General features: G+C 39.6%; 5 protein-coding genes across 10 annotated transcripts; 4 read left to right on the top strand and 1 right to left on the bottom strand.

The window, feature by feature from the left end:
* Window positions 1-27,297: 27,297 nt before the first annotated feature.
* On the top strand, window positions 27,298-34,382 carry LOC141656740 (uncharacterized). The gene is given in 11 exon segments (XM_074463767.1): window positions 27,298-28,541; window positions 28,543-29,454; window positions 29,995-30,199; window positions 30,403-30,478; window positions 31,140-31,206; window positions 31,332-31,439; window positions 31,520-31,636; window positions 31,835-31,911; window positions 32,137-33,333; window positions 33,484-33,528; window positions 33,607-34,382. Coding segments are annotated over 2 exon segments (1,893 nt in total). The 5' UTR covers window positions 27,298-27,552; the 3' UTR covers window positions 29,447-29,454; window positions 29,995-30,199; window positions 30,403-30,478; window positions 31,140-31,206; window positions 31,332-31,439; window positions 31,520-31,636; window positions 31,835-31,911; window positions 32,137-33,333; window positions 33,484-33,528; window positions 33,607-34,382.
* Window positions 34,383-38,154: 3,772 nt separating this feature from the next.
* LOC141656739 (RNA-binding KH domain-containing protein RCF3-like) lies at window positions 38,155-45,518 on the top strand. Of its 2 annotated transcripts, none has more exons than XM_074463765.1 (8): window positions 38,155-39,399; window positions 40,329-40,772; window positions 41,252-41,497; window positions 42,079-42,321; window positions 44,349-44,452; window positions 44,557-44,671; window positions 44,893-45,019; window positions 45,203-45,518. In XM_074463765.1, the coding sequence occupies exons 1-8, from the start codon at window positions 38,656-38,658 to the stop codon at window positions 45,220-45,222; spliced, it is 2,043 nt and encodes a 680-aa protein (XP_074319866.1). In that variant the 5' UTR covers window positions 38,155-38,655; the 3' UTR covers window positions 45,223-45,518. The 2 variants fall into 2 exon arrangements, with proteins under 2 accessions (XP_074319866.1, XP_074319867.1); XM_074463766.1 differs by having other exon boundaries at window positions 38,212-39,399; window positions 44,563-44,671.
* A 2,176-nt stretch (window positions 45,519-47,694) lies between these two features.
* On the top strand, window positions 47,695-51,501 carry LOC141656738 (uncharacterized). Of its 2 annotated transcripts, none has more exons than XM_074463763.1 (4): window positions 47,695-47,965; window positions 48,525-49,699; window positions 49,999-50,855; window positions 50,979-51,501. In XM_074463763.1, exons 1-4 carry the CDS (start codon window positions 47,928-47,930, stop codon window positions 51,318-51,320), a joined length of 2,412 nt encoding a protein of 803 aa, XP_074319864.1. In that variant the 5' UTR covers window positions 47,695-47,927; the 3' UTR covers window positions 51,321-51,501. The 2 variants fall into 2 exon arrangements, with proteins under 2 accessions (XP_074319864.1, XP_074319865.1); XM_074463764.1 differs by having other exon boundaries at window positions 47,958-48,275.
* Window positions 51,502-52,818: 1,317 nt separating this feature from the next.
* Window positions 52,819-57,950, top strand: LOC141656737 (protein ABIL2-like). Of its 3 annotated transcripts, XM_074463761.1 has the most exons (11): window positions 52,876-53,207; window positions 54,728-54,866; window positions 54,992-55,074; window positions 55,168-55,318; window positions 55,887-55,986; window positions 56,289-56,378; window positions 56,476-56,557; window positions 56,797-56,876; window positions 56,960-57,081; window positions 57,325-57,515; window positions 57,794-57,950. In XM_074463761.1, the coding sequence occupies exons 2-10, from the start codon at window positions 54,762-54,764 to the stop codon at window positions 57,493-57,495; spliced, it is 984 nt and encodes a 327-aa protein (XP_074319862.1). In that variant the 5' UTR covers window positions 52,876-53,207; window positions 54,728-54,761; the 3' UTR covers window positions 57,496-57,515; window positions 57,794-57,950. The 3 variants fall into 3 exon arrangements, with proteins under 3 accessions (XP_074319861.1, XP_074319862.1, XP_074319863.1); XM_074463760.1 differs by having other exon boundaries at window positions 52,819-53,207; window positions 57,325-57,942; XM_074463762.1 differs by lacking the exon at window positions 52,876-53,207 and adding an exon at window positions 54,337-54,424 and having other exon boundaries at window positions 57,325-57,942.
* A 2,351-nt stretch (window positions 57,951-60,301) lies between these two features.
* LOC141656736 (starch synthase 1, chloroplastic/amyloplastic) lies at window positions 60,302-68,762 on the bottom strand. 2 transcript variants are annotated; one of them, XM_074463758.1, is made up of 15 exons: window positions 68,473-68,762; window positions 66,739-67,175; window positions 66,533-66,610; window positions 66,078-66,202; window positions 65,241-65,322; window positions 64,494-64,667; window positions 64,231-64,312; window positions 63,966-64,057; window positions 62,944-63,006; window positions 62,763-62,852; window positions 61,979-62,103; window positions 61,781-61,889; window positions 61,626-61,687; window positions 61,219-61,258; window positions 60,302-60,831 (listed from the first exon to the last, which is right to left on the bottom strand). In XM_074463758.1, exons 1-15 carry the CDS (start codon window positions 68,645-68,647, stop codon window positions 60,676-60,678), a joined length of 1,890 nt encoding a protein of 629 aa, XP_074319859.1. In that variant the 5' UTR covers window positions 68,648-68,762; the 3' UTR covers window positions 60,302-60,675. The 2 variants fall into 2 exon arrangements, with proteins under 2 accessions (XP_074319859.1, XP_074319860.1); XM_074463759.1 differs by lacking the exon at window positions 61,219-61,258 and having other exon boundaries at window positions 60,716-60,831.
* Window positions 68,763-71,058: the final 2,296 nt, after the last annotated feature.

The following is a 71,058-nucleotide window of genomic DNA, read 5'->3' as shown; positions in this document are numbered from 1 at the left end:
CCGTGCAAAAGGAAGGGGACTAAGTACCTTGCGAGTCTCGGGAAGGTGCATGTATCACCGGAGCATGCATTTGACAGTTGTTGCACTTTTTGGTTTTGGCTCTGGAATCCTCAAGCATGGTGGGCCCGAAGTAGCCGGCTCGGAGAGCTTTGTGGGCTAGTGTTCTTGCCCCCATGTGATGACCACGAGATGCCTTCGTGAATTTACTGTCGATATTAGCTCCGCGTCGGTTGGGCCGACACATTTCAAGAGTGGCCTTATCACGGACCTCCTGTATAATTCTCCTTCAAACACCAAGTACCTTGTTGCGATCCTCTTTATCTTACGCGAGAGATCTGCGGTCCTCCGGTAATTCATTCATCAGTTTGTACTTCATTATCGGAGTCATCCACGTTGTCTCGGCCTCTATGTCGCCCACCATGCCGACGGTCTCGGTTATGCTTTTGGCATTCCCGATGTCCACCAAAGACACGGTTCGACCGACATTCTTGATGGTTGAACTGGCAAGCTTTGAGAGAGCGTCGGCTCGGTTGTTCTCAGACCTGAGAATGCATTGTATTTGGAAAGATTTCAATTTTGAAGTGTCAGCTTTTACCCTTTCCAGGTATCTTACCATTCCGTCGTCTCGAGTCTCGTACTCTCCTCTGATTTGATTAGCCACTAAAAGTGAATCTGTTTTCAAAATGATGTGTTCCGCCCGGCGTGACTCTAGCTAGCTCGACTTCGGTTATCACCGCCTCGTATTCGGATTCGTTGTTTGAGGCCGAGAAGGTAAATTTCAAGGCGTACTCAAACTCGTCCCGTTTGGGCCGATGATAAGTATCTTTGGCTCTGAGTGTTCGCCGTGGAGGACCCGTCGGTGTATACTTCCCATACTCCGGGGTTTTGATCTTCTTAAATGTGCACTCGGCCAGGAAATCTGCAAGTGCCTGTCCCTTTATCGAGGGCCTCGGCTTGTATTGAATGCCGAAGCCGGATAGCTCTACTGCCCATTTGATGAGCCTGCCGGATTGCTCAAATTTTTCCAATGCTTTCTCCAATGGTTGGTCGGTTAAGACCGTCACGGGATGTGCGTCGAAGTAAGGCTTCGATTTTCTTGCGGCAACGACGACAAAGAAAGGCGCTTTTTCAATCGATGGGTAATTTCTTTCGGTAGGCAACAATGTATGGTGACAAAGTAGATTGGGTGTTGCTGTTTGTCCTCTTCTCTGATGATCACGGCACTGACCGTGGCCGAGGTAACTGCTATGTATAGATATAGCGTCTCCCCCAGCATCGGCCTGGACAGGTGTAGACACCTCGTTTCTGCACCTCCCGCAAACCACCCAGTGATGATTGGCCCGCATGTTTGGTACGCGGAACGATTTGTGATAGTTCGTAAGATTATCGTCAAGTGTTTGCTCAAATATTAATGTCAACCTCTTAGTTGTCATCTACGTCCGGATACGGTCGTTTTAGCAGTAATTAGAGTACATTCGAGTCCGGGTCAAAAACCGTCTCCATTTTCGATCGATAACCCAAATTCCGAGTCAGAATGTTCTGGAATGTTCCGGATATTTCTATTCCATATTTCACAAATTTTATCTTTTGGCAAATAATATCCGTAATATTCACAAGATAATCGGATTATTTCCGTCCTACCATAACTCAAACGCGGAAATCTTTCTTCAGTAGGAGGAAACCTCCTGGGAACAGACGCAGCAGGTGCTGCGCCTCTTCCAAGGGACGCAGTGGCTGCTGCGCCTTTTCCCAGACCCTTCTTTGCATGATTTACGTATCTTTTTTATATCTTTCCGAGATTCACTTCCAAAGAGTCTCCGAAACCCTATTCCTCCGTGTGATTAGTATAAATAGGAGCCTTCGTTCCTCATATTTCTCACGCGAGTGTCCGCCCTTCTCTTCTCCCTTTGCATTCTAGACTTCGTTCTTACTAATTGGCGCCTACGTGCTTGGACTTCCGACCACGTAAGCTCGGATCTTTCCGGGTACCAGCCTCTCCGTTGCATGACCGACCAATTTGACCAACTACACTCAATCAATCTTAATTAATCAATCGTTTTCCTCTTACGAGGGCACTCTTTCATTGCATTCGCGTCGAGCATTCACTAGTCGATACTTAGTTCATCTCGTTCCGTCAACATGTAAGTCTGAGGGTGTATAATCCTTATTTATCTATTGTACTTTTATTTATCGTATCACTCATGTAAGATTTATGTCGAAAACACCGTTAAAATCGATTTCTAAAACCCTTTGTTAAAACCTGTTTTCGCGGATTTCCGGTGAGATGGACGTCGAAAAAGACGCAAAGAATCTGCTGCGCCTCTTCGAAGGAGCGCAGTTCCTGCTGCGCCTCTTCGTGAGGCTGCCGCAGTTCCTGCTTCTTTTCTTCTTCTTCGTCCTCTGTAAATTCCGTCTTTCTTATTTGTTTTCATATGTTGTCTTTAATTATTCGTCACAGTAATTTAATATTCACATGTATATTTTGGTCATCACTCATTAATTCACATGTTTTAAATCATCATAAGTCCGACTTAAATCCCAAGTAATCCATATTTACGGGTTTTCGTTATTAATATTCAATCCGGGTTTTAGAGATTCGATTCATTCGTATTGAGTTTCTGGAATTCATCGTTGATATATTTGCATCCATATTCATTGTTAATTCGTTGTATGTCCGTCATATTTAACCTAGGTAATTGATTTCGATAGAGGACTCATTCATTAACATCGTTCATCCATGTAATTAATTCGTTTAATTCCGTTTCATTCATATTTTACTGTTTTTACGACCCATTCATATGTAAATAATCCATTAAATCACTTTCATCTGAGTAAATAATTTAATCGATCCATAAAATTACCGATTAACATTAACGATTTGTAGTTAAACTTCACGACCAGAACTCACCCTTGAAACAGAATCGAAGATCATTGCGCCTCTTCCAGAGGGCGCAGTCCTGCTGCGCCTGTTCCAGGTTGAGCTCTGTCTCTGAATTCCGTTTCTGCTTTGACCTAGTTTGTTTAGTCTACGTAATTAATTAACTAATATTCGTAATATCACCTGATTTCAGTTCGATAATTTATTTATTTGTTTCTTTTATTTCTTTTATTCCTTTTTCTCAAATTATCCGTTTTAAAGGTATTTTCGACATAAATCGCCTATTCCCAATGTAATTATTGTAATTTCTTTTATTGTAATTTATTTATTGTAATTTATCGCGTTTGTATGATTTATTTATGTTCTTTCACATGTAAATCAACATTAAATCCTACTTCGACCCAATTGTTTGCCTAATTACGTGTCTACCGACTTAGTATTAATTCTCACATGCTAGGATTAATCTATGGATGTTGCATTGCATGCATATAGCCGACGATATATCAAGTACGAATAACTTCCCTAATCATTAGTAGAGGCCGCTATCGAGGCGGGCGGGATTAGGTGTTCGATCAAAAGAGCTTCCTAATACGTACCCTCACCCCTTACTCCAGATCTCCGTGAGCACCCGTGTTCATTGGCATCCACGAGAGTCATTCTAGACATAGAATGCTAAGGGTAACGATTGCTTAGTGTTCATGTCACTACTTTATGTCTTGACATGACATGAGGTATTCGAACGGTTCCAATTTCCCATAAAAATTGGTGGCGACTCCATACAAAATGCAAACGCTTGTCCCCGTTTCTCACCAAGCGCCCCGTGGGGCCCCGCTGTCCACGTTTGGCGACTCCGCTGGGGATATACACTTACGTGTAGCTAGGGTGAAACTTGAACAAGGTTAGGGAATAAGTTTGTACAAGACAATTGTCGGTTTTCATAACTCGGTCTTCCTAGACCGTTTTATTCGGCCTTCCTAGGCCCAACCCAACCCATTCGACCAATCGTCCCGTCTAAACGGTCCTAATTCTTATTTGGGTCTAAGGATGGATAGCGATTGACGTCATCCATACCATGATGCTTACTCTTGTTTGTATCAAGGGCCTTCCCTACTTGAGGAAATGGACTAGGAATCGGCCTTACTCTTGTTTGGCACGAGCCTCTCCACAGACTTCGGGTTTGATGGTTCGGTATGGCAACCCACCCTCTTAAACCAAAACCCTTTTACATGCACTCAGCATCCCGTTATAATGCTTGTGTAAATGTGTAAACCTTACGTGATCACCACTTCTAAACAAAACCATGACGAATTTTCAAAAAAATCAAAATCCTCATTTTCAAACAAGATTTTCGAAAAAGTAGGCCTTTAATTAGCGCAAAATCCGGTCAAAACTCTGTCCGTTTGTCAAGTCAAAATTCGGGCCACAAGCCCATTTCAAAACCCCACTTCGAGTCCACTCCTGCAACTACACTACGGTTGACTAGGACACACATTTTCAAAGACCCTGTCTTTCTTCAAAACTCACTCAACACAAGTGGCACACACCCACTTCACGAGTCAAAACTTTTCTTCTTTTAGCAAGTGTGATAGAATGGTCGATCGTGTTTTGATTCGTCGCCAATCTCTTATCCAGGTTTCAAGATGCAGGTCAAGTGATGAAACAAACCTCCAGCAAATTCAAGAGAGTAATGATCGAATCCTAGCCGCGCTAACCCAAATGCAAATCACTCAGGAACAAACCTATGACCGCCTTGAACTTATCGAAGGCCGTATCTTTGATGTAGAGGGAAGGTTGCCTCCCCTTAAAGGTGAAGTACTACAATTTTCTGATGACGAGTCTAAAGATGAGAATCCTGCCCTAGGGACAACCGCAGCTGAGAAAAGACTCCAATACCTAGAGGAGCAATTGATGTACCTTAAGGGGGATGACATCTATAGGGAGAACAATCGCAAATATGAAGCCGTCAATTCCAAATTGCCTACTAACTTTAGCATGACGGATATCCCTAAGTTTAAAGGACATGAGAACCCTTTGAACCACATTCGCGCCTTCAAGGACTACATGTCTATCAAAGGCATCAAACCCGAGATGTTCTTAAGGATCTTTCCTTCATCTCTTGACACCATCCCGAAGCAATGGTTCTACACTTTGGATCACAAAAAGGTCGCTACTTGGGAAGACGCCGCGATCGAATTCTCGAAACAATACGCGGATAATGCCGAAATCCAAGTCAACATGCGTACCCTAGAGGTTCTTACCCAAAATGACAAAGAAGGGTTCACCGACTTCCTAAGTAGGTGGAGGAAGACTAGTACTCAACTAGTTGAACGCCCGGATGAGGCCACTCTTGTGGAAAAGTTCGTGGATAATCTCAAGCCCATATATGCCAGTCACTTGAGATATCAAAACATCAAGACTTTCAAGGACTTAACCGTACTAGGGACACGAATTGAAAATGACATCCGCAAAGGACTCTTGTCCAAAACGGTAGGTCGAGGATATCAAGGGTCCGCAAGTCGTTCCTACGGCTCTACTAGCAAGACCGACGAAGTTAACCTTCTCGAGCCATCCAAGAAAACTAGCCCACCAAGGAAGTTCACAAACCTTGGGGATACATACTCCAACGCTCTAAAAAGGCTAATGAAGCAAGGTAAACTCCAACCCATTGGACCTACTCCCGAACCCGAAAAGAAGTCCAAATGCAGGATGAAAACTCCTCTTGTGAATACCATAGGGGCAAAGGGCACGACACAGAAAAATGCTACAAGTTGAAACACGTGCTTCAAGATATGATTGAAGATGGTCGACTTCCAATTCCACCAGGAGGTAAGCCCAACAACACTCAGAATCCTCTTGGAGTTCTAGTGATTACAAGTGACGAATCTACCTTAGATTGCTCACATCTCATTTCTCCCACCGAAAACGAAGTTCATGCAATTGAGAAAGAAAGGCTCTACTCTACTATCTCCCCTACCATTTCCGACTTCATCGCATGGGCAAGGAGTGTAGATAGACAAGTGTGGGAATTAGAAAACATGGTAACGACCTTACGCAATCCCAATGCAATGCCTAAAGAACGTGTACCATTGATCTTCTCTCAAAATGCCACTATGCAAGAAATAGTCACCATGGTCGATAGACTAGTCGATCAAATCATACGACTAGAAAGTGATATCATGAGAATGAAGGAACTAGCTACAGTCAATGGGGTTTGGGCCGATGACGATGAAGACGAATACCTCATTGAAAACTCCTTAGTCAAGGAAATAGTCCAAAATGGTGAAGACCAAGATGTGGATCACCTAACCCGTTCGGGTCGTCCATATCAAAGCACTACTCAAAACGGTCCAACCAACGTCATCACGCCAAATGACAACGAAGATGATCCCACAGATCATTTGCTCAAGCAATTACAGAAAACCAAGGCCGATCTTTCGGTCGGCGGCAACTAGTGGCAAGCTCATTTCCGCATCGCCAAGCTTTACTGCAAGCTTTGGCCAAATTGAATGTAGCACATAACTCCACTCCTGAAGATGTAGTCAACTTGGTCTTCCAAGAACCACCGAGGCTAAGTAATCCTATTACTTTCTCAGATGAAGACTTGCCACCTTTTGGCGCTAGTCACAACCTTGCTCTATACATCACTGTCATCTGTCTAAAGAAAAATGTGCCAATGACTTTGGTAGATGATGGCTCCGCGGTCAACGTCATACCCCTCAAAACGGCATACAAACTAGGCATGAAGGAGTCGGATTGGACTCCCACCAATCAAGGTGTACGTGCATATGACGGTACACGACGAAAACACTACTACAAATTTAGGCAACTACAACGCCCCTTTAACAACGATTATTCACGAAAATCACAATAGACGTTGTAGAATGTATGGCGCGAATTTTACTAAAATAAATTACAACGGGTATGGTTATAAAAACCGTTGTTATTAGTTTTAACAACGGGTCACCCATGCACAACCGTTGTTAATAATTTGGCGCAAAATTGGCGCAAATTTAGTGAAAAGTAATCACAACGGTTATTTTTGAAACCCGTTGTTAAAACTTATTTAACAACGGGTGTTTTTTATAACCGTTGTCAAAACATATTTCACAACGGTTGTTGTTTAATAACCGTTGTCAATACCTTCCATACTATAAACCACACAAACACAAGTCTGCTGCAACCACAAAACACAAACCTTAATACACAAACACAAACCCAAAGAAAGACAAACACAAACACAAAACACACACTTTCTCATCGTCTCTTTCTCTCTTTCTCATCGTCGCTTTATCTTCTCGCCGTCACTTTGTTGATTTCATCCTCTCTTTACGTACGTTACTGTAATTATCGGGTTTGTTAATTATTTCATTTCCATCTTCATTTCCATGTATGTGTTTCTAATTATTTCATTTCCATCTTATTTGGCGTCCTTGATACGGATCGAGCATGTTTTAGCGATTAGTTGAGATAATGCAATGTATTTATACTAATGTGTGGGTTGAGTTGTTTTTTAATTAATATATATGTTAGGAAGTTGTGCCATATATGTTAGGAAGTTGTGCCATAATCGGATCTTGATGATGAATGATAGATCTATGGAGTTGAAAAAATGGAAGCAAATCAAACAAGCATAACTCAACACTTTCAAAATGATCATTTCATTTAATTTTAAACCAAATACATTACAAATTATCGAAAATCAAAAGATGTATAATAAGCCAGAACAACCCCGGTTAAGCGTAAAAAGCGCTTCTCAACCTGCCACCAATCACGCCACTCTGGTATACCGCTAACTTCCGGGTCATTGGCTTCATATTTTGCAATAACAGATTGAATATATGCAAGGACACGACTTGCATGTGGAGATAAGGTTGGAAGAGTACAACTCAACATATCTCTGGCAGACCAAGTTGCGAAATAACAGTAGACTAGGGTATGAAGATGATGATGATGATGAGGCTTTGTTGACAAGCCGGACCGCTTCACGCCTCTTAATCCAATAATTCCGTTGATGTTCAAGGGATGCTTTGATTAATGGGTGTTGATCGGCGGAAGCCGGCGAGAACCTTACCATCATCTTCAATCGTTTGTGTAAGCCATTCTTCGTTGTTGATAAAATTAGGGTTCATTGCCATGTTGTTTCAATTAATGAATGTTAGTAAAGGATGCTTTAATATATGTTGGTAAAGGATGCTTTAATATATGTTAGGTAAAGGATGCTTTAATATTTATAGCTAGTAATATTTAATTTAATTTTTTTTTTATTTTTTAAGAACAAACAACAACGGTTATTTAAGAACAACCCGTTGTCTTTAGTTATAACAACGGTTTTGTATATTAAAACCCGTTGTTATAACTTTCCCCCCAAAATTGAGTCACACTTTACACAACGGGTTTTTATATTTAAAACCGTTGTTAATAGTTTTAACAACGGTTTTAAAGTAAGAAAACTAACCGTTGTTAAAACCTTCTACAACGGACGCTTTAACAACGACCGCTTTTTTATATAACAACGGTTTTTGACCGTTGTTATAGCCTGTATCTGTAGTAGTGAAAGTGGTTGGACTTGCTAGCCTAACCATAGCCACGGGACCAATCGAGCGAAAAGTTAATTTCCAAATAGTGGACATCGAAGCTTCATTCAACATACTTTTGGGAAGACCTTGGATTCACGCTTCCAAAGCGGTAACATCCACCCTCCATCAAAAGATCAAGATCCCACTAAATGGCAAAGTTGTGACGATCACTTCGTCACCCATCAAGGCGATAATTGAGAAGCAATCAAACAACCAAGTCCTTGCGGATCCCATATACGAACTTGGGGGCTTCCAAAGTGTGAACGTCATAGAAAGTGAGTTGGCACCCTTATACTATAATCCCTACTCCAACTTGGTGGTCAACCACATACTCAAATCCCAGGGATACTTCCCTGGAATGCCTTTGAACCCAATCCGGAAGAACACCTTCGCACCATACAAGAAAGGCAACTCGACAAGGATACCACTTGGATTAGGATACAAACCCACAGCTGAAGAAGTTCTCGAAATGCTCGCTCAAGTCCAAAATCGCAAGCACGTGGGAGTCCAAATGAGACCATATCTCCCCACTCTAAATGGGTACTTCGTTCAAGAAGGAAGTTCAGAACTCTTCCATGGATTTCCCGAGCCTTGGCATTATCTTGAGAGGAAGTTAGCCGGAATCGAGATCTTTCACGATTGCTACTTCATTCCTCCCGAAACGGTTCCTACCGTCAAAACCCGTCAAGCACCTTGCTTGACGAACAAGTCTGTTAGCCTCTTGTTTGGAGAGGACCGATTCATTAGGGCGCGCGAGATGAGATCATTACTATGATACTTCAAGACGATCGCTTCAACCCCACCGCGTTGATCACAGAAATCGACACAAAGCAGCGGAAAGGATGGAGAAAATCTATCAAATGGACCAACAACCAAGGAAGACTCTTCAAGCTCACTCTTTGGAGAATGAGAGATGTTCAAAGGAGAACCAAGACGACGAGTTCGAGTCGAGTCGGAGTCGGAGTCAGAGTCGGAGTCTAGAGAAGTCGTTAGAGAGTCTACTTCTGTTGTCATCCCCACTCCCTTCGTTTCTCCTAGCTTAGCCTCGAGTAGTCACGATGGTTCGGAAATGCCCCAATTCTTCGTTCCTTTACCGCCACCGACCATGGATCGGTTGGCATCTTTGTTTCAAATTTACTCAAATCTTAATATGAATAAATCGGGTTACTCGCTTACTCTCTGTGTTCTTTCGAGTGCAATTCTATTTATGATGATACTGAGGATGACCAAGACCCAGACTTGACCGAAATACCTTCCTACGTAGCCAAAGAAATATTACAAGAAGGGGAAGGGGGACCAGTAATAGAAGATACCGAACCCATCAACGTAGGAACCGAATTAGAACCCAAAGAACTTAGGATAGGGACTACCTTGAGCTCTACCGAAAGGGCCGATTTCATAGACCTCCTAAATGAATTCAAAGACGTTTTCGCTTGGTCCTACAAAGACATGCCGAGGATCGACAGGATATCGCCGAACATAGAATTCCTATTAAGCGGGTTTCAAACACAGTGAAACGAAGCTTGACGAATGAGAACAGAATGGGCTCTAAAGATTAAGGAAGAAGTGGATAAACAATTCAAAGCCGGGTTCATCAAAGTTTCCGAGTACTCTGACTGGGTAGCCAACATAGTACCTGTGCCCAAAAAGGATGGGAGAATCTGTGTTTGTGTTGACTTCAGGGACTTAAACAAAGCAAGTCCAAAAGATGACTTCCCTCTACCTCACATTGACATATTGGTGGACAATACTGCAGACCACGCATTACTATCCTTCATGGATGGATATGCGGGATATAACCAAATCAAGATGGCCATGGAAGATATGCACAAGACCGCTTTCGTCACCCAATGGGGAACATATTGCTATACAGTAATGCCATTCGGATTGATCAACGCCGGAGCCACATACCAACGCACCGCGACTACACTTCTACATGACATGATGCACAAAGAAGTTGAGGTGTATGTAGATGACATGATCGTCAAATCCAAAGAAAGAGAAGGGCATATTGCAAACCTTCGCAAGTTCTTCGCAAGGCTACGAAAGTACAACATGAGACTCAATCCCCAGAAATGCACATTTGGAGTAACATCCGGAAAACTCCTGGGATATGTCGTCAGCCAACGCGGTATAGAAATAGATCCCTCGAAAATCAAAGCTCTGATCGAAATGCCACAACCTCAAACAGAAAAAGAAGTCAGAGGATTCCTGGGAAAGGTACAATATATAAGTCGATTCATATCGAAACTTACCATGATTTGCGAGCCTATCTTCAAGAAACTCAAGAAAATAGACCACACCATGTGGGATGATGATTGTCAAAAGGCGTTTGACCGAATCAAAGAGATATTGGCTAAACCACCAGTGCTCATGCCGCCACAACGAGATCAACCTCTTGGTTTATATCTCACAGTAACTGAAACTGCCATGGGCGCCATGTTAGCTCAAACTGTAGGAAGCGAAGAACGAGCTATTTACTATCTAAGTAAGAAGTTCTTGGAATATGAGTGCAAATACTCGCAACTCGAAAAGACATGCCTCGCTCTTGTGTGGGCGACGAAGAAGCTACGTCACTACATGCTTAGCTATTCCGTCAAGATATATTCCAAAATGGATCCAGTCAAATACCTCTTCGAGAAACCCGTCCTCAACGGACCTCTTGCAAGGTGGACTCTGATGCTCTCAGAATTCGACCTCAAATATGTGCCACTAAAAGTCATAAAAGGTCGCGCTGTCGCCGAATTCTTCGCAGAAAATCCTATCGACGACGCACAAACCATAGACACTTGGTCATTTCCCGACGAGGATATACTACAAACAGACGTGGACTCCTGGGATCTATACTTTGATGGAGCATCAAATTTAAGAGGATTCGGAATAGGAGTGTTGCTCATTTCTCCTGAAGGGGAGCATACACCGATTGCTGTCAAACTCGACTTCGAAGTGACAAACAACGCTGCAGATTATGAAGCTTGTCTCATCGGATTACAAGCGGCAGTAAGCTTAGGCATCAAAAACCTCCGAGTACATGGGGATTCATCACTGATCATCAATCAAGTTACAGGATCTTGGAAAATCCGAAGCGAAAGCCTCGCACCCTATCAGGCTAGAATAGACCAAGTGGCTCAATTCTTTGATCACGTAACCTACTTACACCTACCTCGAGAGGAAAATCAATTTGCAGACGCTCTTGCGAAACTTGCATCTTTGATAAATATGCCAGACCACATGGTAGAAATGCCTTTGTGTATTGAACGACGATCGGAACCGGCTTATGTCCATCAAATCACCGATGAAGAAGAAATCGCACAGGAACCCTGGTTCCAAGCGATCCTGAATTTCAAGCTTAATGGTACCTATCCACCGGATATGGACAAGAGGGGACAACGTGCTATACGCCTATTAGCTTCCCAATACATCCTCATGCAAGGAAAATTATACAAAAGAACACCTCTTGGTGTAGTCCTACGTTGCCTTGATCATTCACAGGCACGAAAGGTGATGGAAGAAGTCCACGACGGAGAATGCGGTCCTCACATGAGCGGGCCCATGATGGCAAAGAAAATCACACGTTTAGGGTATTATTGGACCACCATGGAATCCGATTGCATCAAATACGTGAGACATTGCCACAATTGCCAAATCTTCGGGAATGTACAACACGTCCCTCTTTCGTTGCTATACACGATGACATCTCCTTGGCCATTTTCCGCATGGGGAATCGACATAATCGGGAAGATAACCCCAGCCGGAACAGGAGGTCACTGTTTCATTCTAGTAGCAATTGACTATTTCACCAAGTGGGTAGAAGCGGCTTCCTACACTGCTCTTACAGCTAAAAATGTGGCAAAGTTCATACAGAACAACATCATTTGTCGATATGGTTGCCCACATGAGATCATCAGCGATAATGGGTCACACTTCCAAGCCGAAACCGAGCAATTGCTAGCCAAGTATAAGATTAAGCATCACCACTCTTCGCCCTACAGACCACAGACTAACGGCGCGGTAGAGGCGGCAAACAAGAACGTTGTCACAATTCTCAAGAAAATGACTGACAACTACAGAGATTGGCCAAGCAAGATACCCTTTGCTTTATGGGGATATCGTACATCAGTTAGGACGCCCACTTGGGCTACTCCTTTCTATTTGACCTACGGCATGGAGGCGTACAACCAGTCGAGCTAGAAATACCATCCTTGCGTATTCTACTCGAAAGCCAAATCCCTGAAGCCGATTGGAAGAGGGATAGATATGAAGAACTCATCCTCCTGGATGAACATAGGCTACGCGCCTTACATAATGTCCAAACATATCAAGCACGTATCAAACGAGCTTTCAACAAAAGGGTTAGGCCAAGAAACATCAAAGAAGGAGACTTAGTACTCAAATCGGTTAGAGCTCTTTTACTTGTCGACCCAAGGGGAAAATTCAAACCTAATTGGGCCGGACCATATCTAGTCAAATCCATACTCCCAGGCGGGGCGGTTAGAATCACAGACCTAGACGGGAATGAGTTTTCAAACCCCACAAACCTTGACCAACTGAAACGATACTATGCCTAGAATAGGAACAAACACGCGCCTCGCGTAAATCCATGTGTCGCTCTTGTGGCACTAAATAAACGGCCCTGGCCAAGCTGAAATAAGCTAAGTGTCACTATGCTCTTGCATTTTGACAAGATTGTCATCCTCATATCGTCAAATAAACTAAATTCGCACCTTGAGAACAAGCAAAAGCTCATGCTTATTTTCTATGTTCATTACAAGCTCTTGCTTCGAACAATTATTCTTCTACATTTACTCGAACTACGCGCAAGGGTTAAATTTCGCTTTTTAAGTGAATACGTAGGCAATCCTTCACGGGATTCAACCCATTATACCTAAAATGTAAATAGAAGGACATTTGCATTGCATTTGAAATTCGACAAGAATAATAAAAGAAAATCACAGCGGTTTCTTAACCGTCCAACCTGTTTTTATTTCATTTTCTAATAATAATAATACGATACATAATAAAAATAGAATAGGCTAGGATTCTAAAAATCCCTCCCTTTTATTACAACAATAATAATAATACTCAAATAATAAATAAAGACTCGGGCTATTCTTCTGTCTTCCCTTTGCCCTTGTCATTCTTGACGTACTTCTTGTCACGACCTCGGGGCGGGCGCTCTTGCACCACTTCAGACCTAATCACCAACGGTCTTTCTCGAGGCCTGACTCTCCCATTCTTGCCAACCACCATTTCCGCAACAGGAGTAGTCTTTGATTTCTTCGAAGGATGAATGACACAAATCCGCTTCTTCTTCTCCTTCACGTCGATGCTTCTCCTTCTCTTTCTCTCCCTCGCGCACCTTGTAGTCAACGAGCTCGCGTTTCCTCGATCTCTCGCGTTCTTCCGAAGTTGCGGCCTTTCTCCACCGCAGAGATAGGAATCAGAGCACCCACAAAGCATTGGCGGAGAAGCTCAAGAACCACATATTCCTTTGGGCCCATTTGATAGCCCACTCTCTTCGGCTCTCGGTGGTAAGCGCTACAGCAGTCTGCGGAACGGTATCAAGCCTCGGGATAGTCTGCTTCAGCCCGACTTGCCTCATCAATCTTTCCGGAAAGATGCATACCATGAACTCCAATCCCGGAATACGCACGGACCTAGTGGGATCCAAAGAAGACACCCCGATGAATGGACTTGAGGTGCCACCATGGTACGACCCACCTAATCAACGGGCGTCGTCATTCTTGACTTGTTCTTCCAATAGTCACAAACCCGAGTGAAGTCCACCATGTACAACCGTCGTCTCATCGCAATCATACGGGAATGATAGGAAAGTGCATGGCCGGGGCTCGAGCGATCGGAGCCGTTCCATAAGCCAAACCTACCAAAAGCAGGTATTAGACACCCAAAAAAAAAAAAAAAAAAAAAAAAAAAAAAAAACAAAAAAAAAAAAAAAAAAAAAAAAAAAAAAAAAAAAAAAAAAAAAAAAAAAAAAAAAAAAAAAAAAAAAAAAAAAAGAGAAAGGTGTCTTTTACCTGTAAGATAACGGGACTCCCCAGAAATGGCAGATCGCGGTTGGATTTCCTATTATCCAAACCCAAGATGATCTCCCTAAGCATAAACAAGTGGGCTCTGCACGACTCCATTTGTTCGATAAGACCCAAAAGACGGGGATCACCTCGCAAATCTTCATCAACGTGTCCATGGAAGACATACACGTGCAGCAAACAAAAGCCAAATGCTCTCCTCCTAGCGACATAAGAGACATTGGGGTCAGCCTTGTTGATGAATCGGTCTACAAAGTCCAACATTCTCACACCTTTCGGGGTAACTAAGCGATCCACCTCAAGTCTGGTCAGTCCAAGCAGGTCTCTGAATTTGGTCTTATACCCTTGTGAAGTGGAAGGAATGGCGGGTAAATGCTCAGGGTCCCACCCACCAATAGCGAAGAACTTCTTCCTAAAAGGACAAATATCACCACCGGGAACGAATACATGACAATTTGGGTCCCAGTAGTCAAGGCAAGCATCCAAGAACGGTTTTACCACCTTAATGAGTTTCAAACTCAATAGAGACCCAAGGTTATGAGCACCCATGTCGTGCTTCTCAATATTCGAGAATTCATTAGTCCATTCCTTCAAGCGGATCTCCAAAGTATTCATGATGACAAATTTTCTCTTGAAAATTTATTTTGGGAGTTTTTTATGAGATTAACGGAGAAAAGACGGAAGAATTATATGATTTAAAGCTTCATCGACGATTCTATTTATACTAATTGCTGTTTCCAAAATCCGCCAGGAGAGACAAACTTGGGAACAGGCGCAGCTCTTGCTGCGCCTCTTCAAAGCGACGCAGCTTATGCTGCGCCTCTTCCCCAGGCTCACTCTCTGTGATTTCCGCGTTTAGATCTTTCCTAATTCTATAACGAATAATTTCCTATTCCTACGGGATTTTATTTTGGTAAATACGAGCAGTTTACCATGTTTCAAACTTCCCGAATTCGCGGGCACGCATTTCGAGACGACGTCGACACCTTCGCCATTTTTTATCGCACTTTTTTTATTTTATTACTTTAATTCGTTTATTTATTCTTAGGAAATAAATTTAATTTTAATTTCATTTTTTAGGAAATCATTTTCTTTTGTTTTCATTTTTTTAACAAATTTCAACATTTCACTTCTACACTTACAATTTTTTCTTTTTTCTTTTTTTAGGGGGTAACCCTCCCTACCGTCCGGTCATTTCCGACAATTTTTTTGCATTTTTGTCCTTTTGGGTCAAAATTTTTGCGCTAATTAAGACCATATGTGCATAAAATGTATGTTTTGCGTGATTTCTAGGTGAATTTCGGCAGCATGACGGCGTAAACCGTTGTCTACCAAACCTGTTCAAGAACTAACCTGCAGGTACAAGCAACACAACCCAGCAACAAAGGCACTCAGGCCATCATATATACAAATGTACAAGCAAACTGGGGGCTTGCGCCCCAAACAAAGCCCAAAGTCCAAGCAAACTGGGGGCTTGCGCCCCAAACAAGTCCGAAAATGTTCAAAATCAAAATGTCCAGATGTACAAGTCTACAAAACTACGCGGAACTACTGCTGGGCACCCTCCAACTCAGCAACCCTCGCCATAAGAGCAGCAATCTCGGCATCCCGAAACTCAAGCTCCCTCGACAAGCGAGCCGTCTCCTCCCGAGACTGGGCCAACTCTCGCTCCAACTCGCGGTCACCCTGTAAACAAGAAATTGGCTCATGTCAATCAACTCAAACAAAACTGAAAATCAAAAAATCAAAAGAAAGCAAACGAGGTTCGTACCTGACGACCTCGACCACCGACGAGTGCCTCGATGGCGGTAGCTCGTAGCCGGTTGGCCACCCTCCAAAGTGCCACGAACCGAGACGGCGCGACCTGCATTTCAAGAGAAAGTCTCAGTAAGGTGAACAAGTTTAATCGAATGTGTTCTTACACGAAAGGTATATAAGCTGGAGGCTCACCCTCCGAATCGAGATCTTTGCCCGATCGCCTAAGCCAAAGATCCGTCACGGCTCTACGTCAAAGTCACGCACTCGGAGAGCGTCGTCCTCCCAATCGCGTCGGTGTACTCAAGGGTCTCGGGGTACACCGGGGCTCGATGCCGCCGACTCAACCTCCTGCAAAGACAAATAGCTCTCATTAATCGATGATCTTTCATCATAATTCCCGAAATCAAAATCAAGGAAATAAAGGATCCTCACCACTCTGGCGACGCCACCTCCCGTAAAGGAACGCCGAGTAGTCCTCGCCGAGCGAGAAGAAGGTCGTCGCCATCGGCACCGCCCAAGTCCGCCTCCCTCTCAGTCTCGGAAGGCTCCCTGAACATCGTCCTCGGAGGGTCGATAGGAACCGTCAACGCGCCCGAGAGCACCGACGAGCCAAACGCTCACCCGGATACCACACGGGACCCATCGACGTCCACAACAAAGAAGGACTCGAGCTCCTAGGTCGAAGGACCTCGAACAAAAGGAGGCGCTCCAGGCGTACTCCGCCCAAGTCCGGGCACCCACCGCAATAAGTTAAGGCAAAAATCATTCCTATGATCAGGTGGAAGCAAAGGACAAGAAATATGAATACGAGTGGGATACTCACGCGCTCGGTGAAGGGCGTTCACATCCCGCCGGTGAGACATTGTGAGAAGAGCGCTTGCTCTTAGTCCGACATCACCCAATCCCACTCACCACGGATAGGCCTTCTCCAGGCGCTCTGTCCTCTTGGGCGCGAGACTCGGGAAGTAAGAATACACCCATGCCTATAAAACAAAATAATCAATGACGATCTTTCGTGATTCAACAAAGAAGGGAATTTACTTTGGTCTAGGGGAAGGTTCATACCATCAACAGTAGTCCAGGTCCGACGGCGCCAGGAGAAGTCCCCTTCTCCATCAACTCCGGACGAACCATGGCCCTCATGAGCGGATGAGGACCGCAAAACCAAGATGACCCGTCCCAATGCCCTAGGGAACTCGGTCGAAAAGAAAGGGAAGAAGCTTCATCGATAGCCTCTCGCCCTTGTCTCCGAGGTAAATCGAAGACAAGAACCACCAAAGCCACGGACGGCTCTGCTGCTCACCGGTTGTCAAGGAGAAGGAGCGATCTCCCTCCCATCGATCGTCACCAACGCCGGTCTTCCCACAAAGTAGTCTCGAACGTAGGTGCGGGTACCAAGCCCGATCGCAACAGCCCTTCGGCGCAAGCTCCAACCGATCAACCTCCTCGCCTCGGCCGAATCCACTCTCATAGCGTCTCCGCCACACCATCTCCTCGGTCCCACACGGCACCGAGAAATCATGCCGTAATCCTCCAGAGTAACTCCCACCTCACCGAAAGGCAAGTGAAACGTGGAAGTCGTATCCCAGAATCGATCCAAGAAAGCGCGGACCAGGCTAAGGTTGGCCCGCAACTTCCTCTTCACGATATCCCTCCAGGACACGAACCAGAGGACCAAACGCTCCACGCTCGATCATGGCCCTCTCCTCCGCCGACAGTACCGCTCGTAGTGCTCCATCGCTGTCGTGTAACCCGAGAACGACCTGATGTTCCCGGCCTCCTATTATGATTTGAAACAAAGCTATCTTTAGTTTTGAATGGAAATTTGCAAGAAATTTGGACAAAAAAGAACGAAAAAGAATAGGTAATGAGTAGTGAATTCTTATTTACCAAGCTCTTCAACATCTGTGGGACGGTGGCCCTCTGCACCCACACAAGGTGCCTACTCTCCCGGTCTCGGCCACGTGGGAGCTCCCCTCGGTGACGACCTCCTCGCCTGACGTTGGCCCGTCTCGGGGCCTCCTCCTCCTCCTCCTCGACGGCCTCCTCCTCGTGAGCCTCGTCTCCAGTAGCCATCACCGCAGCAGTGAGGGCCTGCTCTAAAGCCTCCTCAACCGTAACGACGTCTATCTCCATGGGAGTCCTCCCAGAAGTAGAAGCCTCATCACCTGCACATTAAAGTAAATTTAGGCCGCGTCACATGACGACAAGCCTTGTTAAGGAGTTTTCGAGCGTCCAAAGCCCTGAAAACTGCCTTTTCTGGCCATCTTTGGCCATATTCCCGCCAACCCAATCACTCATGTGATAAATTGGGTCAAGTCAAGTCCAAGTCAAGGCCTAGTTCCGGGTTCAAGTCGAAAATTCGGCAGCATTTCGTTATAACGGCGATTATGCCCTAGAAAGGTGCCCTGAAAAAGTTGTCACAAACTAAAATTTCGAGATGGCAGGAAATTTACCCATCATCCAAGGGTCCCAAATATCAAATTTCATCGCCAATGGGTAATCCTAAGGCTATTTTCGAAGCAATTTACGGGTTAGCTGTAAAACCGTTTCAAAATTCGCTCAAGGGCTCAAAACTCGATGAAAATTCAAAGCAAATACATGGTTATGTTCCTAACATTGCCTACTATCCATTTCTATCATCAATTTGGCAAAGCAAATCCATTTGGGGGAAAAGCCCCAAATTTTCGATCAAAAGGGTCGAAAACCCTAAATCTCGCGGCTCAAAATTCGACAAATGTGGATGATTAATGCAAGATTAAGACACATACCTCGATTAGTCATATTTCAAGCAAGCTTTTGGATCAAACCTCGACGGAAATGGTGAAGATTTGAGAGAGAAATTGAAGGAAATGTGTTTCGAAATAATGAATTAAAACCCTTCTGATTTCGCGTTTTTACGCGAAATAGCCAAATTGGGGAAAGGGCGCGCGAGAAAGGCTGCGCCTCTTCCAAGAGACGCAGCTCTTGCTGCGCCTCTTCCTTGCGTTCCCTCCATACGAATTTTCAAAAATTCGTTATGAGTTCGTTATTTGTGGGCCCATCTTTGGTGCGCCTCTTCTTTAACGCTATTATATCCTTTTGGCCCGTTTCGATGATTTTCTTTCGTTCCGGTCCGCATTTTGTCCGCGCAGCAGTATTTTGCAGTATTGCTCGAATCATTTTTTCCGCGCGGCAGTATTTTGCAGTATTGCTCAAATTATTTTATCCGGCGCAGTAGTATTTCGCAGTACTGCTCACTCAGGATTTCTGCCACGACGATCAAGATGTTCCTAGTCGTCAATATATTCCTAACGAGAGTTCGCTTGAGACCGACGCAAGCAGATTCAACCTCAAGTTTTGCCAGAGTTCGCTTGAGACCGACGCAAGCGGATTCCCCAGCAGTTTCTACCGACGTCCTGCTGCTTTCACTATATTTTGTGTTTCCCCGCGGAGTTCGACAGGGTGTCGTTCTCCAGAAGTTCCTATACCCAAATCTTAGCCACCTTAAGTTGATCTTATTATTTGGCCTCCTTCCCGTCAATGCTTTCCTTTAGGGCCCCATACCCTAGCACAATCCTTATATACCCTTTTAGGTCTTACCCTTAGCTCCTACGCTCAGCCTTAGCTCCTATGCGCCTCCGAAAGCATCTCGAGAAAGAAGCCTCAGGTATGGTCTCTTCTTATGGCTGGTGAGCTTCCTTACGTAGTCTAATGGACTTTAAACGACCCTCCCCGATAGTCGACAGACTCTAAAATGTTCCCGACGATAGGTCCTTGGCTCAGACCCCTTGAGCCGCCTCGCGTCGCCATAGTCGTCAAGGTGTAATCTTCGATTGACCTGATGGCTATACTTTGACTTTCGCCTTGTCCAAGCCTCGGTCAAAGTGGGGGCTCTGTAGACACCTCGTTTCGCACCTCCCGCAAACCACCCGGTGATGATTGGGCCGCATGTTTGGTACGCGGGCGATTTGTGACGATTCGTAAGATTATCGTCAAGTGTTTGCTCAAATATTAATGTCAACCTCTTAGTTGTCATCTACGTCCGATACGGTCGTTTTGGCGATAATTAGAGTACATTCGGTCCGGGTCAAAAACCGTCTCCATTTTCTCGATAATCTTTTAAATTCCGAGTCGAATGTTCGGAATGTTCCGGATATTTCTATTCCATATTTCACAAATTTTATCTTTTGGCAAATAATATCCGTAATATTCACAAGATAATCGGATTATTTCCGTCCTACCATAACTCAAACGCGGAAATCTTTCTTCACCAGGAGGAAACCTCCTGGGAACAGACGCAGCAGTCTTTGCGCCTCTTCCAAGGGACGCAGTGATGGGCTAGCTGCTGCGCCTTTTCTCGAGCCCTTCTTTGCATGATTTACGTATCTTTTTTATATCTTTCCGAGATTCACTTCCAAAGAGTCTCCGAAACCCTATTCCTCCGTGTGATTAGTATAAATAGGAGCCTTCGTTCCTCATATTTCTCACGCGAGTGTCCGCCCTTCTCTTCTCCCTTTGCATTCTAGACTTCGTTCTTACTAATTGGCGCCTACGTGCTTGGACTTCCGACCACGTAAGCTCGGATCTTTCCGGGTACCAGCCTCTCCGTTGCATGACCGACCAATTTGACCAACTACACTCAATCAATCTTAATTAATCAATCGTTTTCCTCTTACGAGGGCACTCTTTCATTGCATTCGCGTCGAGCATTCACTAGTCGATACTTAGTTCATCTCGTTAAAATCAACATGTAAGTCTGAGGGTGTATAATCCTTATTTATCTATTGTACTTTTATTTATCGTATCACTCATGTAAGATTTATGTCGAAAACACCGTTAAAATCGATTTCTAAAACCCTTTGTTAAAACCTGTTTTCGCGGATTTCCAGTAGACAGACGTCGAGAAAAGACGCAGCAACTGCTGCGCCTCTTCGAAGGAGCGCAGTTCCTGCTGCGCCTCTTCGTGAGGCTGCCGCAGTTCCTGCTTCTTTTCTTCTTCTTCGTCCTCTGTAAATTCCGTCTTTCTTATTTGTTTTCATATGTTGTCTTTAATTATTCGTCATAGTAGTTTAATATTCACATGTATATTTTGGTCATCACTCATTAATTCACATGTTTTAAATCATCATAAGTCCGACTTAAATCCCAAGTAATCCCTATTTACGGGTTTTCGTTATTAATATTCAATCCGGGTTTTAGAGATTCGATTCATTCGTATTGAGTTTTTGGAATTCATCGTTGATATATTTGCATCCATATTCATTGTTAATTCGTTGTATGTCCGTCATATTTAACCTAGCTAATTGATTTCGATAGAGGACTCATTCATTAACATCGTTCATCCATGTAATTAATTCGTTTAATTCCGTTTCATTCATGTTTTACTGTTTTTACGACCCATTCATATGTAAATAATCCATTAAATCACTTTCATCCGAGTAAATAATTTAATCGATCTATAAAATTACCGATTAACATTAACGATTTGCAGTTCCGGCTTCACAGCCAGAACTCACCCTTGGAACAGACGCAGCATCTGCTGCGCCTCTTCCAGGGGCGCGATCTCTTCGCTGTTCCGGTTGAGCTCTCTCTCGAATTCCGTTTACTGCTTTGACCTAGTTTGTTTAGTCTACGTAATTAATTAACTAATATTCGTAATATCACCTGATTTCTGTTCGATAATTTATTTATTTGTTTCTTTTATTTCTTTTATTCCTTTTTCTCAAATTATCCGTTTTAAAGGTATTTTCGACATAAATTGCCTATTCCCAATGTAATTATTGTAATTTCTTTTATTGTAATTTATCGCGTTTGTATGATTTATTTATGTTCTTTCACATGTAAATCAACATTAAATCCTACTTCGACCCAATTGTTTGCCTAATTACGTGTCTACCGACTTAGTATTAATTCTCACATGCTAGGATTAATCTATGGATGTTGCATTGCATGCATATAGCCGACGATATATCAAGTACGAATAACTTCCCTAATCATTAGTAGAGGCCGCTATCGAGGCGGGCGGGATTAGGTGTTCGATCAAAAGAGCTTCCTAATACGTACCCTCACCCCTTACTCCAGATCTCCGTGAGCACCCGTGTTCATTGGCATCCACGAGAGTCATTCTAGACATAGAATGCTAAGGGTAACGATTGCTTAGTGTTCATGTCACTACTTTATGTCTTGACATTACATGAGGTATTCGAACGGTTCCAATTTCCCATAAAAATTGGTGGCGACTCCATACAAAATGCAAACGCTTGTCCCCGTTTCTCACCAAGCGCCCCCGTGGGCGGCCCGCTGTCCACAACAGGGTTGGGAGAGTTTGAAGATGAGCTTTCAGTTGCCTGAAAGTTGTGCTCTATTCCTCCCCCCAGCTGAAGTCTTTATTTCCCTTCAACACTTTGAAGAATGGGGTGCTCTTGTCGGCTGATCGAGAGATAAAACGGGCTAGAGCCGCCATCCTCCCGGTCAACATCATAACCTCTTTTCTATTCCTCGACTCCGGCAGGTCCAGGATTGCTTGGACTTTCTCTGGATTGGCATCAATTCCCCTGGCGCTGACAAGCACGCCGAGGAACTTACCTGACCGGACACCGAAGTTGCATTTCATTGGGTTAAGTTTCATCTTGTATTTCCTTAGTGAACAAAATGTCTCGTGTAAATCCGCTAAGTGCTCATTTGTCGGACTTGCTTTTTACAATAGCATCGTCGACGTAAGCCTCAATGTTTCGCCCTTTTTTATTTTGGAACACTTTGTCCACCAGTCTTGTGTAAGTTGCGCCGGCGTTCTTCAAACCGAACGGCATCATTTTATACATGTATGTGCCGTTCTACGGTGATGAATGCGCATTTAGGCATGTCTTCTTCGACCATGAATACCGATGATACCCTGAGAAGGCGTCCGGCGAGTCTCGGCATAGTGTAGCCTGCCGTGGCGTCGATTAAACTATCTATTCGAGGCAAGGGATAGCAATCTTTGGGGCACGCTTTATTAAAATTGGTAAAATCTACACACATCCTCCACGCTCCCGATGATTTCTTCACCATTACAACATTAGCTAACCACTCAGGATAAGTACAAGGCATGATAAAGCCCGCCGCTAGTAATTTATCTACCTCGGCTTTGATGGCCTCATCCTTCTCGGTGAGGAGTTCCTCATCTTCTACTTGACGGGCGGCGGTGGAGAGTACGTTCGACTTGTGAACAATTACCTCCCGGCTCACGCCCGACATCTCGGCTGGCTTGAGTAAGTGAAGACGTCTTTGTTCTTCCTCGGCGAGTCTAGGAAGCGGCCCGAATTTTGGCTCCAGGTTGACACCGAGCGATTCACGGTGCGCCCGGGTCAATTTCCACTTCTTCGGTCTCGGCTCCTTCGACCATGCCGACCAAATGCATCCATGAGGTCGCCCTCCTGTTGTAAGGATGGGCTTTTCCCCTTCTCGACTTCTTCGCCACTTTGAGGATTGCATGTTGCACCCTCGGCGCGGTCTCTGGACGTTGACTACTTCGTCTTTTTCGTCCTTTGAGACGAGCTTATGCGCTTCCCCGGTCCGAGACATACATCAATGTCAGGGCCCGGATGGACATTACTGCATCGGCCTCGCTCAGAGTGACTCGGCCTTTGAGAACGTTGTAGGCGGACGAGCCGTCAATGACCACGAACTCAGATAGGACATTCTTGGCCGCATTCCCCTCGCCGAACATCACCGACAGTCTGATTGACCCCAGGGGTACCAGGCGGCCGGAAAAAGCTGTACAATGGATTGGTACGGGGCTCAAGTCCTCAATCTTCGTAGAGATTGAGAAAGCACTCCCTGAACATAATGTTCGTGTAGGCGCCTGTGTCAATCAGGCACCTCTTGACCAGGTGGTTGGCTATGTCCAAGTGGACTACAAGTGGGTCGTTGTGCGGGGCGATGACTCCCTCGTAGTCCTTCTTCCCAATAGTCATATCGGGGATGTTGGAAGCGGGGACCGCTGTTTTGGGCACAAAGTTGATGGCCTGATATAGCTCGTTCAGGTGCCGTTTGTGCCCATGAGCGGACCCACCGTTCTCGTTGCCCCCGATGACAACATGTATTACTCCTATCCGTTCAAAGACGGACTTTTTATTTGAGCCGCCGGTATTAGTCTTTTGGCCTCCGGCAACATATTTGCTGAGGCTCCCCTTCCGGATCGCTCTTCAATGGCATTCTTGAGATGCGACAATTGTCGATTAAGTGGCCGGTGTGGCGTGGTACTCACGATCTTGGCTCGTGTCACCGTCCCCCCTCGCCTTGGGAGGCCTTTCCCACTTCCGACCCTCGTTCTTGCTCGGGAGAAGACCTCGACAGCGGATACGACCGGAGGGTGTGACCATTGTACCGCTTTTGATAGTACGGTCCCGAACTCCCCGGCGCCCGCCGAGGTTCTCATTTCTGGCGGACTTGTCAGGCCGTGACCTATTATTGTCACGGCGTCCTTCATCCGGGTTGTCCTCCGGCGCTCTTACCCTCGAGTGCCGGCCTCGCTGGGCCTACCCGGTTTTGTGATAGTCCTCCACCTTTATGGCTTGGTCGGCCATCTTCTGGCGGAGTCTAGGTTCGAGCCTCCGCACTTGATGAGCTCGTTTTTAAGTCTCCTCTCGGGAGGCCTTTCATCGATCTGCGAAGGCCGCCGATTCGTGTTCAACTCACGAATCTGCTGAACCTTGGCGTCGAACCTCTTCACATAACCCGAAGAGACTCGCCTCCCTCTGTTTGATAGTCGGGAGATCCGATGTCTCGGCGGCCCTTCTCTTATTGCAAGAATCTCGGCCCAAAAATATGTCCCTTAGGTCGCCATAACAAAGATATCGACCCATTGGGTAGCCCCTTGTACCAACTTTGTGTCATCCCATGCGGGGTCGTTGGGAAGACTCGACACCAAACCTCATCAAATGCTCCCATACCGACATGTAAGACTCGAAAGCCTCGGCATGGTCGGTTGGGTCGCTTTCTCCTTTGTACGATATGGGCGGCAACTTTAGCTTAGTCGGCACCGGGACCTCTAGGACATAGGGGTTGAGGGGCTGTCGACCACGTGTCGAATGACACGCGGCGATCGGCTCCTCGCATCCTTAGTCCGCTCCTCTCCCGTGATGGGAAGGGCTTCTTCTCCGACTACGGTGAGTCGGGCTTCTTCTCCGACTCGGTGAGTCGGACTTCTTCACTCCTGCCGGGGCGGGCCTCGTCGGTCTTGCGGCGACATTGTCCTCCGCGAGTGCGGGAAGGACTCGAGTCTACCACCGGCACTCTGGGCTCCCAGGCGTCTTGACATGGTCGACTTCCTCCAATGCTCCGTTCAAGTTTTTCGGAGTCACTTTTTGGGCCCTGGTCTCTGTGGGGTGCCGCCGCTCTTGTCGTCGTGACGATGAGTCGGCGTGCTACCCATTAGGTCCCGGAGCGACTTTAGTTTAGTGCATCAACCACATGTCCCATGACGGTGATTTGGTCGGTGGGCGGCGGTGTATCTTGTTACGTTGGCATCCCGTACGTCGTATCGGTGATACGGCTGGTGGGGGACTGCCCGATTTCAGAGTTGTGGAATGTGTCATCCTGGAAGAATTCAGTTTCCACACGCACCATCTCTGGCTGTCTCGACATCCTCTTAGCTCGGCGAATGGGTTTTGCTTTGTGTTTTTTTTTTGTAAGGGATTTGACTAGCTTCTAGTATCTGCGATCCCCACAGACTGCGCCAATTGTTCCGGGTGTAATTCCAGAGCAGTGTTGTTTACCACGCAAGCTTGGTGAATGGATGTCCTTCCTTGCCTTGACTCTTTCTCTCGGTCTCTCCTGAAACGATGAACAAACTGAGGGCTCGGCTTTGCACCGAGCGTACTCACTCCGACGCTCAAGTCAGCGAACTTAAAGGGATTAAGTTGTATGTTACTTGACAAAGTATATTGTAGAGAGATAAGGGAAATTATACCAGATGAATAGTGAGTTTTAGGTTAGATTGTGGATCATTTTCTCAATGAGGGTTGAGGAGTATTTATAGACTTTCACTTTTTGTCACGTAGTGGCCAAGTGGGCCAAGTGGCGTAGCAGGTGGAAAGTCTGTTCTACCCTCGGCCGAGGGACCCATGGCGGCCGGCGGGCCTGTTGACTCCATCTTGAGGGTCTTGGATATGAGTACGCGGATATGTCTCCCATTTGGCGGTTGCCGCCGAGACCCAAAGTGACCGTGAAATGCGTCGGGTTAGGCGGTCTAACATGTTGACTTGCTGTCTCTTGATCTTTGACCTTGCTCAATATGTTGACTCGGTCAGCGGGTGCAGAATATGCACCATCAGATATGATAATTATTTAATAGTATAGATTTAAAGGGTAAAAACGGAAAATCAAACCAAATCAGGTACCTGAAATCTCAAATGTTACTTTAGGTAGAGTTTCATTTCAGCTAGCTTATTTGGTTAAATAAGCTAATTGCCAAACACTTACAAAAAAATAAGGTACCTAAAATTTTGGTCAAATAAGCTACTTTGACCAAATTAGGTACCTAAAATGCCTTGCCAAACGGAGCCTAAGGCTCTGTTTGGCAAAACTACCTGAAAAGGTAAATTTGAAACTCCGAAAAGGTAATTGAAAACCGAAAAGGTAATCAAACTGAAAAGGTAATCGATAAGGTAATTTGAAAAGTAGGAGCTAATAAGGTAACTGATTATATAAAAATGTGTTAGGCAAACTAGCTGAAAAGGTAGCTGATTTTGGTAAAATGACGTAAAAGGATATAAAAATTATTTAATATTATAGAATAAAGGGGTAGAAAATAGAAAATAAGTCATTTCAGGTCTGATTTCTCAAATCTTTCTACCCGGTAAGCATTTCATTTCAGTCGACCTTATTTGACCAAATAAACTACTTGCCAAACACTTGCAAAAAAATCAGTCACGAAATTTTGGTCAAATAAAATTATTTTGGTCGAATAAGTTCTGATGTGTGTCGCATCAAACAGATGTATAAGTAAACAAAACCAAGCTCGGACTCAGGCTCGAGCCGAGTAGTTAACATTCCTATTTAGTGGCTATTTCACAGGCCACATCTCAGTAGTCACTACCTCTTCAGTCTTCACTCTTTTTTTGTGAAAAATTGGGGGAAAATCGCAGGATGAACACCAACAAAACCCTAGAAAATTGAATTCAGAAATTGAAGAAAGATCAAAGTAGTCATTTGAAGAAGCATTATATCAATAACTGGTATATCCTTGATTCTATTACTTAATCTCTCCCTCTATTTTTTTTCATTTAAGTTGAATTTTTGGGGATGCAGTTCTACTCTTCTACTTATAATGCAAGCCCCCAAGTTCAATAAAGTATCCAAATTTACTGTTAATACCAATGATAATTACATGGGCACTAAAATTAGTGATAAATCTCCGATTATTGATGAATTATTTGATAAATTCCCCACAAAAATGGGATCTTTCAAATTGGGTGATTCAACATTTTATAACCTAATTGAGAAATGTGCCAATTCATGTGATTTTGTGTCACTGGAAAAGGTTTTTGATAGAATGAAAAAGGAACATAGAACTTTTAGGGAAAGGGATTTTATTGTGGTGTTTAGGGCTTATGGAAAAGTGGGATTGTATGGAAATGCCATTGAGTTGTTTGATAGAATGAGGGATGAGTTTGGGTGTCGCCCGACTGTGAAATCGTTTAATTCGGTTTTGAATGTGGTTATCCGAGCGGATAAGTTGGAATTAGGTCTGGAGTTCTATCATGATAATGTTGTTGTTGGGAACAAGGATATAATGCCTAATTTGTTGAGTTTTAATTTGATTATTAAGGTTTTTTGTAGGTTGGGTCAGGTTGATAAGGCGGTCGAGTTGTTTAGGGAAATACCTAGTCAAAATTGTGTTCCTGATGTTTTTACGTATAGCACTTTGATGGACGGGTTGTGTAGGGATGGTAGGATAGATGAGGCGGTGTCGTTGTTAGATGAGATGCAAATGGAGGGCTGTTGTCCTAGTCAAGCGACTTTTAATGCGCTGATTAATGGACTTTGCAAGAAGGGTGATATAAGCCGAGCTGTTAAACTTGTGGAGAATATGGTGTTGAAAGGTTCTGTACCGAATGAGGTAACTTATAACACACTTATTCATGGGTTGTGTAGTGTGGGGAAGTTGGATAAGGCTGTGAGTCTATTGAACCACATGGTGTCAAACAAGTGCTTGCCAAATGAAGTCACTTACGGAACTCTTGTTAATGGGCTTGTTAAGAAAGGGAGATCTTGTGATGGAACCCGTCTCTTGCATTTTATGGAACAGAGGGGTCTTGCGAAATGCATATCTTTACTCCTCTCTTCTTAGTGGATTGTTCAAGGAGGGAAAGACGGATGAGGCAGTAGTACTTTGGACGGACATGATCTCAAAAGGATGTAAGCCTAATACGATCCTTTATAGCGTTCTTATTGATGGTCTATGCAAGGCAGGAAAACCCAATGATGCTAAAGACATTTTGTCAGAAATGATAAAAGAGGGCATCACTCCTAATGCTTTTACTTATAGCTCTTTGATGAAGGGTTACTTTAAAATAGGTAATAGCCATGAGGCCCTTCTTATATGGAAGGAGATGGGAGGCGGTAATTGTATTGATAATGTGGTTTGTTATAGTGTACTTATAAAAGGTTTGTCAGACGAATGTAAACTCAAGGAGGCAATGGCAGTTTGGACGCATATGTTGACCAGAGGAATTAAACTTGACACTATCTCTTATAGCTCACTGATTCATGGCTTCTGTAAGGCTGGCTTGGTCGAGCAGGGGTTGAAATTATATAATGACATGCTGTTCCAAGGACCTGGATGCCGACCTGATGTAGTCACTTACAATATTCTTTTCAATGATTTATGCAATAATAATAACGTAAAACGTGCCATTGATCTTCTCGGTGATATGTTGGATCATGGGTGTGACCCAGATTTGTATACTTGTGACATATTTCTAAGGGTTTTAAGAGAAAAGGTAGACCCGCCTCAAGATGGGAATGAGTTCCTGGATGAACTTGTTGTAAAGTTGTGCAAGCGGGAGAGATGGTTAGCTGCTTCCACGATCTTACATTTCATGTTTCAGAAATCCTTGCCGCCAAGAGTGGCTACGCTGCAAAGCGTTCTTCAACACTGTTTTAAACATAAAAAGATCTTAGGAGTTTTGGACAAGTGTTGGAGTACCATCTTCCGCTAATTTGCTTGGTTAGCATTTGATTACTACATAACTCACACTTTTTTTTATAGTAGATAGCGTCACTCTGCTTAGTATAGCTCGCAAAACTTTGTACGCTTCTTTTATCATGAAATAGCAATTGGTGAATTCAAATATTGACATGGCTTTCATTACATTATGATACAAGTGTCACAATAAGTCTCATCTATCCTAGGATGGAGTCATTGATGAGGCACGTAGGTAACATTGTTGTTATGTCGTTTTATTATAAGTTGAAGCCATGCTAAACTGTAATGTAACATGTTCATATCTTGCCTACTTCGGCCCCATATATCAAATGTAGGATGAACTTATCTGGGGAAATATTTTGTTTTTGTTTTGTTGTTTCATAGGAAAAAGCCATGGTAAACGGTAATGTTAGCCATCTGGAATCTAGCTATGAATTATGTCCTTTTGAATGTGCGGATTTAGCATAATTTGTTGAGGGTACTAGGGCTTAGTGTAAATTATGCCAATTTCCCCGACCTATTGTTTTCCTCCTAGCATTGATATCAGATCTGAAATTTCAGGTTTTGAATGATTTGAGAGATGCTGACTGCTGAACTTGCTGAACTATGTTTTTATGGCTTGCCTACGATTAGCGCCCTTTGATGAAATTTTGAATGTGCGGATTAAACAGATTTGTTGGGAGGTACCAGGTTACTTTCAACGCCTCTGCTATGTATGTTGCCATTCAGATTGTTCTCTCCCTATATGCCAGTGGTCGTACTACTGGTAAGGAAATTTCGAAGGACTTGTTTGGATTTAACTTCCATTTGATGATCTTAAATTATTTCCTAATTTTCAGTTTGCATTTCATAAGTATTGTGTCATGACCAGAAAGGAACTATCACTAATTCACTTTGTTGTTTTCTTAGTATAAGATGTGATTTTGCATATATATGCCTTGTACTGATGCTGCCTGAATTTTATTGCAGACAGGCTAGAAGTCTTCCGACAGATAGGCTGAGCATTTGGCATATTTCAGTTACTTGTGTACTAAACATTACTCAGGTCAGTTTAGTTTTCCTTTTAGTTCATCTTTCTTTTATGTGGGGGGAATTTTTGTCTATGCATAGAGTTGGTATGTGTTATATTTGCATATCTCAATAATACACCAGTTAGAAAAGTTCTTTGCATATGCACAATAAATACACCAGTTAAAAAAGCTGCTGATTGCTCATATCTCATAAGCAACGCTGCTAGCACTCTTGAAGTTGGCAATTGCCAGATATAAACATATCGTAAATAGGTACGAAGGACAGACTCTTATCTACTTCAAAGCAATTAACACTTGCTAAGATGGTATCTAACATTCTAATAGTTTACTAAGACTTATTTCTGGAACTTGCAATGATTACTAGCATAGTCGAGGTAAGATTTGAGATTGAAATGCTCATGCTGACTATATGGCACTTTTCAGCCTTTTGTCTACTATTGTTGGGGTGGGGGAAGGCCCTTGCTATCTCGCTTACTTCTTTCTGCTGCCAGCCAACTGTTATATACTTATATTGTCTCTCTTGAACAAAGTTTGATTTCATATTTCTACCTGAACTATCACTAAGAGATTCGAAAACTGCAACTCATCTGTTTTTTTTTCCTTTCCATCCTCTTTTCATGCTTCTCGTTACATTCTTGATTCAGTGTGTCCTGAGCTACGTTAACCTAAATGCAGGTCATTGAGAAGCTTGTTGATATAGTTGCCTTCATACACCAAGAGATAACAGAAGTGTTTGGTACAGGTATTTTGCCAGTGCTAGCCTACCACTGCAATATTTTTGCATTTGTTTTGCTGAAGATTCGGTGCCTGCGTAACAGAGATGCACACATTTTGGGAACAATACTAATGATGAATATGAAATGTCAGGTCAAGTAAGACATGATGATAAGTTTAGCACAAGTAGTCCAAGGCTAGGTCCTGCTGGTCTTGCTTTACACTACGCAAACATTATTAATCAGATGGACAGCATTGCAAGTTTGTCATCTTTTACTTTCGTCATTATGGATTGGTAATAATCAGCTAGATATCTGAATGGGATACATGTGACCTTTCAGGCATCCAGGCCAACTTCCCTACCTCCTAATGTTAGGGACACATTGTAGCGTGGATTACCAGCAAGTGTTAAGGATGCCATGCGTTGTAATTTGCGGAAACTTGAATCAGAAGACGAGGTACTTTATTTATATCCCAATGTTACATTTTTGATGTTGTGACTAGACTCAGATATTCAAGTATGATCGTTTTGCATGAAAGGTTTAACCGTATTGAGATTAAAAGGCAGCTACATTTAGTCATTTACTGTGTAGAATTTGTTGAGCATCAATGCATTTTATGGTGGTTCTAATTAGTTAGTTTTTATTAACTTTCAGCTTGGGGTTCCTCAAATTTAAGCTAAAACGGAGATCATCATTGAATGGATTTCCCCAATGGCAATGAACACTCTAATGTAAGTTACTACCCTCAGTTCATGCATCAGTTCTTGATCTAAAACAACTACTACTACGTACGTACAATTTTTCAGTTTTGTGAACCCTACAGATCTGCCTACACTTGAATCTAAATTGGCAGACCCTTTTTCACGATACTCACTTTTCACCTTTTCTTTTTAAGTTCAGCTTTCAACACCTGCCACCAAATAACAAGCTCATGAATCTCAATTTTGATTGGACAGCACTGAATTCAGTAAAAAGACGGGGAAGTGGACACATCACACGACTGCAGACACTCTATCATGCCAAAAAGGAGAAGACAGACGCTTACATCATCACACTCAGAACACTGTTACTCAGGCTGATTAGTGGGATTAAACGGATAGACCAAAGAATCATGGTCTCTCTCCTTTACCACTTTATTCCCCCACCAAGAACATGTCGTTGAAGATATACCCATCCACTTATGATGCTAAAAAAAGCCTTGGAGTAAAGCTGTCCAAGGAGGATAACAGAAATGAGCTGGAGATACAGAAAATACGGCGTGGAATTAGATAGATTCTATCAGCTATTTTACACCTGTTTATATATTACTTCTAATTTGTGAATAAAGAATGCAATGGCAGAGATTACACTTGCGTCCTGAGTACTACATACGGAGTATGAAATTGTGACGATAGTATGATTCCTAAAGAAAGAAGTAACGAGAGCTTACCTCGAAAAAGAAAAACGATAAAAACTGAAACGATAAAAAAAAAAACAAATGAGTCCCTAATAGGGTCTAATTACATGTTCTACCTATGAGGGCAATGCGATGGCTTTGCTATCGACTAGTAAATCTTAAGAATAGTTAGTTTTTTCATTTTCTAAGACGAACCCTGTGGAAATTATGGGTTCGTTCTGGCTCCAGACCAGGAATAAGAATGTGCCTTCTTGGCCTCAGCCAGAACGAACCCGTAATTTCCACAGAGTTCGTCTTAGAAAATGAAAAAACTAACTATTCTTAAGATTTACTAGTCGATAGCAAAGCCATCGCATTGCCCTCATAGGTAGAACATGTAATTAGACTCTATTAGGGACTCATTTGTTTTTTTTATTGTTTCAGTTTTTTACGTTTTTCTTTTTCGAGGTAAGCTCTTGTTACTTCTTTCTTTAGGAATCATACTATCATCACAATTTCATACTCCGTATGTAGTACTCAGGACGCAAGTGTAATCTCTGCCATTGCATTCTTTATTCACAAATTAGAAGTAATATATAAACAGGTGTAAAATAGCTCTTAGAATCTATGTAATTCCACGCCGTATTTTCTGTATCTCCGGCTCATTTCTTTCTAATCAGTTAGTTTTCATAAACTTTCAGCTCGTGGATCCTCAAATTAAAGCTAAAATGGAGAAGATCCTTGAATGGCTTTCCCCTATGGCAATGAACACTCTAATGTAAGTTACTACCCTCAGTTCTTGATCTAAAACAACGACTACTACGTACGTACAATTTTTCAGTTTTGTGAACCCTACAGATCTGCGTAGAGTCGCAGACCCTTTTTCACGATACTCACTTTTCACCTTTTCTTTTTCTTGGCGGAACAGAGCACACCAAGGGTTCGGTTGGATAGGAGAGTGGGCAAACTCCAGGTTAGTAAATCTTTAAAAGTTCAGCTTTCAACACCTTTCACCAAAGAACAAGCTCATGAATCTCAATTGATTTAACAGCACTGAATTCAGTAAAAAGACGGGGAAGTGGACAAATCATACGGCTGCAGACACTGTATCATGCATTCATGCCAAAAAGGAGAAGACGGACGCTTACATCCTCATGCTGATAACACTATTACACCGGCTGATTAGTGGGATTAAATGCATAGACCAAAGAGATCATGACCACTTCATTCCCCCACCAAGAACATGTTTATACCCATCCATTTATGATGCTAAGAAAAGCCTTGAAGTAAAGCTGTCTGAGGAAGATCCGAGATTATTGAAACTAATGAGTAGGTCAAGGTCGGACCCTGGAATCAGCAAAAGTCGGGAATCACACAATACAGATCGTAAAATGATCAAGCTGTGGATGAGGAGGAAAGTTCTCCTTACAGAGGTCACAGGACAATTAATTCTCCACCACTACATGACTACATGTTACTGACGTTGAGTTGGTACGCAGTCACTTTGAAGCGCCTTTGTTAGAAGCGCTGTCATACCGGCTTTTACTGTTGGCAGATTGTTACCGAGTCTTTAGTTATGATTTTACTTTATATATGTCGGATTTTGCATTGTACATACTACGTGACTACGTGTTACATAATGTAGATATGTTAATACTGACTTCAGAGTACTGAGTAGTTAATAAGGTATATCAAACGCTTTGGTTGGTCGCGTATGACTTGTGAGGTCCCGGGTTTTTGTACCCTTTAGCTCGTCTGAGAATTCGTGATATTGTCTGATTGAATCATTCTTTTGGTTTAACAAACACTAACAAATTAACAATGGTATCAACCCTTTTTGTCTCCCTTTCCTTTTGAGTAAAATGACAGAAAACAACAACAAAGGAAATATGGATAGGAATTCCCTCTCTTTCCTGAAAACCTATAGCCAAATGGCCCAAATGAATCACTTAGGTCAAAACTCCTACCAAGTAGTCAAGTACGATCAGATTGATCTTGAATTTAACCTTGAGTTGAGCTTGACTAAATCTAAACCAAACATCAAGTAAACCTAACAAAAGACGAGTCGAGCATGAGCTTGAGCTCGTTTGATCTTGTTTTATTATTTTTGTATGTATAATTTAAGTAGGCTGTTTTAGTATTTACGCTATATTTATTAGGGAAATGATAAATACAATCAAATGGGTTATATTTGAATTTAAGTATTTAATACCCTTCCAAATTTGGTATTAATTTAGAATTTCGGGAATAAATCACATGAATCAATGCAATTAATGTATGTATCCAGTATTTATTTCCTTTTGTCAAAATAGCCGTTTAACTCAAACTATTTTTCAAAATAATCATTTTGTAAATCTAATTACCAAAATAACCACCTAAGTTATAAAGTTGCCATAAAAAAAGCTAAACAACATTTTTTTTTTCAAATTTATTTATATTCCCTCAAAATAATACAATTTAAACTAGACTATGAAAAAATTCTACAAAATTGAAAAATAGCAGTATTTCAATATTCAATATTATTTTCAGAAAATTATCTATTGACCCATGAATCTATTTTTCACTTTTGATTGAAGCCCTATGAATTTTTCTTAAAAGTTTCAAAAAAACGTGCAATATTATAAATACAATTTCATAAAATATTGTTTATAAAAAATAAGAACATGCATTAAAAAAACTAAAAAGCTAAATAAAAAACATGCAATTTTCTTTCTAATTGTCAAAGCGCTATCAACAATGTAAGTATAGTATTTCTAATCTTGTAGCTACTATTAATGTTGATTTTTAAGATAATTTCAATTTGTAAAAAAGATTATATAAAAATAATTTTCATATACTATGAAGGTGAATCATTTCTTCATTTATCATGATGAACTTAAATAATTTATAAATTAATTTGGATATAATGGTTAGTTAATATTTATAGTCATATATTACTTTGTTATATGGTCATTTTGGTAAATATAATGGTCATATGATCATTATGGTAAATAGTTTAGACCAAATGGCTATATTGGCGAAAGACTCTACAACCTGAGTTGTATTTATCATTTCCCTTATTTATAACTAGTGTCAATCCCGCGCGAATGCGCGATTTTTTAAATAAGAATATTAAAGAAAATAACAATTATACAACTGTTATTTAACTCAATTTTAAATTTTAATTGTAAAATTATTATTATTATTAATTAATGTCTTGTATTAATGGGTGAAAAATGAAAAGTTTAGTATATTCTAATTGTAAAAACTAGTTTTGTGGCCCGTGAAATTCACGGGATGTTTTGTTTCTACCATAATGTTTTTAGTGATTTCATACCATAACTTAAAACATCTTAGGGTTGTATAAAGTCAGTTAATCTTTTGTACAACAGTTTAATTGTTACACAAAACTATAATATTGTCAAGAAGCACCCTCACTAATTATTAGATATTAAAATTGCATCAACAATTCCGGAAATAACATAACACACACGATTAGAACTTTTATGACAAAACTAACATTTCACACCACCCATAATATTGTAGCTAATAAAGTAATAAATTGCGAAAGTAAGAATTCCAAAGGAGAAACTCGAACAACAATTACATCATTAAGGCATAATACTTTATATATTAAAACAATATTATACAAAATTGTGTATGTCATCTCTCCAAACTTTTCACCTTTAGCCATATACTTCAAAATATGAAGTACTTCAGGTATTTGTCACCCATCGCAAACCCCACGTAATTGGTATGTTCTTTAGATTTTCATACTTAAATACCATTGTCTCCTAAATTTCAATTACATAACCTTTGAAAAATGCTATAACCATTACAAATACAATGTATCAATAATAAAAAGTACAATTAAAAGAGACAAAAGACAAAAATTAAAGTTAAAGCTCATTCACCTAATGTTAGCGCAAAATTTAGAGAGGGGTGAGGGATTACGAGCTTCTCATCGAATATGGTGGCTAAAAAGAAGAATTATTGGATTAATACAAAGATTTATGACTTGTGGATACATAATATCATTTAAAAGAAGTGATGGAAAATCCATACAATCCATACACATAATATAGTCGATGGTTGTGTAGAGTGTTAGGTGATGTATATATATATAAAGATGGATTGTTGGGATTAGAAACCCAAAAGTTGGGAGTGATTAGCAAATAACTTCTTCAATTATATACAATTTAGTGTAATATATGAACATGCACTTATCACTCCAAGTTAATGTTTTCAAGAGTTACCACATAAATTGGTAGATGAATGATTTCTTTTTTAAAGGGAATAATTTAAATATTCTTAGTAATAGTTGAGTTAATTTTAATTTGTCACGTCACTTTTAATTTGCCATGTCACATTAATTTAGATACCATTTTAAATAGATTTTATAGATGGTTTAGATAGCCTTTTGTCTAACTTTACCCTTTTAATTATAATTAATAATAATATAATATTTTATGGATTAAAAAAATGTCATGTGGATTGAAATGCCATGTGAAATAAAATCAAATGGTTTATGTAGTCTTTTAAGTAAATTGAATAGATAGATAGATCATAGATAGATAATAGTAAGGGAGTGAAGTTGGTATTTTGGTGTCGGTGGAATTGGGAAGTGAAATTGGATGAGGTTGGGTGAAATGTGAATAATAAACTACTCTTTTTTTGTCATTTTTTTGCTTTTACATTTCTTTGCTACTCCTTTTTTTGCTTTTTTTTTGCTTGGTAATTAATAAATAAATTAAATAAATAATTAAAGTGTATAGAAAATAAATTGATTGCTAATCTTATGTGGAATTAAATTAATTGCTAATAATATGTGGAATAAAATTAGTTGCTTTTGTCTAGCCTTTTAATTATATAGTATAGATAATATAATGAAAGGTTAATTACAGATATGATATAATAAAAGCCTAACTACAGATATGATATAATAAAAACTCAATTATAGCCAAATTCATTTAGGCGGCGGAAAAATTTAGGAGATCTCTTATTCTTTTAGTATAAGGGGGATGAGATTTGAAAATGTGAACAAAAATAGAACAAGGGTTAAATGAAGCTTGAGTTAGACTCAAATATTTTTTAAAGTCAATCTTGAGTTTATACTCTTCAGGTTTCAATGTCAAATCATGTGTTATTTCTACACCTGGCAAAACTTTTCAACCCGAATAACCCATTCCGTCTCTCTAAATGAGGTCCCGAGCATGACACGAAAATATAATCCGATCTGAATGTTTGTTGTTGTAAACAAATAATTATCCATAAACAATTTCGATAATAATAAAGCTGAAAATGACCCTAATTGAAATGACCTGATCGGACATGGTATGATTCGAATACTCGCAAATCCGAAAGTGATCCAACCCCTACTGATTCAACCAAAACCGATCAGGTAAGCCCGTTTTCCAGTTTATACTGCCTCTAACCCTACCAGAACCGATTCATCGAGCTTTAATCTTAGATAAATCAACTCTTGTTTTATTTTCTTTCTTTAGTACTCAGAATTTATTCTGGACCATTGATTCGTAAATGGCGAAACAAATAGGGTCCTAATTTTTTAGATAAAAAAATAGGGGTCCTAATTAGATATGAACTATTCGAAGGTACAGTCACTGAATATGGTCAAGAAACAGCCTACAAAATCGTGACACACCCACGTATACGAACCATCAACTTACACTCCTCACTTTCTTTCTCTCTCCAGATTGTCTACTTTTTCCCCCTTTTCAAATCCTAGGGTTTGTCATTTCTGGTGTTCAACCATCTTATTCATCTAATTTATCTAAACCCCAATTTTAAAAATCCCCAAAGTTTCAACCTTTTTCAAAATCTCCTACTTTCAGCAGCTCAGGAACCTCTGATTTGAGCATTTTTGTTGATTATAATGATTATTCAAATGTATAATGATGTAATAATCATTACCCATGTAGCATTTCTGGGATCTAATTGATTTTTTAAAAGGACCCATCAATTTTTGCCCAGAATTAGAAAGATTGAAACCCTAATTTATCGTTATTCTGATTATTGGACAGTTTGTATGAAGTATTAGTGTATTACTACTCAAATTTGGGAATTTCGGACAAAAATTTGAGGTGGGTAAGTTAGTTTAATCATGGATAGGTCAAGATCTAAGAGAAGTTACTATTATGATCACCAAGACTATGATTTAGAACCATTTTCAAGGACTAGACCTAGATACAACAATAACAACTCTTTTCCTGCACAACATCATTACCCGAATAATCGACACCGTGGCGGGGGAGGCGGTGGAGGGGGGTTTGGAGGTGGTGGAGGTGGAGGAGGAGGTGGGGGTGGTGTAAGAATGGGTGGAATGGGTGGAAAGACGGGTGATTCGTCGGTAATGGTTACGACTAGTTATAGGATACTTTGCCCTGATGCAAAGGTGGGAGGGGTAATTGGGAAATCGGGGAGTATTATTAAGTCGATAAGACAGCATACCGGAGCTTGGATTAATGTTCATGAGCTAGTGCCGGGTGATGATGAGAGGATTATTGAGATTTCGGATACTAGGAGGAGAGACCCTGATGGGAGAATGCCTCCATTTTCGCCTGCGCAAGAGGCATTGTTTTTGATCCATGAAAGAGTGCTTGAGAGTGAGGCGTTTGGGGAGGAGGAGGTGGATTATGGTGGTGGTCGAGGTGGAGGTGGTAGTGGGGTTAATAATGGGAGAGTGGTGACTAGGTTGGTTGTGTCGAAATTGCATGTAGGTAGTTTGTTGGGGAAAGGAGGGAAGATTATTGAGCAAATGAGGATGGAAACCAAGACTCATATTAGGATTTTGCCTCGTGATCATACTTTGCCTCGGTGTGTTTCGATGGGGGAGGAGATTGTTCAGGTTTAATCTTCGCGTTCCTATGACATGATTGAACTTTTTTATGTTGCCTGTTATTAAGTGAATTTCGGACTGCCTGGAGTTTGTGTTTTGTTGGGACCGGTGTGTGAATATTTATGTTCTTGTTTCGGGATGACTTGAACGCAGAACTTGACTATGCCTTGCATTTCTAGGGATAATTGAACTGTTTCTATCATAAATTGAGTACCTTGGCTTTATATTAGTGGAAGTTTTAGTTGGCAAACTGTAAGTTGCCAGTGTGATTTATGTTCTTGTTTGGGATGACTTGAACGTGGAACTTGACAATCTCTTGCATTTCTATGGATAATGGAACTGTTTCTATCGTAAATTGAGTACCTTAGCTTTATAGTAGTGGAAATGTTAGTTGACAAATAAGTTGCCAGTGTGCATGTTGCTACACTACTATTTCTCAAGTGCATTTAATCTCTTGTATATAGGTTGGTTTTTTGAGTTCATTTCAACCTAGTTAGACCTGCAGTCATTGGGTATGATAGACTCCCTAGTGTTGCAATGTTCAGCATTGCCAAAATATCTCAAAGAGTAATTTTGCATTGACATGGAGCTTGCGCCATGTTTGATATCAAGTAGACATTTTTCAGGCTGAAGAACTGTGGATGTCGTATCTGAATGAGTGACTAAAGTTTTATAACTCCAGTTTATTTTCAGGCTGAAAATGTTTGTCATAAGATTAGCTGCGTTGATGATAATGGAACTTTCTAGTTTCAAGTGGTATTGTCTAACCCCTTGTTAGAACCTTGTGATATGATGTGATTTAGTTTTGAAAACAGTCTATCTGCCTGTGAACTGAATGAGCCCATGAACTGTTTGTGCAAATGGTTCTCCTTTATTTCACTATTTCTATGGAACTGAACCATTTTCTGCTTAATACTAAACCTGTATTTCTATAACAGATTGTTGGTGATGACAATTCTGTGAAGAATGCCATATCTATTATTTCTGCACGCTTGAGAGAGAGCCAGCATCGTGATCGTGGTACTTTTCAGGGCCGACATCACTCAGATGATCGTTTTGAGGATGACTCCGGTCCTCGCAGGGATGGTGCTCCTTACAACTCACGAATGTCTAATTCTTTCAATAGCAGAAATAACAACTATGCATCACGCTCCGGTGCTTATGCATATGATTCGGAGGCTGCTCCCCGTTCTCAAAATGGCCACGCCTCTTTTGAAGACCTTGTTTTTCGAATACTTTGTCCTAATGACAGGGTTGATAGCGTGGTAGGGGAGTCTAGTGGGATCATGGATCTTCTTCAGAATGAAATTGGCGTGGATGTCAAAGTTTCTGACCCAGTTGATGGTTCAGAGGAACGCATAATAACTGTATCTTCCGACGAGGTATCACTTAGATGATGGAATTTTATGTTTGGTTTTGACAGACTTCCAAGCTTCCTTTGCCGTTTTCCATTTTTAACTTATGGACCTTTTAATTTTGAATATAACTTTGACTCTTCACTTCTATGATCATACCCGTGTCTCACACTCAAGGATGCGGATATGGAATCCATAACTGATCATTACTACCTTGAACTAAAAAGGGAGGTGTGCATAATGAAAGTAGAGTAATAGGCTTTGCATGAAGGATTTTGTGTGATATTTAATGATTTTGAGCCTTATTTGTCAAATGCCTATCCTTTCTCTTTAAAAAATTGAAAAAGTGAATATATTTATGCTATAAAACATCCATGCCCTCACTTAGTTAGGGTTCCTCTGTCTAAAAGTTGAGTCATGCCAAATTGGGTACTTGGATATGTACCCGTATACTAACACTAGTTTTGCGGCCTTACCTGATGGTGTTTTACTTTGCTTCTACTTAGGGCCCTGAAGATGAGTTATTTCCAGCCCAAGAAGCTTTGTTGCATATTCAGACTCGCATTGTGGATTTAGTACCAGACAAGGATAACATTGTGACCACAAGGCTGCTAGTTAGATCCAGTGAAACCGGCTGCTTCAATGAAGATGGATCACTGTCCGAGATGAAGAAATTAACTGGTGCAGACATTGAGATCTTGCCCAAGGAAAAAGTTCCTGCCTTCATATCAGCTAACGATACCCTTGTCCAGGTGTGCATAAAAAGTTATTGATGTTTCTCAAATCCTTGATGCTTTAGCTTTGTATTGAGCTGCTCTGGAAATAATTGCTATGATGCACAATGCAATATACTTTAGTGTAATAAACGTTTATTAAATGCGTAGATGCTATTAAATTTTAAAAGCCTTATTCCTTGTACAGTGAGGATGTCATTTGGGCTGGTTCAGTTGTTATACGTGGATTCACTAGTGGTTGGTATCTAATCGGGATTTTGGCTAGCCCAATCATTTACAGGCAGTTATTGTGTGAAATGTCTCCTTTTACTCGGAAATTATGACCCATCAGCTTAGAAGGGAAAGATAACTGAAAAAATGGTCACAAAAAGTCAAAAACCCATTTTACGCAACCTCTTGCGTAAGGTGGTCTTACACGAGAGTTTGTCTCTTAAATTTTCCTTATTGTCAAATTTGACCGATTATACCCTGCCACATTAGTGAAACATGCTCATCTTTTTATTCAAAGCTTCAGGATGAGGTTTTATTTCATGCTCTTACAGAAGCTCTGGTTTCTACCATGATTTCCTTTCTCCTATTGCTTATGGTCTTATTTACAGATTGTAGGAGAGATAAAATTAGCACGTGAAGCTCTGGTCGAGGTGACAGCCAAAGTAAGGAGTTACTTGTACCAAGTGTTCTTGCAAAGGGATATGCTACCACCGTCAGATTCAGCTCCACCTTCATTAGGAAATGGCCCCTCTCGGCAAGAATCCATAAATAAGCCCCGACTAGCCAATGAATCATTGGATAGTGGATCTCCTGCCTTAGTTTCCCAGGGTGCATCTGTGCAACCACCCAAGGTAATTGCTCATCTCATACTAAGTTATTCTCTGGTTTTTTTTTTGAATGTGTTTGAATGTAGAATCAATAAGATCCCCTCCCATTTCCCATGTTTATCTTCTCCTCGAGTGCATTATCTGTTTAAGTGCGTGTTACGGTAATATTTAAATGCTGGACAAAAACCTATGTTTCTGTGCAACTTAACTTTGGACGTGTGTGTGGTGCCCACTTGTCACGACGCTTCATCACTTTATCTAAAGCCAAAACATGAATTTCTTCACATACTAGCAACGTCCGGCAGCCGGCTCTGAAAGTCTGAAATACATAGATACTTTACTTGGAGTAATGATTTTTCTTTGGACTGTAACGTTTTGCCATGAAGTTTGGGCTCTAGGATCCACACACATTTTTTTAATATGTTCTGTTTGTCAATGTCTAGAAGGGGAATAACTAATTTTATGTTTGATTCACTGTGGAATTGAAATTAAGTATGTTGCATTTTTTTTAATTATTCGTTAAGCTAGACTTTCACTGGAAATACTGGTTTCTGAGAAAACAAAAGTGAACGACCAATGTTCATTTGCATTGTACATTTGTACTGCAATGTCGGTGCAATACGTTGCACAAATCCTGTTACACACTCACTGTCACACATGTACTGCCATGCTGAGTTGAATGAATTCTATGATATGTGGACAGTCTGACTGTGTGAATGTCTCATCTAAGAATTAGTCCTATGACAGAGGATATAATGCGCCCCCTCCCTCTTCCCCTTTTCTTGGACAAAACTGCATCTGTGTGTGTACCCTCCTTTAAATGTTATGTTGGTTTTTTGCCCTAGTTATGAGCCATATTATTTTCTGTGTAATAAAAAATTCAGAACAAGGAAATGCTTTTTACGTTTAGGAGGAATCTGCATGTCTAATTTGACAGACTTGTAACCAATATTTTGGATTCAAATAATATTTTGCTATTTCAACTTACCCCTAGTTAAAAAAAAGAATGTCCAGTCATCCAGTGTAGTGAGGTGTTAATCAAACCGCTTCAAGGCGCATATGGTGCACGTTGACTTGAGCTAAGGCGTAGCCAGTAGCACTATGCAAATTGCATATTCTACATTTTCTTTATTATACATTCCCTTTCCCTATAATTGCCGACTTTACTCTTTTTTTTTTTTTTTGGTAACATGTTAGTGCACTTTAAAATGAGAGGGTGTTGCTCAACTAGGTAGCACGGACACTTCTCCTAATCAGCCGTCCCGTGTCCGACACCGTGTCGGACACCGACACTCCTCGGACACACGTCGAAACGTGTCGGACACCTATAAAGCCGTGTCTAACTTTCTACATTTATTCGGGCACGTGTCCGACGCGTGTCCATGGTATTTCGGCCGTGTCCGACGCGTGTCCATGACATTTGGACATCATTTGGGGTGAATGATGTTCTTTAAGCGTGAAATGAGCCGTCGAAAGAGATTGATTAAAAGATTCGTTTGGATGGTAAATGAAAATGAGTTATAATCAAGGCAAGCTTTAGCTTCACTTATTTAAATTTAATATCAAATACTTTTATAAAAATAAAACCGAACGTTTATAATTATAAAATATATATTTTATTAAATTTAAATAACGTGTCCCGTGTCCTATATTTCAAGGGGTGCCGTGTCACGTGTCCGTGTCGTGTCCCGTGTCCCGTGTCCGTGTCCGTTTTGGTGCTACCTAGTTGCTCAATAATAAATGTCAGAGAATACAAAATTCATTTGTTAAAAACCAATGCATTGTTGTGCATGAGGCACACACTTCTATCTCATGTCTTGCATCTCGTTGCCTTGATGCACCTCATTCCTTCTAGAACAAAGTATTTCAATGTAATCATCTGTCACTGATCTCATTTCACAAAATCTGAACTCAATAGTATGAAATTTAGAGCGGAGGTTGAAGTGTTGCTATGAAACATGCATGTTTTGTTTTTCATTGCATTGGGCCATGTGTATGCTCTCTAGAGCTACCGATATCTTGTTAGTCAATTCTAAGAGATTTCCGTTTAGGATACTGGATTGTCGAGTAGTGAAACTTCAAGACAGAATGAGAATGATCGCCGTGAAGATAGTGCTAGCAGTCGTCGTGAAGATATGCCGACTACCTTGAACAGGTCTAAACCTTTCCATCTTTCCGCACTATCCTTAAGTAATTTAATCATAGGTTTTGATTCTTTTGAACCTTGCTCAACCAATGTAACACGTAATTTATTTTCAGCACCAGGATTCAAGTACCAATGGTCACAAGGAGCACTCTTGAAGTTGTTATTCCAGAATATGCAGTTGCAAGGCTTCTGGCAAAATCGAAAAATAAACTTGCTCAAATTAGCGAGGTGACGTGACATTCTGCATTCACAAAAACTTGTTTTGAGATGTTCTTACATGTGAGACAAACTCAGTGCATGAGTGACACATAAGTATTTGGGTTGGTCTAAAATGTGAGACCGTCTCATACATGGCTACTTTTGTATCATTACTTTGTTCATCGTACTCTGTATTTGATTAACTGTCTTTTACCAACTTTTAAATCTGTTTTACAATTGTTGTCGAGCAGCTATCAGGAGCCAAGGTTACATTGATAGAAGATGAACCCGACTCATCTGAGAAAATAATTAGAATATCGGGCACTCCCGAGCAGGCAGAAAGAGCCCAAAGCTTACTGCAGGGTTTCTTCTTGAGCAGTAAGTTCCTCTCTTCAACAAGTCGTGTTTTAGTTTCCCTTATTCTTCACTATCTTACGTCAATGACGGTTTTAGATGATGATTTATGTTAATCACTCAATGTCATTTGGGGTCAAGGCACTATAGCAGCAGTTGTTGTCAAAGGGTTATTCTCTGTACTAACTAATATTCATACCTAACCAGTTCAAGAAGACGGGCCTTAAAGGCGGTGAAGGAGATTACGAGCACTGACAACAAAGCTTGCTAAAGCGGAGCTCTAATTTTCTAGCGGGTTGTTCTCGGTGACCTTTTTCTATTTATTGTTTTTACAATCCATTGAGCATCCAGCCGAACCTCACCTTCCACTGACATTTAGCGAGTCATAGAGGTTGTGGAAGCAAGGAGACGACAGGTTTGACTGTATATACACGTATGAGAATGCTTTTCGGAAGTTTTGGGCTTTGTACTCTATAAGTTGTATTATGTTTGTTACCATTTATGTAATGCATCGTTTCTCATCCATGAGTTTTGTTTTCTTACATCAATGTTACTTCGATTCCCACTATAACTGGCATGTCTGTGTGTCGGGGACACCATTTTGTATACGACACGACACTCGACTCTTTGTTTTAACACAGAACGACCTAGTATTTTCAAAAAAAATCTTAGTTCGACTTTCCAACACACCCCATTGTACGGATTTTAGTAACATTCCTTTTACACCGAGTTCAAATCCAGCTCTGGTGGTGTTTTTATTTTACTACTTATTGATGAAGATTGCCATCGCGCTGTGAAAATTGAATAGGCTCGGTATATGGTCATTGGGCCTCCTAAAAGAATTATCGAGGTTGTTCCGAGGAGAAAAAAACACACACGGTTGTATTACCACTGGGATTGTCTGTCTATCAACTGAGAAGACAGATACTGGGAATGTAGCTGACATGCATTTTTTCACTTTGCAGCCTGAAATTTGGTTCTGTACTGTTGATGCTGCCTGAGTTTAAACAAAAACTTTGGTGACTCGAATTGTATCGTATCTCAAAAACCAAATTATCATCCAACTCATAATAATTAGTCTCGTGTAAGATTGTTTTACATTAATATTGTGCAAGACGGATCTGCAATCCTTAAACACCAGAATCCAATCATCCATAACCATATTACATACTGTAATGCTAAACATATAACATGGTACAAGAAAATACAGTGAAATAATCCAAACAAAAGCAGCAAAATACAAGGAGAAAAGCAAAACTCCCCTTTTATCCCCCCATACCCCATTCCATATTCTTGAATCTTGAGTGGTGCACCTAAAATGTGTATCCCTACACTGAATGCTAATCCCAAATCATTTTCAATGGAGTCCCACCATTATTTTTGAGGGGTCCAATATTATCCTCATTCATATTGAAAGCTGCATTCTTGTTCAAGTTAACACCACAAAAGAAATGGGTGACATTCCACAAGGTCTCCTCATTCCCAAGAATGGATCTTGTTATATGAACTCGATAATTATTGTGTAAAATCGTGTACTGTGAGTCTGTGAGACGGTCTTTTGTGTATAAAAACACTCATTTACTGATAGTAACTAATAAAAAGACCGTCTAACCGTACAAGACGGTTTTGTTTTATAATTTGTGTAATTGGTTATAATATATGATTAATTATTCTTCTAATTATTATGATATGTTGCACTTTTGTCCAACAAAGTTCCTGCTTTACAGGTTTCAAGCCAAAGTTTAAGTCTTTTTAACTTCAGTAGTTCAATATATCTATGGGCCATAGTTTCTTAGGTGGATTCATCATATTGGTAATTATTGTGAAATTTAAATGATGGGTTTTTAATTTTTTATTCACTTTTATATGATGTTCTAATTTCTTGATTAATATGCTTTTCACTGTTGTTGCTTTCTTAGACCAGTTACAGGTATTAATATGTGTCATAGATTAATTTAATCACAGTCCAAATACAAGTTATAGAATAAGACGGTTTCACGCCGTATGACGGTCCAGTATAAAAATGCTGTCCAAATTACAATAATTAGTTTGCCTAATCTTTCCTTTTTAGTGGGATTGACAAGTTACATTGGATCATCTTATGATATTTAATGCTTGTATTATTTGTATAGATTTGATTGATTTTTTACTGAACATGTGTAGGTGGTCCAGCTTATGCCCTTTGATTGAATTAAAACAGATGAGCATTGAATTTGATTAGTTAGGTTAAATGTTTTAATCAACTCTTTACAGTTGAACTAAATTGGGATTTTTTCACATGGGTTTTCTTTTGTTTCTAATATAGAAAAATAGTTCAGGAGAGGGCAGTTTTTTGTTTTTATTGGACATGTCCGATTTTGTTCATGCTCAGAAGTCGTAATCGGTTAATTACCGCTCTATTGTGTAGGGGTAAGACTGCGTACATTTTGAACTTCCAATGCTTTACATTGGGGGTAAGATTTACTACTTACGTTACTCTGACTAGGCTGCAAGTGTTGGACATGATACGGTGTCAGAGTGTCGAATACATTATTTTGTGCAATGTTTTCAATTTTTTGGTCTAAAATGAAATGTCAAAGTGCCGTACTGTTGGTGTCCGAGTGTCGAACACGCGACATAAGACCAAAGTGAAGTGTAAATCTGAGCCCTTTTATTTTCTGATTAAGGTACTTTTAAGCCACCCTGGAAGTATAAATGTTGCTGTCTCTTTACTCCTTTCTCACATTATATATTTTATCCAATGAAATAATGGTGACAAAAACCTTAGGCATCAAGCCCCTTTTCATTTTCTGAATTAAGAAAATTTTAGAGCTGTAATAGAGAAGGATGGCTGATAAAAAAAAGTGTGATGCAAAAAAAAAAAATTGCAAGTTGATTTGTTTTATAAAGTATTAAATCATTAACTAATCTCTGAACTACAGTATAAATTTGCATGTTATTTTGCAGTCAATCATTTTCTTTTGCAACCCTGTAAGTTCTTTTTTTTACTGGTTTTTTGCAGACTTACATGTGTAAAGCTTATATTGTTCCAATAATTATTGAGTAAGACCGTCTCACATTATAAGACGGTTTTAATTTTATATTTGTGATATTGTTGTCACTCTCTTGGTATTTAATGTCAGTTGATGATACCTTAGAAGTTAGAACTCTGATCTATTAAGTTCTGTCCAATTGGCTTTAGATATTATTATTTTCTGAATCTCTGCCACATTTCATTTTCATCACATTCCTTTACTTCTGTCTATATTTCAAGGAAGATTCATAATTTCTTGGTTAAACTGTAAGTTTTCTGTACTTTTTTCTACTGCATTTCCTAAAAATTATCATGTTCTGTCTTCCTGTATGATTTGTCCCATCAATGTTTGTGTTAAAACTATAGTGCAAGTGGAATATCTGGTATATTTGTGAGAATAATTGATCTGGTTTCTCTGTTCCATAACTGATTGTAGTCGCTTCGTTCTTTGGATTCCGAACCCAAGTTAAGTAGCTGACATTTTTAGTTGGTTTTTTTTTCTTTGCTTTTTTTTAGGGAGCAAACCTTTGTAATGGAACATAAGGGTGTCTCAAAATCGTGTCTAATTCTGTCGGAGGCAAAAGATGACAGTTTATGTGCAATGTATTTTGGTATTTCTTGCGCCATTTTTTCTCTGAAGAACTTATCAGAACAATCCTTGAAAGTTCAGAAATGTTCAGATACTAGGGATAAAATGCTTCTAGGGAGTGCTCACCTTTTAGGATTGTTAGTTTGGAGGGTGCAAAGATGTGAGCTTAGTCGAAAGCTCGAGTCTTGTGAAAGAGAGATTATTGAGCTGAGAAGAATGAGAAGTGAAGATGCTAAGGCCAATGAGAAAGTTGCTAGCATCTATGCTTCACAAGAGCAAAGCTGGTTTATTGAAAGGAGGAAGCTGAAGCATCAGATTGGAACGCTCTTGAATGATATGCGAATTCTGGATAGACGAAAGACTGAAGCCATTTCGGAATTGAATGGAAAACTTGAAAAGATGGATTTTTCAGTGAAATCTAAGGATAAGATTTTGGAGGATGTGGAGAAGAAGAGGGGTGAGTTAGAGGGAAAGGTGAAGTCAATGGAAGATGCTCTGGAGGAATTGAGACAGAGAACCAAGCGTGAAGCGGAAGAACATTCATCTGAGCTTTTGAAGCAAAAGACGGCTTTCATTGAGCTTGTTTCGAACCAAAGACAGCTCGAAGCTGAGTTGGGTCGAGCAATTAGGCAAGGTGAAGCTGCAAAGGAACAGCTTGATTACTTGTTTGAGGAAAAGGAGGAGGCAGTTTTGATGGTTCAAGAGCTGTCAGTGGCGATTGAGAGAATGCGTAAAGAGTCAGAGCAAAAGGACAAGATTTTATTTGCAATGATGAGAAAATCAAAATTGGATGGCAAGTTGACAAAATCAAGAAGGAATAAAGATGATTCTGAGATTGATAGATGGAGGGGAGTTCCTGACTCGAAGCTTGGGAGAAGAACACTGAGAAATATGCTATCTAGACAAATTAGTTCCAGGTTTGAAGTCTTCCCTGATGCAAGAGAGGATGACTATGCATCCGCTCGAGTTTCAGATGTTGATCAGACCAAATTGGATCCGAACAATGATATTTTGGATGATTTTGGTGTTGATGATAGAAACCAACTTGAAGATTACTGTCTACATTACGACAAAAGCTTTCCTGATAAATGCTTTAATCAGGGTAAGTTTCTGCCCTGTCATATTGTGAGATAATGATTAGTTGTTGTTGTTGCCAGTCTTGTTATTCTCTATCTTGGAATTCAATAAACCGTGTGCGCTTTCAGTTGTGTGAAGGAGCAGTTGGTCAATGTAATTTGATGATGCAATTCATTATGTGTCGTGCAAAAGCAGCCTGTGTGTGTACATTTGGGCAATTGGGCCCCTTACCTCGTCATGGGCGGGAGCCTTTCAAGGGACTAGGGTTATGTTGTTGGTTACTGTATTGTTCTTTGTTTTCATTTATTGCTGTTGTATTTTCAGATGAAGCAATTCAATTAGATGAGTGGATTCATTTAGAGGCCGAAATGTACCGTAATGCTTTTGAGAAGAGGCATCAACTCGAGTTAGATTCTATTGCAGAGCAAATGCACTTGAAAGATGATAAGCTAGAAGTTTGCCGGTGGAGGCTACTAAGCGCAGAATTGCAGTCAAAGAAGTTGCAGTCTAAAATTGAAGGCCTTACCAAAGACCTGTCTAAACTTCGGCATGATAACTTCAAACTGGAAACATTATTGGGAGACCGAGAAGTTGAACTAAAAGCCTTGCAAGATCAGATGTCTTTGCAATTAAACCAATTGAATGCCGAGAAGGCTAAGTTACGCTCTTCCAGGTCCAATGTGAAGCTGATAAAGAAAAACTCGTTTGACAAAGAAAATGCCAAGAAGAATCTGGCGGAATTAGAAGCTAGAAATGAAGAGAAACATCAGTCAGTATCTAAAGACAACAGTTCTTCAACCTTCCTATCTCCAGCTGAAAGTATTGATGAAAAAGAAACATTGCAAGTATTGCATTCGTCTGGTATGGAGTTTTCAAGTCTCGGAGGTCTGAAAACTGGGAAGGAAGAAGCGGAGAAACTGAGCGTGAATAGGAGAGATGGATCCACTTGGAAAGTGGATATTCATGCATTAGGTGTTTCTTACAAGATTAAGCGGCTTAATCAACAGCTTCTTATGCTTGATAGGCTAACAGGAAGGCAAGAAAGCGGTGAAATTCAGGAAAATGATGAATCCGAGAATGGAAGGACAAAGGGTTTTAGCCTGTTGCTGTCTTTGCTTAATAAACAAGTCAGCAGGTATCAGTCCCTCCAAGAGAAGACCGATGACCTTAGCAAGCGGATGGTAAGGACCTGTTTTCTGTAATCACTGTACTTTACTGAATTTTGCCTTTCTTAAATTTTACTTATTTTTGTTGTTAACCCTACCCGTTTCACTAACAAAATTCCCATGTGATGTTATCTTCAGGGCGAGAAAGACTTAAATTTACAGCAAAGAGGATCCAACTCGAAGAGAACAAAGGAGGAAACTAGAAAACTTGAACACTTCCTAGAGGAAACGTTTCAGTTACAAAGAATTATGGTGGCATCAGGACAGAAACTGATAGAAATACAGTCCAAAATCGCGTCAGGGTTAGATGGGATTTCCCATGAATTCAAGGATTCTGCCAGTTTTGACATGAAGCGATTTGCTGATACTATTCAGTCTCTCTTTAAGGATGTTCAAAGGGGTCTTGAGGTCCGCATTTCTAAGATCATCGGAGATCTTGGAGGTACACTGACTTGCGATGGAATTCACTTCCGAAAGTAACAACAGTTCACTCCGGCTTTCAACTGTCTCCATCATCGGATTCTGATTATTGGGTTTTACTGAAATTAAATCGTTTTTGGTATATGCATATAGATGTATGATTATGTATGTAAATAAACAGTCATGGAAAAATAATGTATAGATTATTCCTACCCAGATGAGTTGACTAAATTTTCTCTTATCATATGCTTTTGGTTTCCAATGATTCCTGGACAAACTGGTTGCTGCAGCAAGTATGGTAGTTGTCAGAACATTCTTTGTACTGTACTACCTGATTTGACCATTTGAATATAACAAGCAAAAACTACGTTTATTTTAGGGGAATGGTAACATCAAAGAGGAAATATACTCTGCCACTCGGGCTTGTAAGATATTATATGTTTCCGAGTGGTGTTATGACCGCTCTTATGTTAGAGCGGTTTCATAGCGGAAGGAAAAAGTCGTGATCAGGTCATTTTCGGTGTTTCAATCATGTCTGTGGTTGTTGGCAATACATACAACCGAAGGAGATTGCTGCAATATTCTTTTTTTGGTCCTCTGACTATCAGTTACAATCAAGGTATGTATGACCACATTGAACATCTAAACTCTCATGTTGCTGCATTTTAGGACCATTCAACTTGATACAAAACTGTAAAGGATTTCAACTTCTTTTGTCTCTTTACTCCCTAAAATCCATAACACATTCACAAGTTTTTCTTTAATCCCATGCAAGTATGCAACTATATAGAATATAGTTAATTAAAAACCGCGAAATAGGTAATTATAATGAAAACTCTTAGAGTTCTTGATAATTAGCGACTTAATGTGATACTTACGCTGCCAAAAAAAAAAAATGTGATACTTAAATATTTGATAGAGCGGCTTAATGTAACATAACATCTTTAGAAAATTTTAGATATTTTGAGTGTATTATTCATGATCTGTCCAAACCGATAAGAAAAGAGAAATTGTCAACCTTTCTCATTAATAACAAAGCAATGATTTTGGATAAGTAAGATAGAAAAACAAGCATTCTCATTAGGTAGAGTGAGTACACTAAAAACAACTTAAAAAAAATTAATTTAATTTCTTTTGGATTTAATTTCAACTCATTTCAAAATAAATTCAGTTTCATTCAGTTCAGTTCATCCCATCTCTTCACAAATAAACTCTTATTTCAGTTTAGCTTCATTCAGTTCAGTTCAATTCCATTAAATACAGTTCAACTCTTTTCAGTCGAAAAGAATACGCCATAAGACCACTCATAAATCACAAATTCTCATTTGCAACAGACATTTATCCTCACAAACTTCTGACTTCTCACGAGATGCAAGTGAAAGAATAAGTGAGTAGAATTGGTGATGGTCACAAACAAGACCTTCTGCCCATAAATAACATATGTAAAGAATTGATCTGGACAAGATTATTTTCATCTTACCGACAGAAGACATTTATATCCAAGAAAGTGATGAAACAATTACCCCAACAAAATTGAATTGGAGTTGACTATTACACCAACTTCTTAAAAGCATGGATTAAAGTATTTACATTAATTTTTACATTAAATAAAATCAGTCAGTCCGCATTCCATGCTAGAAAGCCACCCACATTCCCTGCTCATCATCTTCTGACGTGCTCTCCTCTACACTCCCTTCTCTTTTCTCATAATCTTTCGTCCAATTTTTCATTTTCTTAACTGGGTTCATACTTAAATTTCACAAACTTACCACCAATTTAATCAAAATTTAATCTTTTCAATCCCAATTCTGTTATTTTGATTGTGATTTTTATGAAACTTATAATTCCTGCGATTTTGGAATTACCCTTTTGCTGTTTTGATTTGTTGAGCAGTTTTTTTGGATAAAGATTGAATCTTTGTGTGCAGGGTGATATATTCAATAACAGGTTTGTTTCTCATTGAATTATGGTTTTAAATTTGTTTGTTGTTTAAATTTTTGAATTGGGTTGTTTATTTTGAATGCATATGTTCCAATGTATGTAAAATTATGTGAAATTTTGGAGGTGGGTTTTTATGATCATGTCCAAAGAATAAATTTGGTGCAAGTAATTTGAATATCAGCAAGTATTGCTTGTGACCGTCTTAAGTTACGGCGTCACGCAACCCCTTTCTTTTTAACATTATATAAATTGGTTGTGATTGCCGTTATAAGTTTTGACCGTCACAAGTAAGAATTGTTTGAATATGTATTGATTATAATTCAGGACTTTTTTAGTTGGCATTTGTGTGTTTTTTTAGTTATGTAAGGTTTATAATCTCGTTGACTGTGAAATGGCTGTTGGAAAGTGAGATTTTTGAAAAATACTCATTTTCTACCATTGATTAATCAAATATCCTTAGGAAGAATAACAAAAAGGTAAATAAATGATTAAAACGGAATGAGTATTTTATTTCTTATATGAAATGTGGTTGAATATTCATATTATAAAATAAGTGTGATCAAATGTTTACACCTCTGAATTATCTGAACAATCATATATTCCCTTTGTCGCAGTCATTTATTTACCTTTTATATTCTTCATGAGGAATATTTTAATTAAAGGTAAACAAATGATTGGAACGGGTGAGTAATTATGTGAATTAGAGGTTTAAGAGAATGTTTTTGGTAGTACAATTTTTTTCTTTACAAATGTGTGTTGGTGAAGATTTAGACAAAGTAGGGAGACAAATTGAGCTCTTTTGATTAATTTTAATCAGTGGAAAGGAAAAGTATTCAAATTTGGTGTGATTTTTGTGTGGATAGTACATGAATATGGGTAATTATGTCTACAATACCACCTTTTTTGGCATGTCCTGCTGAAAATGAGTGTATTTATAATTTACTCCATCCTTTTCAGAAATACCATTTTTGTATTTATACTAAATTTAAGAGTTAGAAATAGAAATGGCACTGCCTATGGATTTAACTTAGCGGGGGCGAACTAGTAATACCATAAAATAAAACAAAAAAAAAAATCCAAGATTTTAACTAAAACATCAAAATTTTCGCTATCCAGCGTGAGCGTGGAGGAGTGCCTCTGCTAACCCCCTAGTTCCGCACTTCCGCCACTGCATTAGGATATAGTATTCCTCCTTGAAGTCCATGATACGGACAAAAATACAGGTATTGATAGTTCAAATACGAAATGTAAATCGTTATCACATCGAAAGGTATCTCTGAAAGGGATGGAGTATCTCTTACCAAATTTTTATTCATCATGTTACAGTGAAATGCCCTTAATCCATTTCATCATTACCATATTTTGTGGATTTTCCTTAGCTTCTTCTGCATAGATTAGAGTGTTTAGAGTTCATAGTGTTGATTTAAAATCGTTGTCAGTGTTGGACGTTTAAAATCTTGCTTTCTATTACCAGCATTTTCTCTTTGGTTTGAGCTATTCATTTTAATCGAGGGTGGTTCTTGTAGGTAAAAGAAGCCTGAAGTTCCATTTCCCATCTCCATGGTAACCCGGGTTGCTGCCACCACTGTGCCTGTTCATCCTCGATCCTCCAACTACGATGAAGCGTCTATGCAGGAAAGCTTACTCTTTACGGACAGCCTTAAGGTAATTCTTTAGCTCAGGAAATGCATATTGTTCTACTAACACTCTTACTTATGTTTTGCATTGTTAATTTTTTTTGATACAAACTTCTTACTAATCGTCCATTTCTCCATTTTGACGGTGTTTAGGACTTGAAAAATTTGCGAAGCCAGTTGTACACTGCAGCTGAGTATTTTGAGTCATCTTACACGAATGATGACCAAAAACAATTGTAAGCCCACTTTATTAAATATTAACCATTCCCTGTTTTATATGCATTTTGTGTATATTGTTGATGTTTGCTATTATGTGCTCATCAATTCAGAGTGATTGAAACATTAAAGGAGTATGCTATTAAAGCTTTGGTCAACACAGTAGATCACTTGGGTTCTGTGACCTACAAAGTCAATGATCTTCTTGATGAAAAGATCGAGCAAGTGTCTGTGACGGAATTGCGTCTATCTTGCATTGATCAGGTAAATCATGTTCTCCTTTATACCGTGCATGCTTGTGTGTATAATTTATTCATTGCAGTTTGTAAGGACTGCGACAGTTGGGAATATAAAAAAAACGCATTAAGTAGTCAAGAATTTGAAACTCTTGATTCTTCTTCCAAGCGCTTTTAGACATAAACTTATAATAAACAGCCGTATCTGGCTGGACGTAAGTTCAATCTATGCATACACCAGTGCACGAGAAGATGTATTCAGTATTTCAGTTACACTTTCTTGTATGTTTTAAACCGCTTTGTTGTACCCTATCTGGCTATCTTACATAGTTACATTTGTACTGTGATTACAAACCAAACATAAACTCTGGACTATGTTAGCAAAGGCTAGTTGAGTGATGTTGAAGAACTCATTATCCGGCTATGTAACAATACAGTAACATTCATTACCGCAAAGTATTAACTGGCGTAATTTTGGTTTGTTCTGGGAGTGTCCTTAGTCATAGCAGAGATTTAACTAGTATAGTTCTGACTTCTGACATCTGACCTCTACCTAGTAGTTTCTGACCCGTATCTTTGCTGCTGTTCTATCATAGAGATTGCGTACGTGCCAAGAGTACATTGACAGGGAAGGCATAGCACAGCAATGCTCAGTCATAGATACACCAAGATACCATAAACGATACGTATTGCCAGGCAAGACCATAATTCTAATTGCACTTTTATTGGGAACTTAAAGAGTGCCTTTTTTATGCACTTCCAGTTCAATGGCGGACCTGGAAAATCTTATTTGGAGTTCCCGTCAAAAAAATTAATTGTACTATTATATACAAAATTTTACATTTTATATTTTTGCAAAAATTGGCAAAGTGCCCAATTTTTTTTTTCCTAGGACCCCTAATACTAAATAGTTGATGCGATAAAGGTCCATTTTGAGGTTTTATATGTCGATTATAGCATAGTGTAGCCAAAGTGCTGAATGATTTATTTGTTTGCAGCTGGACAGACCGTGGACCGTACTAATCTTGCGAATCTAAAATACAAAGATTGTGGCATAGATGAAGATGATTGGTTTCAATTCCGAAGTGGTAGGTTTCACTCTTTTTCCAGCTAGGTTAAATGTTCAATTTTTTTCATGAACCTGACCTAAAGTTTACTGTTCATGTATTCTCTTTAATTGTTTAGCTGTTAGAGCCACGATCAGAGATACCCCGTCTAAAATCAGAGGAACCCCACCCACTATTAAAGAATCCCCTTCCTTTGCAAGGTAATTCTGTCACAAAAGTCTCTTGTAAGGCGGGTTTGCACTAAAATATTGTAAAACCGCATGTTATTTACTCAAACAACGTATACTAGTTACCTTGTACAGGACATATGGGTAGATGACATGTGGTTTTACTGGAATGCTGATATAAAACCGCGTTATGTTACTATCCGTGAATTCTGTAGATAAAATTGGACAAAGTTGTTAACACTATTATCGTGGTTACTTTTTGTGATAAATAGAAGAGGACGTTCTGTTTCACCTTCTCGGACTTCTAAGTCACCCGGGTTATTCTCCTTTACGGGCTCCACTCCAACGAAAGGTCAGTTTTAAAGAATACATGCATTCTTATTTTCATGGTACTTCTTTTAAGTATGTCTCTGATAATATTAATGTGATTATCAGACAAGCGGTCAGTTTCACCACCTCGGTTTCCACTTCTGCGTTCTGGTTCTGTTGCGTCAAGGGCGACTACACCCAAACCCAGTAGGCCAATCACTCCAAATTCTTCCCATGAAAGACAACGGGTAAGCAAACAAATTATACTCCCCTAGTTTCCATTTTAGGCTAACCTTTGATAATCTTCCTGCGCGGAATCTTTCAATTTTCGTATGTTTTTTGTACAAGTCAAAGTCGGAAGAACTTTCATAGGAGGAGGAAATACAATTTGATTCTATGTTGTGCAGTGTTGAAGTATATTTAAAAGGAAATTTTATACTAAATTTTCCCTGAAAACCGTTTTCTCCTGAAAATTTGCTTGCTGTCGACAGTATCTCCCTGAATCATGGAAATCGGTTTCAATGAGAGTTCATGACGAGAAGGAGAAGGTAAAAGACATAGAGCGACACCCCAGCAAAAGCAAGGGTCTGCTCAAGGCATTGCTCAGCAGGCGCAAGTCAAAGAAAGATGACAATTTATTTACTTACTTGGATGAATACTAAACCTGCAGACTTTTCTGGGAGTAAGTCTCTTGTCAAAACGATTTTATTATTGCATCAAGATTTAAGCTAAGAGAATCACAGAAATTGCTAAATTAATCACTAAAAACATATACAAGGCGTTAGTAACTAATACGGATTATTGTTGATGGTAAAATACCCGAGAACAATAGAAAAAGGAACATTAGCTAAGATGGTCACTGACAGTATCAAATGAGTCCAGGGTCGTTTAATCTTTTCAGTAACTGGTTTTACAAAAAGTTGGTGTAAAACGGCCTTATACAAGTTTGTATGTTTTCAGGTACGTTTTATTATATACTCCGTATATAAATCCAGAGCTTAGCTTGTTCGTAATTATTGTTCAGCTCTATGTAACATAGTCAATCATGTGTAATACTGAATATTATCCGGTATCAATACAAGGTCCAATGCCATTTTGATCCCAACAAATTCTATTTCATCTGGTTTTCTGTGTATTAATCCGGTAGTGGCCGAGTGCTGGAAATCAGCTAAACCAACCCAAATACCCCAGGCTTTGTTCTCTTTCCCATTTGTGTAGAAATCTAGGGAGCCTGAGAGCACGTTTGGCCTAACTTGTTGAAAACGAGTTTTTGTTTTTCAAGCTTAATTTTCTTGAAGTGTTTTACAAAAGCAGAAGCATCAAATTGATATTGCTGCTTCTATTTTTAGGGGCAAAAAGATGGTTTTTCGGCTTTTGAGAAATTTCTTTTTAGCTTTTAAATAAAGATTTGCGTGGCCAAAAAGTGTTTTTAAGTCCAAAAACACTTTTAAAAGCCAGGCCGCAGTTTCACTTTCTGCTCATCCGAAAACCATCAATTTTGATTCTAACGGGTTTCATACCATGAGTATTACTGCTCAATGACGTACCACCTACTCGCAATTTTCTACCAATAATGTGCATTAGGTTCGAATCACTTGCTCATTGTATTAGCCTTATTCGTCTAACGGGTTCTTAAAAAGGAGTACTTTTTTTGTGTTGTCCATTTTTTTTTGGTATTTAGGTCAGTTCTTTATGTTTTTATTGTTGCCGAGTTTTGTCGAAACAAAATTAATTTCTCTCTTATATCTCTTCTTGGTCTCTTTGAAATAAAGTTCTTTACCGGGATTAAAGGAGTGTATACTGAGTGAAGACACCGAAAGATGTGTAATTATTATGAGACGGACTTATACATGAACTTGTACTTGTGATAAACACACAATTAAATCACAAGAAACGGAGGAAATTGAAAGAACTTGCTTGCCCCATTATAAATTATTCTTGGGATCTCTAAGATTGCTCGAATAGCTTAATGTCTAAAAGGCTCTGTTTGAATTTATTCGGCCGTGCCTAGGAGTCGGAGGTAGCTTATTTCGATGTTGCAGAAGCAACCCTGACCGGTTTGAATTTATCCAATAGTTTTCCCACATACTGGAGTGCGATCACGAGTACAGTGAGGAAATGAATGAAGGCGTTTTCTAATCGTTCCACGAAAGCTGAGGAAATCGAATCTGGAAACCAATGCAAACGAAATCAAGGCGCACCAAGGCAGAGACAGTTACTTGCTTACTCCATTCCGTTGTTAAGGATAATCATACCTTAGGGAACATCTCATATCCGCCTCCACCTGTGCCAATTATGGCCAGTGATAAGAATCTATCGGGTTCTAATGCTGTTAACTTGACAGACAACTTTGCCCCAGCTGTCGGTAGGGGATACTCCTGGTCAACACCAAAAAAAACTTGACAGACAACTTAAGGAAGAGAAAATTTCTTTAGGATCCACCAAAATTTCAATTCATTCCATTTCACTTGCACGTTCTCTTTTATCTTTAAACAATTATTACTTTTATCCTATTCCTAATTCATAAAAGCCAAGTTTTTTGTGAGTTAGGCGTCTAAACTTGCTGATTTCCCAAATTAATTTCAGTTTATAACACGACTTGATTATTTTAAAAAAATTAAATCAAAAATAATAAAAATTAAATAATTTATCTAAATTTAAAAAAGATCAACATTTACAGCACAAATAATTTAATAATGACATATGAATATCAAACAAAGTAGTTAAATAATAATTTAATCAAACAAATATAAAATAAACTAAATTTTTTTTGAAAAAAAAAAGGACCAATATAAAAATAGACATTTTATAGAATTCGACAAGTTATATTTAAAAAATATACTCATTTCAATAAAATACTCCTTACATATATTAAAAAAAATGGAGCGAACACCATGGGAAGGGAGTATTAATTAATGTAAAACCGTCACGGAAGAGGAATTGAGCCACGTAGAATGGACAGTGGGATGTTTGGTTGGTCAAATTTGAATTACCGTTGCCAGATTTGGTTAGGAGTAGAGTAGTAGACCGTTAAATTTCAAATCAAATATTATTATTTTATTGACATTCGATAAATGGCGGGAACGGGCGTTAATTGCTAGGAGGGAAAATATTGAATTAACATTAAGGCAAATTAATTGTAGGAGGAAATAAATGACTAATATCTAAAGAATAATTTATTGGCACACAGGGACGGATAATTTTCGGTTGATGACATTCTTTTTTTTCTCTCGTAATTAAGGTAAGGTTGTCATGGCCGAAATTATTAGTACCCAAAAACTAAAATCACAGACGAAAATTATGACGTGTACTTGTTTATATCATAACAGAAAGTACTTTTATCCGACTTGGTTTTCTAATTGCATATTTTATTTAAAATGTCTTTCATTTGTAACCTTTTGTGTATAGTACCCTTAACGCAAGGTAGAGAAATTTACAGGATACCATCATTGTAAACATAAAAAGATATCGATAAAAAAAAAAATCTTATTTAAGACGGAGATATTAATGAAATAAGGGTTACGTAAATTACTCCTAATAATAAAGGGCAAAGGCCAATAGAATAGAAGCCCTACAATTTCTCTACATTTACTGATTTACATATATGCAAGAGCATACAGTGACAAGTAAATAAGTAATTACATGATTCCGAAAATCTTGCTTATGATAGACCAATCAGTTAACAAAAATGACAAGTTCGGAACGAGTAGCTTGTGCAGTCGCCGATGTCTTGCTTATGATAGACCAATCCGTTTCTTGCTCTCTTTCCTTATGTACTTAACTTTGTCGTGTTTTCTCAAGTACCTGAGCAGTTTTCAGAGGACTTGGTCCATTCTCAGAACTCAGCAGTATGGTGGATCAGTTAAGGCCCATCCGAAAACCTGTTCATACTGAGCTGCAGCAGTGTCCCATGTGGAGTCCCGCTCCATGCCTCTCTTCATCAATCCTAACCATGAGGGTTTGTGTTCTCTATATGTTTTCAGTGCGTCTCTTATAGCCTGCCCATGCCAATAAAGTCGGAATGCTAATGTTCTTAATAGAATGATCAATTTAAACCAGTATGAGATCAAGGTCGAAAGCACAACTTTAATGGGTCGATCTAGCTAGCTCATAAGCTAGGTTCAAAACCCGATGGCATCAAATATCTTTGAACTGCTTTTTTTTTCAGATGAAACCGGTTTAGCAGTATTAACACTTTTCTCGTGTATAATAGGTCTGGGCCTCTGGCATCAGTAAATAGCACTAGAATTTATATTTCGCAGTATATTTGGTAATTGGAAAAGTTATGGATGGACAATCAAACCACTTTTCTTGCCGGAACTAAGTACCAAATATGACCATCCATTCCGAGAGTTTATGAAGAAACAATAATAATGTAAACTCACCGCCAACATACTCTCTTTTGTCAACGGAGCAAACGCCCATCTGTCAATCAAATGGAACAACGAAATGTTAGCTTTCTGAAATCACAAGTGATAACAAATGAATCACCAAAGAAAGACTTAACCCAACAGTTTCCTAAATCTCGGTTTCAGTCTTGATCTAACAATCTCTTAAATACTTAATGGTCATCACTCATTCGTCATCAAAGCCTGATCTCAGTCAATGTGCTAGCGCGCTATAATGCAGCTATTACGTCCTTAAATTGTGGTCCTTGTAACCTTTAAAACCTATATCACGTACTAGATTTAATACCACGATAGGAGTTAGGACCTGAAGAAGCCATTGCCCCCCTCGGACTCTCTAAGACCTAAATATTGAGGTACCATATTTTATGTTGAGTTATACATACCCATTCCCAGTACCGCTGCCATCAGGGCCAGTTGAAAATGAGTTGTATGTTTCGACAGTATCCTGAGGAGATCAGAGAAGTTGCAAACATGATTAAGAGTGTCGTGATTAGCAGAATTATTTGGAACCCGAAAAAAACTTCTGCTCAATCCTCACCCGTAGTCCTCCGGTGCAGTGAACCACTGGTATAGTTCCATATCTCATCGCATATAGCTGATTTAGTCCACATGGTTCAAATCTTGAAGGCATCAAAAGGATGTCACACCTGTTCATCTTACTCGAGTCAGAAAAAAAAGTAGGGTCTTGATTCCCTTGAAAGTTAACTAGAACAACCATAGTTTTAATTCACTTTACCCTGCAGTTATTCGATGAGATATTGGGACATTGAATCCAACCCATCCTCGGTACTTGTCTTTGTACGCCACCTCTGTCGCTCTCATCCAACTCTCATATTTCGGGTCCCCTGAGCCCAACATTACCTGAAGCAGAATACATACATATCTCAGAAACTTATATGAGACGAATTTAATGTGAGATCAACCCATTAACCCTATAATTAAATGATGAGTACATATGCATACTGTTGGGTCAGCTTCTTATAATGCCACATCATACAAGCCTCTCTCAAATTTTTCCATAATTAACCATAAGTCTCATCAGACACATAACTAGAAGCAACGGCTTTTCTGCCAAAATCGCAAACTCGGGACTAATGAGAAATACCCTACATACTAGAGTCAACGAGTGCAAAAATAAAATGGCAAATGCAATTTTGAGTGCAAAAATAAAATGGCAAATGCAATTTTGAAGGAAAAAATTGGCGTTATTGTTCAAGTTCTGTACGTGAGATGCTCGAGTTTCACTTCTGTATCGATAACTTAGCTGGTACACTTGCGCCTTACAGTAGAGGTCATTTAACGAAGTACTCCGTATTTAATTAAAATTACTTAACAATAAGCAAGATTGAATTTTCTTGCACAAGGTAAGACAATGTTTCATTCTGGTGTTGATATTCTAAATGCCATTAGGGAATGTGGCATTCTACTACGTTGTACTTTAGAGTTACGTGGCTGGAAACCTACAACCGTAAAACCATAGAGCTCATCAAGTTGATAATAAGTTATTAAATTCAACTTACAAATTGCACATCGTCTTGCATAAGCTCCGGGAAAGCTGCTTGAATAATATCGATACCTTTCTGGTTATCGAGCCTCCCAATAAATCCAATCTAAAGAAAACAGGTCAGTTTTTAACTTCCACTCCGTATTAAAGAAAGGAATGCAGTTAACACTATATAAGTATGAAAGAGTCTGTCTTACTAATGGGCATTCAGGATTAACAGGAAGACCAAGCTCCTTCTGCAAAGCCATCTTGCACTGCACCTGAAAGAGGCAGTCAACTCGTTAACATAGTTGTTGTTGGTTCATAGCAGAGTTGTCTAACTCACAATACATTGGTAGTATAAGTTTTATAATACCCTCAAACCGATCCCCATTCGCTAGGGGTCGAGTGAATCCGGTGACCTAGGTTTAGGGGTGGGCATAATCCGGTCCGGACCGGAAAAATGGACCGGTCTGGACCGGAATCTACCGGACCGGAACCGGAATTAAAAATTCCGGACCGGAAAGACCGGAATTATTGTATTTTTTATTTTATTTTTAAATATTATATAAAAAAACAAGTTTACGCCAATTTAATCCGGTCCATTCCGGTCCAACCAGTCCGGTTTTTTGGACCGGAGTTTGAAAAAGAGGATATGTAAAAATAATTCCGGTCCGGTCCGGTCCAAGACCGGAATTTTTCCGGTCTGGTCCCGGACCCGGAATTTTTAATTCCGGTCTGGTCCCGGACCCGGATTTTTTAATTCCGGTCCGGTCTCCGGTCCATGATTTTTTTTAATTCCGATTCCGGTCCGGTCCGCACCGGTGCCCAGCCCTACCTAGGTTGAGCAAATTTGGTAGCCCAGGTTCATAGGTATACTGATTGTAACATCCATTTTGTGACCGCCTTTACACACTATCCTTGGAGAGCAAAAATCCATTTTACAACCAGATTAACAAAACTACCATCTCATATCTGGAATTATTCTGGACCAACCTCTTTTCTACTTAATTTAGTAAAAAAAAATTACGGTAACTAATAAAAACTACTCCAACTCACTATCGCTCTTGTGGGAGAAAACATGGACAGCACAGGGAGCAAAGTACTGTGGGCAAAAAACACCAATTTTTGCTCTCCGACAATGGGAACCACCTCGGAGAGCACTTGTAAAGCTCCTACTGTGCTGTGAGTGATCTTCCTATATGATCTAGCATTCAAGAGACATAAAAGAACATGAAACCTTTCCAGAGAGATCGTCAATGGAGTAATGAGCTGGGAGATGAGCATCAGTAGATGGGTCCCATTCAGAAACATCGATACCATTTATAATTCCTGATCAAAAGAAAAAAGAAAACAAAAATCAATAGGAGCCGGATGTTTTAAAGTATCAAGTTAAAGTATCAACACATCATGCATGTATCAAGCTGAAGTGCTATTAGCTAGAAGTAACTCCTATGTATGGAGTATTATGTACTAAAGCATAAGGAATGCACAATTAGTATTACCATTCAGAACAAATTTTCGGCTTGTTAGTAACTCGTTCAAACCATATCCACCCTCCACAGTTGTAATTTCCCAGGAATATCCCTGCTTCAATTTAAAGAAGAATTCTGTTGAATAAACATTATTGAAATACCATAAAAAGAACCATATTGCAAAGTTTATAACATAAGCCTCGAAGTCATAAAACAGATTTGAAATCTTGTGAACTCCCAACTTATACCTGCACTCACCAGCAGTCTCAACAAAGTTAATATGAAAGCATTACCTCGCTAACTGTAAGTATTCGATCAGACGTCACAATGGCCCCCTTGAGAATGTTGACAGCTTCACCTTTGTCAAGTGCATGCGCTCTTGCCCACTCTGGAAACACCCATTCAAGTGCCCCATACCAATGAGGTGGCACCCCTAAGTTATTGTAAGTAACTGCCGGCTCCACACCCTGGCAAAAGTCGAAAAATCTACATCAATAGATAGCACTAACAGGTGTAGCCTCTCCCACTCTTGGAAACTCCAAAAAAACATAGCAACATCATGTTCTGCTCTATTGAGGGCATTTCGTTCAGACTCATGTTTCCTCACATATCACTCATCTTGAATCAATGACGACAGAAAAGCTACATTTTAAAAAAATTGTTTCCTGCAGATATATAATATTTTGAGTTTGTTGACGGTTGCAGAAAACTGAGATTATAATGGCCGAAAAATCTTATTCAATGGATAAAAAAACATTTAACAAACAACGCCACCACCCTAGTCCCTCAACTGCTCTTGAAGATGGCGGGGTAATCGGGAAAGGGAGAGTTGAAAAATTGCATCAAATGACTTTAACTTCACAATAAAAAGAGGTGCAACTAGTCTAATGAATTATTTTGCTTTATTCTATCATAATCCGGAACCAAACATACTGATTGTTCGGCTCCACTTGAAATGGGCAAGTCGAAGGAACCTTAATCCTTATATTTAAATCTAGAGTTTCAAAAGAGGGGCAAACACAGGTCCATAGGCCACTTACTTGATGAGCCATGTTATGTATAACAAGTAAACTCCGTGCATCCTTGTAAACTCCATAAGGACGATATTTAGACGCCAAAAGTCTACAAAAAGAACAAGTTATTATTCTTAATTGTAGTTAGCAGCATTCAGAAGTTAAGCAGCAAAATTATAGAGTATCAAGTAAAAAAATCGATCTGTATACAAGGCCAGAGATATAACGTCCCCATTGAAATTTCATCTTTCAAGATGCATAAATTTGACATATGTCAGATCTCAACAGACTAAGAACATACACAACGATCAGCATTTATTTAACACCTTTAACTCATGTGGTGACCTCCAACGCAGGTCGCTGACTGAAAACAGAAAAACACAACATAGAAAACCTCATAATTTGATATAATTACACTATTATAGTTTGCCCGCATCATAAGAAAGGCCAGGGTATAAAAAAGTGAAAAATTACAAGCTTCCAGTGGATTTACTGGCAAATGTGAACCAAGATTTTGTTTTCGGAATATCAAATTTGTCTTCCTAAATGCAGATATAGTGCCTTTTCAAGTTTCAACAGACATAATGAGCAATAAACTCGATTACTCCCTTCAAAAAACCATGACTGTCCACTTTCTCTACAAGACATAGTACCCTTTGCAAAGAGCCAAACTGGTTCAAGCTCAACATGATAATAGATGGGTTAATTGCTAAAAAGGGTCATCTCTTGCCATCGTATGCAAGTGAACCTTTTAAGGTGGCCGTCCTCAAAAGGCGAGTGTTAGACACTATAAGGAGCGATTAACAGAGCAGAGAGCTTAAGTAACTTCAGAAGGAGCAAAGAGAAATCAGCAAATTAACTTACATTGGTACGAGGCCTGCATGCCAATCATTAGCAAGAAATACACACTTCTCGCCATAAGTGTAGCCTCCAAGCGGGAGGACAAGAGGTGCTTCACAGGCTGCATGACAAAGCAAGGTGAACCGGAACTGTTCATCAAAGAACAGCTACAATAAGTTAAATGCTTCAGCGGAATAAAAACTGATCACCAGAATAATGAAGTTCAAAATTAAAAAGGAAAGGGGCGACAACAGGAGATGAAGGGAATATGAAGGCATGGTAGGGATTAGGGAAACTATTACTGCCATAGGGGAGTGATGCAGCATTACCCTAGAGAAGGGCAGTAGCTATTACCCACTTTAATGGGGTAAGACTTACCTCTATTCATCTCCTTCCTTTATCCTTTGTTTTCCGCTATATTACCACCATTACAACTACACTCAATCCAACCAACCCAAGAGTAATGACTCAAAAACTACCTGATTATCACCAAAGGCACCAAAGCTGTCACCATACGGAGTTCCAGGTCGGTGATATGATGGATGATCAACAAAGACCTACAGCATTGAGTGACGGAACTTCTATGAGAAATAAAGAAACGCCAAGTCACCAATCATAAAATCACTTTAACCATAATGCTCCATTCATAAGAACTGACTGAAAATAGGCCATTAGATTTTCATACCCAATCAACACCGGCTCTGTACTCGTGGAAAAAGGCCACTTCTTGTTCCCCTCCAAAGCAGTTGACCTTGATGCGACAGTTAACATCAAACGCTCCAGCATAAACTTTATCCGCAGCTTTACCATGAATGTATCTGGGAGAAACTACCATAACACGATGGCCACGTGCAGCGAGAGAAATAGGCAAAGAACCGCATACATCACCCAAACCCCCAGTCTTGGAGTACGGTGCTGCCTCAGATGTAACAAAGATGATATTGTGGGTCACTTTGCTAGAAGTTGTCACTTGTCCCTCGACCACGCTTCCTTCCTCTATTTCTTCACTGTCAGACTTCTTTACTTTTGTCTCATCTTCACTATAATTTTTTTCTAGTATTTCTTCTTGCTTTTCCATGCCAAGTGTTCCCATGGCAGTACACTTGGCAAGATATTTTTCATCTGTGTTCACTTCAGAAATCAGAATATACATTCAAGTTGTGGATACTAAAGCTAAAGCAATGACCTATCACCTATCACCTATGTGTGATGATGATAAATAAGAATCAAGGATCATAGGAAGCCGAGTTACTTGCCCTACTTGTGAAATTACATCGCACATTAGAAACAATGTGCATTCATTCGATGCAATGCTTGATGCAATATTCATTTGGGTCACTCGGAAACAGCTTTGTTGAGCTGTTAACACACATTGGTAACACAGGGAGTCCTCGGGGCAATAGGAAGTAATGTCTATTGCATTAGAAACAATGTAGCCCTGAAATTTGCTCATGACGCCAACTTTCCGGCAAGTGACTGGATGTTGCCCTTCTACATGTACTGATGTACATGTATGACAATTGAAATTCCAAAGTTGGAGTTAACTACTTTTTGAAATCCCAAAGTTTGTAGTTAACAACTTTTTGAAATCCCAAAGTTGGAATTAACAACTCAACCCAACCCACTTCCCCAACAAAAAGAAATTACCTTTGTTTTCCAAAAATGTGTGCTTTTTTCTAGACCTAGCTCAAATCTAAGTCATTCGGGTAAAGCCTTGCTTTCGACTTTAGCTCTATTTAGTTCATGTTCATTTCAATCGCTCACTTTATTGGTTTTTGCTCCTCATTAATCACTCAATGTTTACACAATTTAACAAAGCCAACAAAAAATAGGAGTTGGGGTGAAACTATTTGTAGAGAATAGGTCGACGACCAAGTAGCGACTTTGCTATGTACATACAAAACATGAAATAAAAATTGATAGAGCAAAGCTGCTACTTCACTGTTTACAAAAAAGAATTGTTTAACATATGTCCTAGGGCAGGACACAGTTAATAAGTTAACTAGAGAAACTTTGTTGAGAATAAATCATGAAAAATAGATGTACAAATTCACATATACTATGATTAGTGAAATATTCTCAACAAACCTTCTATAATTAACTTATTAACATGTACCCTAAACGCACACATGTTAGAAAATCCGTTATTTCAATAATTAGACTGTATTATATGGCGTGGATAAGGCCTGGGACGACTTTACCACTGTCAGAATTTTTCTAGGGGCCGCAGGGAAACCTGCGTGCCTAGTAGCAAAGGGTATTACTCGCTTCCCAAAAAAATTTTAAATATGAGACCATAACATAAGTATAAAACAACTAGAGGAAAATTCGCTACCCAAAATTTTAGTTCTAGGTTCGCCCCTGATTGGCCGGAAAATAGTGCAGCAAAATGAAATCAAACACAAGTAAAAGGACCAACCTGCGTGAGAAAACAAGCGAAACCCAGCATCATTAGCAGAAAACTGAGGTTTGAGTGAAAAATAAGCATAACCCAATTGCTTAAATGCTCTATATTCCAATTTCCTTGATAAATGAAGCGTTGTTAATGGATAAATAGCTCTGAAAGTACAAGGATTAAGGGTAAAAGACTCCATAATAACAGGAGATTAAAAAGGTATTAATGCAGTTGCAGATTAGCATGCAGGGAAGGCGAGATTCATGGAAATTGATTTATATGGGTTTTAGTGGACACCAGAATTGCGTGACCCCATAGCACCAAAAAAAAAAAAAAAAAAAAGAATTGCGTGACCCCTGATACTTGAGAATGTGACTGTGACTCCTGGGATAAAATGGATGGCTTAGCATTGGCACTGATTTCTATGTTCTCAGGTCTTTAACAGCGAAATTATTGGGTAAGATTGTTAGTTTACTTATAAAAATCATCTATCTTAAAATCAAGAATCCATTTTTGAAATAATGGTTAAAAATAAAATATTTATTGTTTTGGATCGGTTTTGAAAATATTTGTCAAAATGGTGTCCACGTAGTTTCGGGATTTCTGGACCTAAAACACGCCACTATCAATGGCGTGTTTATAATGAGTAGGGAAAGAAACTTCATTAAAAAATGGACTAAAACAAACACGCCATTGGGAATGGCGGGTTTCGGAGGGGAAACACGCCACCCCCTATGGCGTGTCTTCTGTAATTTTTTTTTTTTTTTTTTTTAAAAAAAGTTCAGTCAGTTGAGGAAAACAAAATTTGTAAAGACACGCCACTACTAATGGCGTGTTTCCTTCACAAAACACGCCATTAGTAGTGACGTGTTTCAGGTCTAGAAATCCCGAGCCTACGTGGACACCATTTTGACAAATATTTTCAAAACCGACCCAAAACGACAAATATTTTATTTTTGACCATTATTTCAAAAATGGACTCTAAAATCAATTGGTCATATGAAAGCGGTTTATGGGTTTATTTATTAAGATTCTTTTCGATTAAAAAGAACTGAATTGTACTTAATAGAGTTAAAATGAAGTTAAGTTAAACATAATTTGTGAAAAGATGAACTGAACTGAATTGAATTGAACTTAAAAGTTAATTTGTAAACAAATGAGGTAAATTGAATTGAACTAAACTGAGCTGAATTAAACTTAAATTCAAAAGAAAATGAGTTTTTAATTAATCATTTAGTAGTTTTACCCTAAAAAGACGGTTTTATAATATTTTATAACTAGTATTGATGCCCGGCTTCGCCCGGGTTATAATAATAACATTTCACTACTTTACCGTAATCATTGTTACTTTCACTACTTCCGCCGTAATTATTATTACTCTCACTACTGCCGCATTAATATTGATAGTCACTACTCCCGCCGTAATTATTGTTACTTTTACTATTGCCGTATTAATATTGATTATTTCACTACTCCCGTTGTTGTTTCTACCACTTTCACTAATCTCGCTGATAATATTGTTACTTTTACTATTAAAATGAGTGATTACTATCCTATAACTATATCCAATGTTGCTACAGTTTTTTTTTTTACTGACGAAATTACTTTTACTACTTAGGCAAACAATTTTAAGAAGATTATATATTTATATAAATATATTATATATATGCGTTAAATAAAATCGAAAGAATTTTAAGAAGATTATATATTTAATAAAGGATTATTTCACATGAATAATCCATCCTATTGGTGTTCATCTTATATTAATCCAACCTTTATATTAACCCACGTTAATACGAACTATCCCATAACCTTCCGAGCTTGCACTTAACAAATAATATGACCTGTTATTTCCGGTCCTCTTATTCATCTTCATCTTCTTTTATCATTCTTCCTGCTCTTCCTCCATTACTAACCACTTTTGTTTCAGATTTTTTTTTTCAAACAAGCTTCTTCATTTAAATTCATACACCCATATCTTACTTTCCTTAATCTTCATCCCCTATCTTAAACAACCCCTCCCCAAACTCTCCCTAACTCCGCCACCGACCAACACCACCGATCACTCTCCGAAATATGTTGGACCCCACAAACACTGTCCATACTTACCCCTTAATCTTCAAAGGCCCCACAAACACTTCAAACCATGGTCACCATGATAAAAATGATCGACACCATGGTCACCATCATCACTTAACATACAAATCAAAACCCCAAAACCAAACTCCATCAACGACAATTCACCAACAAAACCAACCTACTCTGCACCATTTCCGCACTTTTGACTACTACCCTACTAGACCACCACCGTCACTTTATGCTACCCCAATAGTGTTTCTAATTTCAAACACCCATGCCGCACCATTAAGCTACATTATGCTTTTGTTTCTGATATCAATTCATAAATCCAATACTAGTATAAATCCAATCCACCAAAAATCAATTTATTAAGTATGATATATCAATTATCAAGTGAAAATAAATAAGCATATTAACAATTGGGAAAAAATTAGGAAATTAGGGTTTGGAGAAATTGGGGAAAAAATTGAGAAGTGGCAAGGAGTGAAGGACTTGCGTAATAAGCGGATGGTCGGGTTGTCGGTGGTGACG

Source organism: Silene latifolia, chromosome 5 (genome assembly GCF_048544455.1).
Source record: "Silene latifolia isolate original U9 population chromosome 5, ASM4854445v1, whole genome shotgun sequence".
Taxonomy (NCBI): Eukaryota; Viridiplantae; Streptophyta; class Magnoliopsida; order Caryophyllales; family Caryophyllaceae; genus Silene; species Silene latifolia.
Note: the sequence above shows the minus strand (reverse complement) of the source record. Positions and strands in the feature narration are given on the sequence as shown.

Coding starts and splice junctions, on each gene's coding strand:
- LOC141656739 (XM_074463765.1), top strand. CDS start 38,656: ATGGATAGGTCAAGATCTAAGAGAAGTTACTATTATGATCACCAAGAC. Junction 41,498..42,078: donor CTAACGATACCCTTGTCCAG/GTGTGCATAAAA, acceptor TCTTATTTACAG/ATTGTAGGAGAGATAAAATT. Junction 44,672..44,892: donor AACTTGCTCAAATTAGCGAG/GTGACGTGACAT, acceptor GTTGTCGAGCAG/CTATCAGGAGCCAAGGTTAC.
- LOC141656738 (XM_074463763.1), top strand. CDS start 47,928: ATGTTATTTTGCAGTCAATCATTTTCTTTTGCAACCCT. Junction 49,700..49,998: donor TGATAAATGCTTTAATCAGG/GTAAGTTTCTGC, acceptor TTGTATTTTCAG/ATGAAGCAATTCAATTAGAT. Junction 50,856..50,978: donor ATGACCTTAGCAAGCGGATG/GTAAGGACCTGT, acceptor TGTTATCTTCAG/GGCGAGAAAGACTTAAATTT.
- LOC141656737 (XM_074463761.1), top strand. CDS start 54,762: ATGGTAACCCGGGTTGCTGCCACCACTGTGCCTGTTCATCCTCGATCC. Junction 56,558..56,796: donor GAATCCCCTTCCTTTGCAAG/GTAATTCTGTCA, acceptor TGTGATAAATAG/AAGAGGACGTTCTGTTTCAC. Junction 56,877..56,959: donor GGGCTCCACTCCAACGAAAG/GTCAGTTTTAAA, acceptor TGTGATTATCAG/ACAAGCGGTCAGTTTCACCA.
- LOC141656736 (XM_074463758.1), bottom strand. CDS start 68,647: ATGGAGTCTTTTACCCTTAATCCTTGTACTTTCAGAGCTATTTATCCA. Junction 62,853..62,943: donor TTAATCCTGAATGCCCATTA/GTAAGACAGACT, acceptor TGTTTTCTTTAG/ATTGGATTTATTGGGAGGCT. Junction 61,688..61,780: donor ACTGCACCGGAGGACTACGG/GTGAGGATTGAG, acceptor TGATCTCCTCAG/GATACTGTCGAAACATACAA.